Genomic DNA, 72,089 nt, shown 5'->3' with positions numbered 1-72,089 from the left:
GGACCCAGTGGGAGGTCTTTAGGTCACTGGGAGCCTGCCCATGGCAGATAATTCTCATAAGAATGTAGGTTACATAAGCCAAGCATGCTCCCTTCCTTTCTCTACTTCCTGGCTCATCATGTGATCTTTCTGCTCATATTCTGCCATCTACCCCCACTAATGGGACTGCCTGATTTTAGACTGTGGGCCTCCAAAACCATCAGCCAAAGTAAATCTTCCTTCACAAGAAATTCTTCCCAGATGTTTTAGTTGTAATGAAAAGCTGACTCATACAATACAGAGAACAAACACAACATAGCAAATTCAACAACTGTCAATCTTCTACCTACTCCTATTTGGTAGGAAACTCAAAAGAAATTTGTATTTTTTTTTTCTGGGCATGAGCTGATTGATGTCTGTGAAGAAAATAGGAAAGGTATATTTAAAAGAAGTTTTTCACACTTTGTACCTCATTAGGGAGTTAATTAATTTTCCAAGTCCTATGCCACCTGCCTTTACCTGGCCAGCTCTCCTCCCAGGCCAGCTAAGTAATGAAAGTCAACAGGGTGCCTTCCCCTAGGAGGTTCACACCTCCCTTAGGATATACCCCATGTGAAGAGATAGATAGGTCTGGGCCTCTTAACTTACAAGGCCTAAAGCCCAACAGATTATTATCAAGCCCCTTCTGTCAGGTTCTATTTGCCTCTCAATCAGAAAACTTAATTGTAGCTTAGACAGCACCTTTCTTAGCTCCTCTAATAATGACTCTGTCCTTTGTTCTGGACCCTGTCTAGCGCACTTGGGCCTCATTCCTTTGTAATCATAACCTCTACTCTACCACCAATGGCTCTACTCCCAACCTGTGTGTATTGATGGTCCTCTTCCCCAGTTAATGCTGTATAATTGTTCAGACCTGGTTCATGCCACTCTTAGGATCATTGGTTACTATCCTCATTCTGTCTTTTATGACCTTGTCTAAATATGATCAGAGTCGGCAAACTTGGAAGGCTTCCATAGCCTTGGCAACTCATGACTAGAGCCTAGGGTGGTTATTGGTGCCATAAACTAGAGTGTCAATTTGTTGGGTCAACAACAGGAGTCACTGTGCACTTGCTCCTCATGTGGGATCTCTGTCCTTAATGTGCTGTACATTTTGATTAAATGCTATAACTAGTACTCAAACAGTATGTTTCACTTTGTGTTTCTATGTGGGTGCAAACTGTTGAAATCTTTACTTAATGTATACTAAACTGATCTTCTGTATATAAAGAGAATTGAAAATGAATCTTGATGTGAATGGAAGGGGAGAGGGGATGGGAGAGGGGAGGGTTGCGGGTGGGAGGGAAGTTATGGGAGGGGGAAGCCATTGTAATCCATAAGCTATACATTGGAAATTTATATTCATTAAATAAAAGTTAAAACAAAATTTTCCAAGTCCTAACATTTAGAAAGCCTAAGTTCAAATCCTGACTCTTGTGTAGCCTTTGGCAAGTTTTTCTACTTGTAAGACATGAGCGTCATCATAATGGCCCTTCACAGAGTTGTTGTACTAGGGGAGCTAATATTTGTATATAAATTACTTAGAAGGCTGTCTAGTACTTACTAGCTTTCATTAGTATTACTAGTATGTCATTTGTACCTTTGCATGTTTTTTTTTCGACTGACATAGGGAAATCTTGAGCTTCAGAAGTCACAATTTACAGATAAGGAAACTGACTGATGTAGCCCCATCTTCAAGCTCATGCTGCAACAAGTGTCTGGGGCTCTTTCCAATATGCTTGGTTGGACAATTGTCATCTTAGACTCTGAAGCTGGAAAAAAGGCTGCAGATTCAAATTGGACAGTTAACCTACCTAGCAAGTAATCAGGACAAATTCATTGCTTAGCTAAGCACCAAGACTTTGAATTGGTAATAAAAACATTTTAGTGGACTCCAGAATCTTGCAAGTCACTAAATATATAAAAATTAACATTTGAAAATATTTATTCAAAAGGCAGAGTGACAAAGAAGGATACACACACACACACACACACAGAGGAATACCTTCCATCTGCTTGTTCACTCTCCAAATGCCCTCAACTGCCAGGGCTAGGTCAGGCCAAAGCTAGGATCCAGGAACTCCACAGGGTTCTCCAACCTGGGTAGGAGGAGCCTGTCATTAGGTCATCATCTGCTTTTTATGGGCTCATTATTTGGAAGCTTGATTGGAAGTAGAACAGCCAGGACTTCAACCAACATTCTGATATGGGATGCTGGCATTGCAAGCAGTAGCTAAACCTACTGAGCCACAACACTGATTCATGAAATTAACTTTTATAGCAAGATGTTTTTCCAAGCAATTAATAATAATACCATTTTAAAGACATTTTTTCCAAGCAATTAATAGTAATCCTATTTTTTAAACAAAATCCCCCAGTACTCTTGTTACTACTTTAAACTTATACTCCAATTACTTCCAACAGATTCCAATTGACACGTGAGCTCAATAAGACATTTAGAGATTAAAAAAAGAAAAATTCTCAAATCAGAGCTAAACAACCCTCTTTTTTTCTATGAAAACTAATGCAAACAAATATACATATTTACATGTAATTTTATTTAATTCAGAATGAAAATAGGTTTATTAGGTCCCTCGGGGAGATAAATGTTTTTGTAACTTAGATTATCTACATTATTGAATATGAAAATGTCAGTGAAATAAATGGCACTGAGCTTAGCCATTAAATGTTAATTTTGGGGGCACATCTAAGTTCATTCTGAAATTGGCTAAAGAACTTGAACCTGAATGGACTCAAGTGGCTGAAGGATAGAGGTCACTTATTAGACTTAAATAAAATGTGAGCAGTGGAATCTGCCAGGGCATCACAGACCAGTTGGTAAATCTCAAGGGACATTGAGCCAGGCTCTGGCTACAAGTTTTCCTTTATTTCCTAAATTAAGAGTAGAAGTTTGTGCATTATTTCAATTTTTGATGAAGGAAAGTGTATACATTCACTCAAAGAGAATTTCTTTTATTATTTAATAATCAAACCTAAGGAGACATTTGTGGAATAAGCGTTTATATAAAGAACTTTCCATAATATAGTGGCTAGTATCTTCAATATCAGCCTTTATAAAGACACTAAGATCCTTCTTAAATACACAATTCTGATTTCACTTTTCTGTAGAGGCAGAGGCATGATATAAAATTCTAATTCAGTAATGGTCTACCCCCTTCCTTTTCCCCTCCCTCCATTTTTTCTCTCCACCACTCCCCCCCCCCCCCCCACTCCTCTCTCTTTTTAATTCTCTCCAATTCTTTCTTACCAGTGTCTGGTAACCACCATCCTACTCTCAACTTTTAAAAATTTTACCAGTGAATGAGATTGTGCAGTATTTCTCTACATCTCTCTAATTAGCAGAGTAAAGAGGCAATCAGCAAAATGGGAGAAAATGTCGGCAAACTCTACATCTGACAGAAGGTTAATATCAAGAATTTATTATATGTAACTCAAACAATAGCAAAAAAATTCACATGGTTTTAAAAATTGGCTAAAACCTGAAAAGACATTTCTCAAAAGAAGATATACCATTGGCCAAAAACAAAACAAAACAAAACAAAAACATGCAAAAATGCCCAGCATCCCTAGCCATCAGGGAAATACAAATCAAAAAGCTCAATGATATGTCATCTCACCCAGATGCTGATGAGGATATGGAGAAGGGAGAACTCTTGTTTGTTGTTGGTGGAAATATAAATTAGTGTAGTTATGGAAAACAATATTGTGGTTCCTCAGAAAATTAAAAATAAAACTACCATATGATCGAGCAATCTATTATGGTGTATATAGCCAGGAGCAATGAAACAGTATATCGAAGAGGCATCTGCACTCCAGTGTTGGTCACAGCGCTACTCACGACAGCCTAGATATGGAATGCCCATCAAAAGGCAAATGCGTAAAGAAAGTACAGTATACATGCACAATGAAATCCTATTCAGGCATAAATAAGGATGAAATCCTGTCATTTGTATGACATGGTTAAGCTTGGCAGGCACTATGTTAAGCTAAAGACATCGTTAATTGGAAAAGTCAAGAGGTAGTAGTGTGTGATGTAAAAAACCAAGGCAGACGAGAAGGAGTGTGCACGTGCCCGTGTGCACATGTGTTAATTTGTGCAGGCCCAATAACAGAATATCAGGGACTGGGTGGCTTTGACGAGAGATTTATTTTCTCACAGGTCTGGACATTGGAAGCTCACTGTCAAGATACAGGCACATTTGTTTTCTGGTAAGGGCTGTGTTCTTGGTTTGTAAATGGCTGCCTTCTTCCTGTGTCTTCATATAGCCATCTCTCTGAACTCCCATGGACAGTGAGCTTTGGTGTCGTTTTTTTATCCCCCCCCCCCCAAAAAAAAAAACAAATGAATGATTTAATTAATTTAGCAGAGAGACAAAGAAAGCTCTCCAATCCTCTGGTTTATTCCCAAAATGCCTACAACAGCCAGGACTGTGCCAGTCCAAACTCAGGAGCCTTGAACTCCATGTGTGTCTCCAATGTAGGTGGCAAAGACCAAAGTTCTTGAGCCATCATCTGCTACTTCTTGGGATACACATCTGCAGGAAACTAGATGCAGAAGAGCCAGGGTTCAAATTCAGGCACATCAATATGAATGTAAAAGTCCCAAGTAGCATCTTAACTGCTCTTCCCTTAAAGAATCAAATACTATTGTCTTATTGGATTAGGGCCCCCTCCTTCTGATACTGTTTAATTTTACCTCTCTAAAGACCCTACCTCCAAACACCATCACTTTGCGGGTTAGAGCTTCAACATACACATTTGGGAGAGGAACAATTGAGTCCATATCTGTCTGTAAAATAAATACATAGAATATCTTTAAGATGTGCATTAACATTAATCACATTAGCTGACTAGGACTGGGGAACTGGAATCTGCTGAGCAATGCATTCTTTTGTGTGCTTTCCATCAGAGAGGAGCCAATGTCACTCTTGCACAATGTATTTAAGAACTGAACTTGTCATCTTACTCCCAGACAAGGCCAACCCCTTCATCACATGCATTGCTGCAGGGATGCCTGCTTCCATAGGCAGTATTATTTTTCAGGAACAAAAAAGCAGCATAGGATTCTTAAGTGCTTATGCAACGGGTTGTTTTAGACCCCCAAGTTCTGCTCCATACAGTGTGGAACATAAAAGAATACTGAACGCTATAAGGAAAGCAATTGTGAGTTACTGAATCAATCATCCAGGTTCCAGTTACATTTCATTTATCAATGAAGGGACAGGCATATTTTTTATAGCATGTTAAATGTTCAGCTTGGGTAGCCCACTTTATGTATGCAATGCAGGGAATTCTACTTTCTCTTCTGCTTGTTCCTCCATCCCTTCCCCTGCCCACCCAAATACCCATATATTTGAGCAAACATTAGGAATGTTTACTACTAGCTTTGCCATATGTGTTCTCTGATTCATAGGTTGGGAAATCCAACTTGTTAAGCAGTCTTACCCTCTTGAGGGCAGCTGGAGGTGGTGGTGGGAACTGCTGCATTCATTTACTTCCTGCAAAACACTGAGATGCTCCTTTAGGTGCATCGCTCCTAGTTTTATGGAAGCTGGGAAAGTGTCAGTGATGATTTCTAATCCACCCACAAGCCTGGGTGCAGGTACAAAGGATAATATAATCCCAATGGCAATGAAAACAACTAAGTTTTTGACCATTCTCAGCCAGAATCATTTGTTGCAGGTTTAGCCACTTTGTCTTTCTCTCCATCTCAATTGCTTCTGCTCCCAAATGCTCCTGTTGCCTTCCAAATGCTGTTAACTATGGTTATTGCAATACTGGTTTCAGGACCGTGTCCCATCTTGTGTGAATGAGCAGCTTGGGTACTGGCAACCAAAAGCCTCTGACATAGGCTGCACCCAACAGCAGAGGCCATCCGGAGAGAGGCACCCTCCTTTGCTGCTGTATTCAGACTCCTGCAGGCTATCCTTGTCTGATAAAAGTGAACAAGGGCCTCCATCCTCAAATGAAGGGGAATGCTGGAGTCACTGCTTCCACTGTCTCAACCCTTTGGAAGCTCATGGCATCCCTTTTCCCCTTGAGAAGGTGAACTGACTGCCCCTCTCCTCCCCCAGCATGTAGACACATGGCAGGTGTGCTTCCTACCTCCTGCCTCACTTCCTCGAGCAGTCAGCTCTTTCGGTGCTCCAGTATGAAATGCCATTGTCACAGTTGCCCAACCCACTGGTTAACCACACAGGCCTAGAATGTGCTTCTTGGTAAACAAATCTCTCCCAATCCAGGCCTCATGTTGCTGCTGCCTCCATATTCGCATGGTTCTTTGAGGAACACCTTATGGATGTTGGTCGGGGGAGGGGACACACATTCTATGCCGATCACTATGTGTAGACGGGCTGGGTTAATGCTAATTCATGCCAACCTGTACTGAGATAACCAAGGGGGCACGCAGGAATTAAAAGCAAGTAGGATGGTTTGTGAAACCCCCAAATGGAAGTGATTTCAGAGCGCTAAGAATAATTATGGATTGAGTTAAAATGTCAGTGCATTTGAATTGAGAATATGAATAGAAATATAGTCTAAGGAGTCCAGTAAGTTTCAGGCTGCTTTCCCTACTGTTACATCACCATTGGTTTCCAATTCCAATAAGACAGTTCTCCTGGGTGTCCTTGGAAGTACGTCCACTGACAGCAGAGGGCAAGGGAAACATTTTCGATAGTTCTCTTCAAGGGCGCGGATCAAAGGCACATGCAAGGGGGCAGGCACTACTTTATCCAGCTACCAGACAGGTGATGTGCCTGACCCCCTCTCAGAAGTTCTGAGAGCAGGTCCTTGGGGCTTGTTACTTACTGGATTCTCTTCAAAGCTTCCGGAGTCCTGAGTGATCTGGCTCCCGCCCAGGTTGTCAGCCTCCTGTCAGCCTCCCTGCTCCTAAGCTCCAGTCACACTGGATTGATTCTGTTCTTCTAACAGTAAGCTTTTCCCCTCCACAGGGCTTTTTCACTTGTTTATCCAAACTGGGGAACTTTCTTCTCCTAGGTTGTCTCATGACACCTGCTTACTTTATAGACTTCTGCTGTTTCACCACCATAGGAGCTGTTTTCTGACCATCTCTAAGGCAATCACTCTATTACATTATTCTGGAACCTTTTTTTCCTTCACGATGCTTATCATAATCTCTAATTGTTGTTTATTCATTCACTCACTTGCCTATCATCTGGATAAAATGTCAATTTCATGACAGCAAGAATTTTGCTTACCAACCATTGAACTGTAAATGCCTGGAGCAGAGCCTGGAAAAGAAGCATTTGCTGAATTAAAGAATTGGTGGGGTGTAGGGGGCTTTCCATCGCCTCTGCAACTTTTGGGGTGAAGGAGAGGCTCTTGGGTCACTTCTGGAGTTGGGGGAGGGGTGCCTCCTGCAGGAGCCAAGTCATGTGGAGTCTGACAGCACATTCTGCCCACAAAGCAGACTCCACTGCATTTTGGCCAATGGCAGGAAGAAGGATATTTTGCAGATGTCCCTGGATACCTGGGGTTGCTTTCTCTCTCTGGAAGGTAAGGCTGGAGAACACATATTCCGTCAGTGTGCAGGGAAGTGAGCTATGATCCCTTACTTTTCTTATCCTTCTCCACAGGTATTTCTTATGCAGTAGAACTTAGCATGTAGTGGATAAGACATCACTTGGGAAGTCCACATCGGATATCAGCATGTCTGGGTTTGAGTCTCACCTTGCTCCCCTTCCCAGCTTCCTGCTAATCTGCATCCTGGGAGGCAGCGGTGATGGCTCAAATATCTGGGTCCCTGCCACTCACATGGGAGACCCAGACTGAGTTCTGGGCTCCTGGCTTCAGCGTGGCCCAGCCCTGGCTGTTGTGAGTCTTCAGGGGAGTGAACAGTGGGTGGGGTAGGTCTGTTTGCCTGCCTTCCTGCCTTTTCTGTCTCTCTGACTTCCAAATATAAACCAACACCTTTCTTATCTCATCTGTGCACCCATCCATCCATCCATCCATCTAATGGCATTCTGTCTGGTCCACAGTTCAACCTAACTTTGAATAAGCAAGTTGCGATTCGAAGCTCTCCCTACTTGCAGACTAGAAGAGCTACACTTAAGAGGCAATTATTATTTGGTGTGAGAGGTATTCTGAATGGAGCTGAACTTACAAGGGGATCCTGCTCTTCACATGGATTCACACTAGGTAGAGTGAGTCAGCAGCTTGGCAGGGCCCACAACCTGGGTACTCAACAGCCCCAAATAACCTGAGAATGTATTGTATTTCCCCAGGCAGCTGTTTCATGCCAGATTCAGATACAAGTAATTGACTTAACACCTACTGACTCAAGCCTGCTTTCTCCACGTATTTATTTTACCTGCCTGGCACCTGGAGGAATTTTCAGGGGATCAATAAAGCAACTGGGCCTGGGATCAAGGAGGATCATGCACTTTGATATGAACCAGCCCCCAGGCTGTATTCCTCTTCCCAAACTTCTGGTAGTGAGGGCTCAGCTACCTACCTGAAAACCTGAGAACATCAGGCAACTCTTTTGTAAGCCAAAGTTTTAAAACATTGCATTAGACTTTGAGTAACTTATGAATTAATTCTTTCCTGTTTAGTGTTTTTTCCTAGCAAACCTGGCACATGATAGAAAGTCAGGAAATACATGTTGAATGTTAAACAAATTGTTGCAAGACAGTCAATGAGATTGAACTTTGATTTCTCTACTTACAAAACAAGGATAATAATAGATGCTTCAAAACAGGGGTAGGGAACCTTATTTCTGCCAAGATCCATTTGCATATTTGTCACATAGTTCACTGGCCATACAAAATTATCAGCTTAAAAATCATCCTGCTATAGGTTGATGGAATTGTGACTCCTGCCTGTGGTTGCCTTGGCAGGGCCAGACCAAAAGATTTCACAGGTCTCATATGTCTGTGGGCTGGAGGTTCCCCACCCAGCCTTAAAAGATTAGCAATATGAGGCCGGCGCCATGGCTTAACAGGCTAATCCTCCGCTTTGTGGCGCCGGCACACCAGGTTCTAGTCCCGGTTGGGGCGCCGGATTCTATCCCGGTTGCCCCTCTTCCAGGCCAGCTCTCTGCTATGGCCCGGGAAGGCAGTGGAAGATGGCCCAAGTCCTTGGGCCCTGCACCCGCATGGGAGACCAGGAGAAACACCTGGCTCCTGGCTTCAGATTGGTGAGATGCGCCAGCCGCAGCGGCCATTGGAGGGTGAACCAACGGCAGAAAGGAAGACCTTTCTCTCTGTCTGTCTCTCTCACTATCCACTCTGCCTGTCAAGAAAAAAAAAAATAGCAATATGAATAACATAACATAGAAGGGGTCATAATGCCTCGTCCATGTAATCATTATTGAATAAGGGTTAGTTGCGGAATGAAGAGTGAAAACTTCGGTGTACGTTATGATTAATGTGGATTCTAACCTTTCTGTTTAAGCCCTCCTGACGACATAGGTATTTCCAGTTGCCTCTGTAGCTAGATACTATGATTCAGTTCCACCCACCTGATGCCCCTGTTAGAAGTTGGGAACTGAATTAAGTGGGCAGACAGGCACCACTAAAGTGAGGGGTCCTCTTTTACTGGTGTTTCTAATAGCAGACACAGGTGACTCTAGTACGGGGAAATAAGGTGACACCTCCCTGGTGGCCTCCTGTGTGAGTCAGGAGCCAGTAGCATTTGAGCTACCTTCCTCTACAGGTGGTTTGGCAATCATCCCCACAAACTAAGCCTATGATCTTTCCTTCAGCACCCTCTCAAATAAAGTGGTTCTTCGAGTGATTTAATACCGTGTGAGTTTTTTACAAATGCCATCCCAAATTACCACAAACTAGATGGCTTGAACAAACAAGCAAAATCTCTCACACAAGTGAGAAACAAAGAGGTTTAAAAATCGAGCTCGAAGTCAAGGTGTCAGTAAAGCCATGCTCTCTGTGAAGCCTCTACCAGCATCACTCCTTGCCTCTTCCTAGCAAACCTTGGCATTTTTTGGCTCGAAGCGTTGTCTCTGTTGTGGGCCTTCATTACTACCTATGTCTGTGTCTTCACATAGTCTTCTTCTAAGGATGCCACCCCTGGATTTAAGACCCCCTCCCCTCCAGTGAGGCTCCTTTAAACTTTACATTTGCAAAGACCCTACTTCCAAAGAACATTGACGTTCAATTCTGAATCAGTTCTGTTCTGTGAAACTGAATTCTAAGAGTTTGGATGAGCCTCCAGGCTCCCATTGCTGGTGTTGTGGCATGCTCCTCTTCATGTGAGGTACTAGCCTAGCAATGTGTTGTGATCGACAGCTTCAGGCTTGGGCACCAGCAACACACAGACAATTTCATGCAAAGAGGGCTCCACTTATTGCCAGTCATGTGTGATCATTCAGGTCTGCCCAGGGAAAGCAGTAACTTTTCTGGAAGCCCACAGAGGCATCTAAGCAGGCTGGCTTCTCACTCTCCTTTGTCCTTTCTTCTCCGGCCTAATGCATAATGGGGACAGTCTGCTTTGGTAGACTAAGACTTTTCACACATACACAGGCCTTCGTTGTTGATTCTATTCTCAGCAAGAGAAACCTGCCTTAAAAAATGAATTCAAAATTAGGTCTGTAGGGAGCATTTCATTACAATATTAATGAAGTGATTGGGACTAGGAGGTAGTCACCAGGAAAGCATTAAGGAGGAACCTGGAAATCCAGTATTAAGTCATAACAATTACCAGCTTCAGTTACTGTTATTTGTACTTAGAATGCACCAGATAACATAAGGATGCTTCAGAAAGTTTCTGGAAAAATCAAAAGATAAGTTTACTCCAGTGCAAAAAGTACTTGAAATGCATGCAGAATTCTTCCATAATACACTTTTTCCACTAAATTTTTGAAGACTCTATATTCAAATGATTAAATTTTTGACACCAAAATAAACTTTTTAAAATTTCATTTTCCATGAACTTTTTGAAGTACCCCATGCATGTGAGTATATATATGTACATATATATGTATTTATATGTACATATACACACATGCATGGGGTGCTGCAAAAAGTTCATGGCAATAAAATTTTACATACATATACACTCATACATATATATTCATACATATATAAAAACTGAAGATTATACAATTTTATACATTATGAATTTATATATATAAACACAGAGTCAGACACACAGGAACATATATATATATATATAGGCCATATTATTTTTATTGCTGCCATAGCAAATTGCCCCAGACTTGGTGGCTTAAAACACCTCTATTTATTACCCTCCCTCCCGCTGGCCCAGTTATGCCGAGGTTAGAAGTCAGGGAAGGAAGTAGCTCAACTAGATCCTCTCCCCAGAGAGTTACAAGGAAGCAATAGAGCTGCTGGTTAGGCGATGGGGAAGACTCTACTTCCAAGCTCATTTAACTTCCTGGCAGAATTCAGTTCCCTGTAGCTGAAGGTCTGAGAGCACCGTTTAATTGACACATGGCCCCTTTCATCTTCCAGTTAAAAATGGCTCACCAAAACCTTCTGTGCCTTAGAATCCCTGACTTCCCTTTCCACTACAAACTGCAGAAAGAGCCCTGCTTCCATGTGACCAGATTAGATCTACTCAGATAATCCAAGACAGTGTCCCTGGGTTAATGTCAACCTATTCGTAAACTTAGCTATCTCTGGGACTCCCTTCTGTGATGTTGCACAACGTATCCATGAAAGTGACCCCTTTCATAGAGGTGTCATAGAGGCCAAAGTTCTGCCTACAGCACATGTTGTATAAACAACTGAATCTAAGAAAACTGAAGAGTTAGCTAACTGTCAAAAGGTGAACTTTTAGTTCACTGATTCTTCCCACAAGGCTGAGAAAACCAGGATCAGCAGTTGGTGAGCTGGAGCCTAGGAGACCTGATGGTAGGCTTCTAGGCCAAGACCCAGGCCTGTGGCCCAGGAGAGCCAATGGTGTGTGCTCCAGGCTGTCTTAGTCCAAAGTCAGGAAAAGCCTAATGTCCTTGCATAGAGACAGAATTCTCTCTTGCTCAGACTTTTGTTCTGTTCAAGCCATCAACAGGTTGGATGGGGCCTGCTCACACTGACGAGAACGGTCTGCTTTATTCAGTTGACTGTTTCAAAGGTTCATCTCACTCAGACACACCTGCACTGACACCCACACTAATCAGAACAAATATCTGGGGACCCCCTGGCTTAGTCAAGTTGACACATAAAATTAACCATAACCTTCTGGATGGACTGACATTGATAAGCGAAAATAACTCATCTCCCTTCTATGAAGAGGGCACTCAAAATAGAAATGGAAAATATTAAAAAATTAAGCTGTAGATCAAGTCTAGGATCTGAATTGCCTCACCAACTCTTCCCTCCAGTCTTCAAAGTCTCAGCTGAGTCCTGTGTTTTTCTGAAGCCTTTCTGGACTCATAAAAGAAACTCTCTCCCCTTCTGCCTTTGTGATACCGCTTCTCTCAACAGGTATTGTGGCTGCTTGTAGCCATCTCAGCATCACACAAAAGAGCAGCACAGAGTCTTGTACAAGGCAAGAGCTCAGTGAATGCTTTTGAATGAGCGAATCATCTGATAATGTCTTATTCTCAGGCATACTAAGACCTTACGAAAGAAATTGGAGGGGGGTAACAGGAGGCTCAGGAGATGAGTGTCTGTTGGAAAGAACGCTGGAGACCCAGGGCTTAGTCTGGGTTGTGCCACACAGTACTCCTGGGGGCTTGGCAAATTGCTCAACCCTTCTGGGCTTTAGTTTCCTCTGCTTTATTACTGTCACTCATACACCCATCTTGCCTACTCAGAGGTATTGGGAGCTTTTCAAGGAGGTAGGATAGTGACCGGTATGAGAACACACATCATATTGTAAGGATGATAGAGCAAGTGTGATGGGTTATTTATGTTTTGTTGATTCATAGGTGTTTGAGTGTGCTCTGTCTGCAGATTATCAGTTTCTTGAGATCGGGAATGTAGGTGTCTCTCAGTGTCGAGGACAGATAAGAGAATAACTGAGGGTTTGAGGCCCTGAATGTTCCAACTTGGTGTGCATTGTGCTTGTGGAGTCTAAAAGGGATTAGTGATTTCCACATTTCAAGAACTGCATTTATTAATGTTACCTAAGCAGGAAACATACTAAACCAATTTGGTGAAGAGAAGAACCCAAGGGAAGACTCCTTAGCTCCTCTGAAAGAGAGTCAGGTGTAGGGCACTCAGCACTGAGGAGAGACATAGATGCATCTAGAATCCCAAGCCTTGTAGCTTGAGCACCAAAACACATACAGTGTGCCTGAATGCAAGGACATTAGGCTTTTCCTGACTTTGGACTAAGTTTTCCTGTGTTGGTATAAATGGCCAATACAACAACCCTGTGTGGTAAATGCTATTATCCCCTTTTTTGCAGTGAGGAATCTTGGATGGTGAGAGAGTAAAAATAACTTACCCACCAAATGCTTATAGAACCACGATTCGCACTGGTGTCTGAGACAAAGGCCCTCACTTTTTCCATTATATTAATGGAATATGTACCAAGTTTATAATTTAGAGTTTAACACAAGTCCCTTTTAATGTCTTTTTTAAGGAAAAATTTGGGCCAGCATTGTGACACACAGGTTAAGCCATTGCCTGTAATGGTGGTACACCATACGAATCCTGGCTGCTCCATTTCTGATCCGGCTCTCTGCTAATGTGTCTGGGAAAGTAGTGGAGGATGGCCCAAGTACTCAGACGTCTGCCAACCATACAGAAGACATGTACAGAGTTTCAGCCTGGTGCAGCCCTGGCTGTTGTGGCTATTTGAGGGGTTAACCAGCAGTTGAAGATTCCTTCTCTCTCTCACCACCCCTCCTTCTTTCTCTCACTACCTACTTCCTTCTCTCTACTGTCTCCTTCTCTTTGTAAGTTTGCCTTTCAAATAAATAAATAAATAGATATTTTAAAAAATAAATTAAAAAGAAGTTTAAAAAAGAAAGAAATCATTCTGATAGGTGAATCCTTTTAACTAGCACTCATGAAAATTATCATGTTATGGGGTATCAATTCATTATCAGGCTCGAGTTTTTAATTTTCTATGAAGATTGCTTTCATTTATAACCAATTGGTCTAACATACCTCCCTCCCTCTTCAGTGAGTATCACCAAATATTTGCAACAATCCCCCAGATGTTTTGTGCTAACCAAGAACATGGTTGTTCTTATCGCTTTAGATGATTAAATTAAAATTTACCCCCGAAGGGTTAGGACTCTGAAAACATACCATTTTGTTGCTTTCAGGCACAGAAATGAATCTACTTGGAAAAAAGAGGTCAGATTAATATAATTGTGCTGACCCCTTGGTCTCTGTGGGCCTGGGCATGGGGGGTTGGGCAGCACTCAGCCTCCTTGAAGAAGCCTGCCTGCTTTTGGGCAGGAAAAAGGAAGCAAGACCTAGGGAAAGAAAGTAATAAAAGAAGAAGGAAGAAGTGAGTTGTAGGGAAGAAAACCGTGAAGGTTGTAATTATAATTCTAAATGATTCAAATATTTAGGGAGAAATACAGTACGCAAGGAATAAATATTCCCTGAAAATAAGGCTCATATAACATCACATATGTCATTCAGTTCACAAATAATTTGTGAGCCTTTGGTCAGTGATGAGCAAAATTTTTATTCTAGTGGCATTATTTATTTTTTTCCTCTTGTTCACCCAAGATGCACTAATATTTAATTGAAACAGTCAGTCAATCCACAAACTTTTAAGGGTCTCACACTACATAAAAGATACAGTATTGAGTGCTGAGGAGCAAAAAAGATGCATTACGATTCCTGACCCTGTTCTCAGGGAGTTACCAGTTCTCCAAAGAAACTGATTTATAGTAATGCAAAGTAGGGGCAATGCAAATAAAATGTGAAGATGTTTCAGAAAAGGGAGGTTATTATTTGTGGTGATCTGTGATACTGCCTGTGGTAGGCATTCCTAAGCCAGTTTACTTATGTGAACACTTGCAGGCAGCTGCATTGCATTCTGGGCAAGGAAGATAAGGATCTAGAATCTAAAAGAGTATCAGAACCTAGGGTTTGGTTGATTGGAGTGTAGGGAGGGGCTGACTGGGACCAGATTTTTGCAGAATGGTTTCAGTGCCAGGTGCAGCAGTTGAGGTCTGATCAGGAAAGCAGAACCATTACAAATACTATGGCATCGGGATTTGTTACAAGAATTTGACCTAACAGAATTGAGGAGCTGGACTATTTTGGTTTTCTCTTTTATAAGTGAAAAATTAGTCTCGGCCGGCCCCACGGCTCAGCAGGCTAATCCTCCGCCTTGCGGCGCCGGCACACCAGGTTCTAGTCCCGGTCGGGGCACCGATCCTGTCCCGGTTGCCCCTCTTCCAGGCCAGCTCTCTGCTGTGGCCCGGGAGTGCAGTGGAGGATGGCCCAAGTGCTTGGGCCCTGCACCCCATGGGAGACCAGGAGAAGCCCCTGGCTCCTGGCTTCGGATCAGCACAATGCGCCGGCCGCAGCGTGGCGGCCACTGGAGGGTGAACCAACGGCAAAAAGAAAGACCTTCCTCTGTCTCTCTCACTATCCACTCTGTCAAAAAAAAAAAAAAAAAAAAAATTAGTCTCAAGATTGGTATCCTAAAAAGACACCCATTTTACCTGCTCGTCAATTCTTTCATGAGTCTGATTTGGGGTCTTTTACAAATCAGTGGTCAGCTGGTGGTTAGGTGAGTGTATCCAAAATGCCTTCACTCACAGATATGGTGAGGCTGTTTGTATTTTCATGGTTCAAACCTAGATGAGTCAGCAGGTTTGAAGATGAGAAGATGAAATATGTAATAAAGATACACATAAACTTGGAAAATAATTAGAGGAGTGGGTAGTGTTTATAAGGAGCCTTTGAAGATGATTTGGGGTTTTTGAATCTAGGTAAAGTGAATGATAATGAGTAAAAAATTTGAACATTGAGGAAGGGAAGCAGTCTTTGAGGAGAAGATAATGAGGTCAGTTTTGAACAAAGTGAGTGTTTTGGTTGGGTGGTTGAGTTAGGCGAGGATGACCGTGAGGCAGTTGGGAAAGAGGTTGGAGGCCAGAGAATAGCTTTCGGAGCTGTGAGAGAGGAAGTGGTTATTGTAGTCATGAAATCTTATCAGATTGCCAGGAGGAGAAGAGGAATGAAAAAGAAAACTTTAGGAATTACTTGTGCATTAGGGGAAGTTGCTCAATGAGACAGAGGTGGGATGAAATGCGTTACTGTATTACAACAGCCAATGAGACAATTTGAGAAAGAAGGGGATGTTTTGTTTTTCCACTGCTACCATAACAAATTATCACAAACTTGGTGTGAACAACAGGAACTTGTTATTGTTATTTCTGTAAATCACGTGTAGTGTGACTCTCATGTGGCTGAAATAAGTGTCATGAGACTGTGTTCCTCTCTGTAGGCTCTAAGGGAGCCTGTTCCTTAGCGTTGTTGGCAGAATGAACTTCCTTGTGGTTGTAGGACTGAGGTTCTACTTTCCACCTGGGGGTTGTCAGAGGCTCTTCTCAGACTCTGGAGGCTGCCTGTATTCCTAGGCTTGGGGTTTCTTATTTATCTTCAAAGCTTGCAAGTGGTTTGAGTCCATCTCACACTTTGAATCTCCCCTCTTTCTCTTTTTGTCCCAGCTCTCTGACTGATACTTAGATTTAAAGGGTGCATACAGTTAGATTATACTTGCTTGGACAAAGTGTTAAACTCTAATCCTCCGTCTATAACCTTAATCACATCTGCCAAGTCTCTTAATGTCATGTATTGAATTCATAGGGCCCAGAAATTTAGTCATATTTGGAGGGTCATTATGCTGTCTATTACAGAGGCTAAGCCATTATTTTCATATAATGCAAAGACTAAATAGAAGGAAAAATAAGAAAAGAATTTGTGGAGGGTGGAGCAGGTGTTTGGTACAACAGTTAAGGTAGTTCTTGAGATGCCCTCATCTCTCACTGGAGTGCCTGGGTTTGAGTCCCAGTTCTGCTTCCAATTCTAGCTAATATACACCCTTAGGAGCAGCAGAGGATGGCCCAAGTGCATGGGTCTCTGAAATCTACATGGGAGATCCAGATTGAGTTCTAGCAACTTGGCTTTAGCCTGGATGGATTTTGTGAGTATCTGGGGAATGGACCAAGGAATGGAAGATATCTGTCAAACTGCTTTTCAAGAAAATTCTAAAAATAAGTAATTAAAAGGACTGCTTCTAGATTATGTCACATTTTTTTAAAGGAAGAGTTTGAGGAAAAGAGAAAGCCATCATTTGGAGGTAGGCATTGTGCCTGTTTAGCAATTTTTAAAAATTACAACAGAAGTCTCCTTCCTTGAGGTAGGTGGTATGCATTCAGGACATTCCTCTGAGGCATATGATGGAGCATTATAGAAACCAGGATTTTGTATGCTAAATTCACAAATTCTAAACAGATGAAAATAGCGACAGAACTTAGTGTGGTTTTGCTCAATGAATTTCTTTCCTTTAATTAACATGATTATTATCACTGTTATTAAATTATTTCATGTGTGAAGAAGCCAATTTTCAAAAATGACATTGCATTGTTAGGTGTTCTTGAAGTTGAAGACATTGAGACTAGAGTTCTAAAGATGGTACCAAAAACACCACTGCAGCTACAAATAACCTTCATTTGTGTGTATAAACAGGTTATTACTGAAGGCACATGTAATCTGCAGTTAATGTGGTCTGTTTTCATGGAGAAAGTAGTAGATGTACCTGAATATTAAGGGCTCATCCTTGTGGGCACACTTGCAATGCTTCTCTTTGCAAACATACTCACAAATGGTTGAGGCCCTTTCATGAATGAAGGGCAGGGAAGAAGCTCTCATTTTAAAAGTAATATCACTTAAATATTTATGATGAGTTTCAAATCACTGGGAATATTATTTCTTAATGAGAACATCAATAGGCCCACAGCTAGAATGAGGTTAAAGCCACTGCCAGTCTTCTAATGCATCAGCTTAAATAGTCCCACTGATACAAGCCACACTTGAATTTCTTTGTTGTGCATTACCAAGAAGAAATAAACTTCACCATGAGGTCTACTGGAGCAAAATGATTTACCTCAACGGTGTTTCTGCTATCCTAAATTTCAGTTTTTCGCCATCATCGAAGTAAACAGTAAGTAGAAAAAACCTCCCTTTCAGACCAAAGGGAAAGAAAGTTTTAAAGTGAGAATATAATTTTCCTCATGGGCATTGTCTACCTTAGAAAAACTACTACAGAACATGCCTGTGACTATAGACTTGTAGTTCAGGCCACCGAAGATTAGAGATGGGACTTGGGCACTCCCTTGACTTGCATCCTCTGGTCTGCTTTAACACAAACCAGGAGGAAAAGAAAGCTAGGCATCAGAAGCAATGGGTGGCAGGCCTATTAATGGCTGATCTGTACAGTGATCTGCCCTCAAGGAGACCCAACAGGCCAGTCCACTGCAGTGGCTTTCAATGTGGTAAGCATGGGCTTCAGCAGAAGTCAGCTTGTGAAGAGCCCTGGCAGCTCTGCCAAGAGTTGGATCACTGGAAATGGACCTGCCCTGGAATCGAAGGATGCCCAGGTCAGAGCCACAGATCTCATTGGCTCTAAGCTGAAAAGCCCTTCACTCAGCCCAACTTCCAAAGTGACCACTGCAGCTGAGGGTATGGTCAAGTAGGGTCAGCAACATTGCAGGCAGAACTGTAAATTTCTTGTTAGAGATGCCACCTGCCTTTACCTGGCCAGCTCTCCTCCCAGGCCAGCTAAGTAATGAAAGTCAACAGAGTGCCTTCCCCTAGGAGGTTCACACCTCCCTTAGGATGTACCCCATGTGAAGAGATAGATAGGTCTGGGCCTCTTAACTTACAAGGCCTAAAGCCCACCAGATTATTATCAAGCCCCTTCTGTCAGGTTCTATTTGCCCCTCAATCAGAAAACTTAATTATAGCTTAGACGGCACCTTTCTTAGCTCCTCTAATAATGACTCTGTCCTTTGTTCTAGACCCTGTCTAGCGTACTTGGGCCTCATTCCTTTGTAATCATAACCTCTAATCTACCTCCAATGGCTCTACTCCCAACCTGTGTGTACTGATGGTCCTCTTCCCCACTTCATGCTGTATAATTGTTCAGACCTGGTTCATGCCACTCTTAGGATCATTGGTTACTATCCTCACCCTCTCTTTTATGACCTTGTCTAAATATGATCAGAGTCAGCGAACTTGGAAGGCTTCCATAGCCTTGGCAACTCATGACGACAGCCTAGGGTGGTTACTGGCGCCATAAACTAGAGTGTCAATTTGTTGGGTCAACAACAGGAGCCACTGTGCACTTGCTCCTCATGTGGGATCTCTGTCCTTAATGTGCTGTACATTGTGACTTAATGCTATACCTAGTACTCAAAGAGTATGTTTCACTTTGTGTTTCTATGTGGGTGCAAACTGTTGAGATCTTTACTTAATATATGCTAAATTAATCTTCTGTATATAAAGAGAATTGAAAATGAATCTTAGTGTGAATTGAAGCGGAGAGGGAGCGGGAGAGGGGAGGGTTGTGGGTGGGAGGGAAGTTATGGGAGGGGGAAGCCATTGTAATCCATAAGCTGTACATTGGAAATTTATATTCATTAAATAAAAGTTAAAAAAAAATTCAGTTTTTCCCCAAGAGTTGGCTACTTCAACCCACACTGATTGCCTTTGACCACAAAGTTAAGAATTTAATGGATTTAGCTTCTTTTCATAGAAAATTTCTCAGGTGGAAACTTTTTGTAGCTAATACTTTACCCTCAATTGCCAAAGACATTGCTTAGCAGTATGATAATCATATATGAATTCAAAGCCAATGTAAGATCAAATATCCATCTAGTTATAGGGATATTGTTAAATATATGCAGTTTGTCTTTCGTTGATACGATTCCTTCTTAAACAGAGCCTTCTTGTATGTTGTTTTTTGTTCCTAATGACTGATTTCATTTAATGCGGCCCGTGAAAGTAATACTTCTTAAAAATGAGGACGTTAGGCTTTGCTCCTCTGCTGACATTTCCTAGTGAAATGCCATCCGATTGAACTTTCTGTGTTTAAAGAAACATTCTCTATTTCTGCTACCATAGTTGCCGTGAACCACATGTGGCAACTAAGCACTCGGAGTGAGACTCGTATGGCTTGAGAAATTCAGTCTTTATTTTTTATTACTTTTCAATTTAAATATCACATTTGGCTATACAGCCCTTGAAACGTACCTAGTTTGACTAGAGTATTAAGTTTCTAACTTTATTTAATACTAATTAATTTAAACTGCATCTGACTACATGTGACTTTTTTTTTTTTTTTTTTGACAGGCAGAGTGGACAGTGAGAGAGAGACAGAGAGAAAGGTCTTCCTTTTCCGTTGGTTCACCCCCAAATGGCCGCTGCGGCCGGCGTGCTGTGGCCGGTGTGCTGTGGCCGGCGCATTGCGCTGACCCGAAGCCAGGAGCCAGGGGCTTCTCCTGGTCTCCCATGCGGGTGCAGGGCCCAAGCACTTGGGCCATCCTCCACTGCACTCCCGGGCCATAGCAGAGAGCTGGCCTGGAAGAGGGGCAACCGGGATAGAATCTGGCGCCCCAACCGGGACTAGAACCTGGGGTGTCGGCGCTGCAGGTGGAGGATTAGCCTATTGAGCCATGGCACTGGCCTACATGTGACTCTTATTTACCATATTGCTGTAGAAAATTTTCACCAGTGAAGAAAACTTTATCAACAGTTCCGTTCAAGAGATGATAAAATCTTCTGGAGTAGGGAGCTGGGTGGTTTTGTCTGAACCACGGCAGTATGTCATGTGTTTAGTATTAGCAGATGAAGTATGGAGTAGAGCACTGTATGGAGAATGCAGTCACACTTGATAAATTCTTACTGCTTGATAGGCAATCTTTTTTTTTTTTAATTAAACTTTTATTTAATCCCTGGTGGTCTAGTGGCTAGCATTCGGCAATCTTTTTAAAAATATTTATTAATTTATTTGGTAGTCAGAGTTACAGAGAGAGAGGGAGGGAGGGAGAGGGAGAGGGAGAGAGAGAGAGAGAGAGAGAGAGAGAGAGATTGAGATTGAGAGAAATCTTCCATCCACTGGTTTACTCCGCATATAGCTGCAATGGTCAGCACTGGTCCAGGCTGAAGCCAGGAACCAGGGGCTTCTTTCAGGTATCCTGTGTGGGTGGCAGGGGTATAAAACTAGGAGGGCTATCTTCTGCTGTTTTTCCCAGGCTATTAGCAGGGAGCTGGCTTGGAAGTGGAGGAGCTGGGACATGAATTGGTGCCCCCACATAGGATGCCAGTATTGCAGGCGGTGGCTTTACCCCTTGTGCCTCTTGATCAGCTTCTAAATAGGAAAACCTACATTTGCAAGGGGTATTCAATGTTCATTTCTGGATTTTGATGTTGCAGTATACTTCTGGTCATTAAAGTTACTTGTGGCTTTAGGATTACTGTACAGATTATCTCCAATTTATGATGTTCTCAACTTTATAACAGTGCAAAAGCAATAAACTTTCAGTGGAAAACAAATTTGAATTTTGAAGTGTGACCTTTTCCCAGGCTAGCAACCAACAATATGATACTCTGTAGTGATGCTGAGCAGTGGCCACCATCTGCAGCTCTCAGTCACATACTCACAGGGGTAAGCATTGGATGCTGTGCATTACAGTGTTTTGCTAAAATATGGTGTTTGGCAAGTCAGGTGTTTTAAATGCATTTCTGACATAAGATATTTTCCATTTACTATGGGTGTATCAGGATATAGCCCTATCAGAATTTGAGGAGCATCTGTATTTCTCTTTTTCAATTCATAGTCCACAACTGAAGCTAGTTACAGCTACACAGTAGGATGCCTTTGCTAATCTGCTCTGCCACATTTCTGATAGAAATAGATGACTAATTAAAACGCAAAAAGCCACAAAGGATTGCGCTTTTCTGATGTGTTTATCAAACACACACAATATTTTAATCAATATAAGGGATTGAGAATAAGATTTGAAGAGTATCTCATATTGAGATAAATAATATCTATAAAATATTAATACTGATTAATATTAATATCTGTCTTTCAGTAGACTTTGTAGCAAGTAGATTCAGGGCATGGGTGTGAGTTAGCGGGTAGAGTGAAATCCCCCTGAACTGCTTACCTTTCTGAAGGTCTCTGTGTCTCAGGATTCTAAGAAAGCCCTGTCGGAAGTCTGACTAGCCTTTTATTTGCCCAGCATTTGTCATTTTCTCTTTGAAACTGGTTGAAATGCACTTATCTTCACATGGAGAAGGGAGCTTGGGTAAAATGTGAGGAAATCCTGGTCCTCTGCTTTGGGAATGTGGACATATATCAGAGTCCACTACTGTTCCTTTTTAAAACTGTGCTGCGTCCTGCTAAGCTGCATTGAAAAGTTGATAGCTAGGTTTCTCACCCATGTCTGTTTTCAAAAGATACGGATGTTTTTAAAAGAGCTTGTACCACATCAGAGATCACACTCAGAAGCTACAAGTTTATCAATGGCAGATGGAAGTCAATGAGGACAGCTCAGTATATTTGGTGGCCTACAGCAAGGGCTCTAGAGTCAGTGTGAGTTTGAATCCCAGATTTCTTGGGGCTGGGCATTGCACAAATCACTTACGCTCTATGTGCCATGGTTTAGGAATAAACTAAATGAGAGTTCTAGCAATATCTAATAATCAGATCATGTGACAAGCAAAGGGTATCTAGTATGTCCTCAAAAAAGCTATTTATCATTACTATTCTATATTATTATATTTTGTTAACTTCCAAGCTACCCTTGAAAAGGAGTGGAGAATCTTACAATTTGTTAATTCAGAGAAACCAACTAAGATTGTACTGTTTGGCCATTCAACAGAGATGAGTGAAATTTCATCACTGTAGCAAGCAAGGGGAAAAGAATCAGTGGAGTCCTTTTCCCAGGAGGTGACCAGGTCATGTCTTCCAAGTGTGCTGCCAGTACGATTCTTTGTGGCACAAACTTTGCCATTGTGCATTCCATCTGCGGGTGCCTGGTCTCCACCGTTCTACCTTCTCTGCCAGCTTCATTTCTCTGATTAGGATTGAGCTGAAGATCCACTCTGTAAAGTCTAAAGTGGAAGCACTGAGATGATCTATGGTGTTGAAGGGAACAAAGGCCAAGATGAGGATGCAGGTTATTGCAGATCCACTCTGCCAGTCTCTGATTCTCGTTGACCTTCATAAGTGCTGTTACAGGAACACATCAGGGCTCCTGGACTTATCCTTTGTTCCAGACAGAAGAGGAGTGTAAATCTCTCCAGACCCAGTAGGATTTGGGAAGTGGCACCAAACATCTTTCTTACCACTCTCACCCTCATTCTGTGGAAATGGAAATTTCCAGTTTGTTGTGTTGACCCTGGTTCCCTTTCTTCTTTGCTGCTCTTTCTCTTGGAGCTTGGGCCTCCCTGGAGTGAGGCTTTATTCCAGGAACTTAGTGGCAGGTGTTCCCTTACATTGTAGTGGGCACTTGCCTGTCTGATTTTCTGAAAATAGCCCATTTAAATTGCTTGTCATATCCTTCTCATTTTATATTGGAGTACTTTCGTGCCTCTCATGTTGGACTTGCTACCTGTTGCCTCAGATTTGGTGTGGAATGACTACCGTCCCCAAACATTGTGCTTTATCAGAGCTATTTCCCTCAGATGTGCTCCATCTGGTGAAGAGGAAAGTGTTGTGCTGGTTCCCTTCTGTGGGTATTTCTAATCCATTGTAAGTGACTGTGTCTTATCTGTGCCTTACTTAAGGTATCTGACCAAAGAATCTCACTGAAAGAACTACACACATGCTTTCATTTTTATTACTTACTATGCACTTGCTATATGACAATTTATATGCAGGATATCCTGCAGAGAGCAAGATGGTATCGCCACCCTCAAGAAACTCAGGAGAAATCTGATGTCTATGTTTTGTGTATGTGTGTGTGCATGTACCTGATTTTGAATTTTCTGCCATGGCTGTGTACTTACCAACTATTAGGGATTTTGCCATGGAATAATCTATTTTAAAGATCTAATATTCAATAATGATAAGAATTTATTTTTGCAATTGTCCTATATTGTTTAGAATGAACAACTTCATTAATGTAGTTGATGTAGCTAGCTGGTATATGTAACAGCAATGAGGAGTTCTGAGTGATTATATTCATTTTGACTATCATTGACCTAAATGTCATTCAGCAATGTACTTTCAAAGGCAGAAATTTGTTTTCTTGTAGTGGAGTAATTGTGTATGTGTTTAAATATTTATTTCTTTGAAAGGCTGAGTTACAGAAAGAGAGAAGGAGAGAGAAAGATAGATAGAGTGGGCGGGGGGAGGTGTCTTCCGTCTACTGGTTCACTTCCTAGATGGTTGCAATGGCTGGGGATGGGCCAGGCCCTGCTGAAGCTAGAAGCCAGGAGCTTCTTCAAGGTCTCCCACATGGGTACAGGGGACCAATAACTTGGGCCGTCTTCCACTGCTTTCCCAGATGCATTATCAGGGGAATGAATCAGAAATGGAGCAGCTGAGACTCACACAAGCACCCATATGGGATGTTGGATTGCAGATTAGGGCTTCACCTGCTGCGCCACATTGCTAGACCCAGTGTGTATGAATTTTAAGTAAAAGATGTTACACACTAGTTGTTATTTGTTTTAGTGACAATCAAATATTACCAATTTAGCTGATTTTCTGTATCATACAAGTCAGAATAATGCCTTGTTCCACTTACAAATAGGGTGGTTTTTATATTGTATATTAAAAACAAACCACCTGTGCATAGCATCACCACATTAGATTAGAGATATTCTGCAGAAAGTCCTTTTATTCACACTAAACTGACAAACAGAAATCTCAGCTCGCAGTTGTGTTTTGGCAGTATCTAACATAATCAGTTCGAAATTCAAGTTAACTCTCATTTTCCCTCACATCAATGAAATACAGAAGCTTGGTTTACTGTGTTCATCTTCATCAGGATAGAGGCGCTTGTGTTGTAACAGCTGCCACATAGTAGTTACTCATGTTCACTACTGAGAGAGTGTGGCTAATTTGACAGAATATGTACACTGTATTGTTTTAAGTGTGGTAAAATGCACATTGCATAAAGCTTTCCATCTTAACAGTTCTTGAGTGTATTGGTCAGTGGCTTTTAAGTACATTGAAATTGCTGTGTTGCCATCATCACCATTCATCTATAGCATTCTATTCATGTTGCAAAACTGAGGCTTTGTACCCATTATATTGCCCCTCCCCATTCCCCCCTGCCCCAACCCACTCATGACAGCTACTGTCTACCTTCTGTTTTTATGAAGTTGATCACTCTAGGAAAATCATTTAACTGGAATCAAACAGTATTTGTCCTTTGCAAGTGTGTTATTTCATTTATCATGATTTTCCTAATATATCAGAATTTTATTTCTATTTAATGCAAATAATATGTTATATATATCTACTATATTTTATTCATCCATCTGTTGATAGACACTTGGGTTGCTTCCATATTTTGACTATTGGAAGTCATGCTTCCAGGGACATAGATGGGCAAATATCTGCTTTTATTTCTTTTAGACAGATCTGTCATCCTTCATTCAGTCTTGCAACAGCAAAGTCTAGGCCAGAGATGCCAGGAACTAGGACTACAATCCCAGAGTCCCACATAGGCAACAGGGACCCCAGTACTTGGGCCATCATCTGTTGCTTCCCAGGGTGTGCAGGAAGCTGGATTGGAAGTGGATACAGACCCAAAACAGGCACTCTGATATGGGATGCAGAAGTCCCAGGCTGCATCTAATCTAATTTGGGCACCAAATGCCCAACTCAATATGGTAGTTTAATATTTAATTGTCTTAGGAACTACTGTACCATTTTTATAGCAGAGTCACCATTTTATATTTCCACAAACAAGACAAAAGCTTTCAACTTTCTCTGTATCTTCATCAATAGCTTGTTTTCTGCTTTGTTTGAGTTTTCAATCATAGCCATCTTAATGGATGTGAAGTGTTATGTTTTTGTATTTCCCAAGTGGTTAGTGATGTCAAGCAGCTTTTTTAAAAAGATTTTATTTATTTATTTGAAAGCTAGAGTTACAGAGAGAGGGAGAGAAAGAGAAAGGTCTTCCGTTCACTGATTCACTCCCTAAATGGCCACAATGGCCGGAGCTGTGCCGATCTGAAGCCAGGAGCCAAGAGCTTCTTCCGGGTCTCCCACGTGGGTGCAGGGGCCCAAGTACTTGGACCACCTTTTACTGTTTTCCTAGGCCATAACAGAGAGCTGGATGGGAAGAAGAGCATTTGGGACACAGACCAGTGCCCACATGGGATGCTGGCACCACAGGCTGGGGCTTTAACCCTCTGCGCCACAGCACCAGCCCCGTCAACCAGCTTTTAATATGTTTACTGTCCATTTGTTCCTCCTCTTTGAGTGAATGTTTATTCAACTTCTTTGTGTATTTTTAAATTATCTTTTGCATAGATTTGAGTATATTTTGCATACTTTCCATGAAAGAAGTGATTTACAAATCTATTTGCCATTCTGTAGGTTGCCTTTTCACTCCATTGACTTTGTCCCTTTAACACGCAGAAAACATAGTCCAATTTCTGTCTTTTTATTTTTGTTACCCATGTTTTTGGTATCATATCCAAGAAATTATTGAAAAATACAGTTTCATAAAGTTTTCCTTTGATTTTTTATTTCAAAGTTTTATAGTTTTCACTCCTACAGTAAGTTTTTTTGGTTGAGTTAATTCTATCTACAGTATAAGGTGGATATGCAACTTCATTCTTCTGCGTGTGGATATACAGTTTTGCCAGCACCATTCATAGAAAAGACTCTTTCCCCATTGAATTATATTGAGATTCTCATTAAGAATTGTTTGGCCATATAGATGAAGGTTTTCTCCTGAACTCCATTCTATCCTAATTGGTTTATTTTTCTTTATGCCAGTGCCACACTGTTTTGATTATTGTAGTTTGTAGTAAGACTTGAAATTAGGATATAGGAAGCCTCTAAGTATTTTGGTTCTTATTTCAAGATTATCTTGTCTATTTGAAGTCCTGGGATGTTTAATGTAAACTTTATGATGGAGTTTTCTGTTTCTGAAAAAAAAAAAAATTCCCCAGGATTTTGGTGGGGAATTGATTGAATCTGCAGATGACTTTATACTGACATCTTAGAAATATGAAGTCTTTCAAATCAGGAATGTGAGACATGTTTTCATTTATGCCCTTGTTTTCTTTCAGAAGCATTTTAACATTTTCAGGGCACAAGTATTTCTCCTTTGGTTAATTCTAATCCTGAATATTTTAGACTTTTTTTGCACTATTGTGCATGGCATTGCATTTTAAATGCCTTTTCAGATTGTTTATTGTTAGTTAATAGAATCACAACGGATTTTTGCTTGTTGTTTGTGTATTCTGCAATTTTACTGAGTTTGTTATAATAGATTCTATGGGATTCTTAGGGTTTTCTACAGTTAAAATCATATTGTCTGTAAACAGGACTAATTTTACCTCTTTTTAATTGAATGCCTTTTATGTCTTTTCCTTGCCTCATTTTCCTGGCTAGTAACTCCATTATTGTATTGGATGAAAATAGTGAAAGTGACCATTTGTGTCTCATTACCAGCCTTAGAGAAACAATTTTTCTGTTTTTTCACCATGTTTGCTATGGACCTTTATGGTACTTAGATAGGTTTCTTCTATTAGTAGTTTATTTAGGGTTTTTGTTGTGAAAGTGTAGAATCTTACGAAACGCTTTTTCTGTATTAATTGAGATAAATAAGCATTTTTTTCTGCTGTGGTCTGAGATTATAACTATTTTTTATGAATTGAACCATCCTTGCCTTATAGGAATAAATCCCACTTGGTTGTGATTGTTATCCTTGACTGTGCTGTTGAGTTTTGTTTGCTCCTGTTTTCTTAAGGTGTCATTCCATTATTTGTTTGAGAGAGACTGCTCTGATATTACACCCAAGGAAACTGAGGACTGAGAGGAGACATGCTCTCTCCAAAGTCTTGCATCAGGTTGTAACTGTCAAGGTGGACCCTGGAATGCTCCTGCATCCCCTTGGGTGCTTTTAGTTGGTTTGAGTTTTGATGAATTAGCTCACTACTTTTGTTTTCAGAAATCAGTGATTTTTCACATTGTCAGGACAGTGAAATCATCTGCTTGGGGGCTTTAAAAAATTGTTTTGGCCTGCATCCCATTCCCACAGATTCTGATTATCTGATTAATTTGCTTTGTGATGTAGAGGAACAGCCAGGTAATGAGATGTTTGTTGTGTAGCCAGGGTTATGCCCTTTGAGATAGACACAGCAAACACAATGAACACCTTGTTATTATGCTTGTAAGTCAGCGGAAGATCAATAACCTGGAGACACATCACTTTCAGTTATGAAGTGCAGCCTTAAGACAGCATCATGGAGGGATAATGTGGAGATAGAGCTCAGCATTATGGATTTTTAGGTTCTCAAATTGGAAAGACCCTAAGTAAGCCATGTCCTTTTTTTTAAGTATTTATTTGAGAAGCAGAGAGATAGAAGTAGAGAGACAAAGAGAAAGAGAGCTCCGATCTATTGATTCACTCCCCAAATGTCTGCAGTGACTGAGGCTGGACCAGAAGCTAGCAGCCAGAAAATGCAACCCAGATCTCCCAGGTATGTGGCAGGGACCCAATTACTTGAGCTATCGTGAGCTGCCTTCCCTGGGTCTGCATTGCCAAAAAAGATGGAATCAGGAGTCAAATCCAGTTCTCGGGTATGGAACACCAGCACATTAACTCATCAACCACTATGCTTGGTACCACCTCCGGGCAAAGTTATTTTTTGGTTTGTTTGTTTGTCTGTTTATAATCAGAAGAGAAAAACAAGACACTATCAATAAGGGATGGATGGATACATTTTAACAATAGGGCCATCTTCATGGCCAAGTTGTAATCAGGTAGTGGGAAAATTGCTAGTGCTGATGAGAAGACTACTCAACAGGCAGCACATTCTCTGCTTTCGTATTGAGAGACATCAAGCTTGCTGGCTAACAGCTGTGCTCACTATAGGAAAATTGCCAGGATAAAAATAGGGGCAAAAAACCCTATAATTTTACATTAGTTTCTCTAAAAGTCACTATAGTTTTTAATCCCCTACAGAGTCTTAATAAAATACCTAACAAAATTTCCTCAAAGAAATCATTCTGAATCCATGGCCTTGTCAAAGATGTATCTTTCTTTGCTTATTTTAGCAAAGATTTTAAAGAAGATTAAAACTTAGTACAATAGACTTTTATGATAGGCCATATTAAATACAATTTTACTTTATAGGCTGTTATGTTGCCTTGCTAATTGATTTATATACAGTATAGAAAGTCTTATGCAATGTAGTATACAAAGTGTAACATTTATAATTGATTAAATACTGTACTTATAACCACTCTTATAAAGAAGTTGGGCACCAGGCCTCAGTTAAAAACAGAAACCAATTTTACAAGATTGCTTTTATGGGAAAATAATATTTATTTCTCGTAGACTCACAGGATCTCATTCAGTGTACAACCTGTTCATGATCAACTCAGTGAGTCTATTGTAAAATGCCTGACCTCCTCCTTATGACAGGACAAGATAGAATTTTTTCCTATTTCCTACCCATAATATTTCCTGATGATATTTTAGTTACTTAGGAACTCAAGTTAATTATTTCAAATGTCAACTACTGCATTTAATCAATTGATTCACTGATAAATACTTTTGAAAAATTTACCTATTTTAAAGGGAGAGTGGTAGAGAAAGAGAGAGATATAAAGAAACAGATCTTCCATCCAATGGTTTAAACCCCAAATGGCTGCGACAGCCATGGCTGGCCAGGCAGAAATCAAGAACCTGAAACTGTAGGTCTCTCACATGGGTAGCAGGGGCCCAAGCACTTGGGCCACCATCTGCTGCTTTCTCCAGTACATTAGCAGGAAGCTGGATGGGAAGTAGAGCAGCAGGGACTTGTACTGGCACTCATATGGGATGCTGGCCTTGCACGCAGGTCCTTCAGTGGTAGATATTAACTGGGTATCTATTATGAATTATATTGGGGGAGGAGAAAGACAGCATATAAAGATGCTCCCAATCTATAAAGGCAAAAAAAGGCATGTTATAGCACAAGAAAGTACATGATTAACGCAGGAGAAAAAGTGTTGAAGTACAGAGCTTAACAGATTCTGGTGCACCACTTTTAACTGTGGAAATGGTACATAAGCCAGGTTTTGAACTATTTCAGTAGGCAGAGATGGGATAGGACATTCAAGGCTGAGAAAATGGTGTGAGACAAGAAGGCCATGGGAAGGATTAGATGAGTTTCAGAAACTCCATTTGCTGGAATATAGGGTATGTGTGCGTCAGAGGTGATGTGAGTTTACACAAATGGGACTCGGAATAGCTACAGCCAAGCTATAGAACAGTTAAAGAATGGCCAGCGTCTGAGGTGGATCTGTAGGGAAAGAGAGGCTGCAGGAGGAGAGAGCACTTAGAATTTCCTGAGGAGGAGGGAACAGAGAGACAGATGGGTGGGGGATGCTTTCAACGCCGGTAGCCAGGCTGGCTCAGTCATCTTGTGGGTGTGTGGCAGGAGGGCCTCCTTTTTAACCCTGACAAAGTGCACGTTCCGCTCGGTGCTCCAGCCTGTGGAGAGGCAGGGCCTTGGCACATCTACACTCCCACACGAGCGAGAGGAAAGGGACTCTTCCCTTTGAACATGAACTCTTTGAAAGTGCTCTGCGCTACAAGGGATTGTTTCTCAGAGGATCCTCTTACAGCTGGGCATCTGCCAACTGTAAATGGAGCTCAGACCTTAAAAAGCTCCAGGTTACTGCGAAGGTGGTACCCAGGATGGCTGCGCTGAGTTTAATGTACCCTGAGGGGCTCTGCAGCACTGTGGATGAGCTGGCACAAAATCAATACGAGGTCGTGCCTGCTTTCTAAGTGGGCACATAGAAGCTTTGTGACCCCAAATGTCTTCATTACCTGCATTAACTTGCCGAGCAGCTTCAGGTAATTTAGTTCTGGTTAAAACTCTCATTTTGGGTGCAGAAGGGCTGTTTCAAGACATTGAAGACTTCCACAGTAGGCCCCCTTCTTAGGGGTCCTGACTCAGCTCACATCCTATGGAGAGTTCTGGCTGTGTGGCTTCCAGTAACACAAGTCCCCTGCACCTGCTTCTGAAGTCTCACTGGCTCTGTTTGCTTCCAAAGTGGATCATTCAGAATGCAAAATGCAGAGGCCAGCAAGAAAATAGGGGGGTGGGTAGCTATTCTTGATCTTCTCCCTGGTTATTTTTCTGTTTATTTTTGACTACTGATCTCCCAGGGCTTAGAAGTGAGAAGCCTTCCCTCTACACTTATCTCCCAAGAGAGTTTGGCTGGAGCCAGGCTGATACCTGATTGTAATGGAGAATAGCTCAGCTGTCACTGCTGTCCCCTCTGGCTGACAGGGAAAGAAAACTCAAAGGAAAAAATGAACACAGCAAACAGGATTGTGGACATTCTCAGTGGTAGCCGCTCTCCCTTCAGGAGAAATGAAGGGACCCCTCATTTAACAAGCACTGGAAAAAATGTCCTGGGACCCACACTTGTGCTGTTCCGGCTGCCTCTGCAGAAGAGCATTGCACAGGAACTTGTAGGGGGCAAGGAGGAAGCTGGCAATCTCCCAGTATCCCGGGCAAAATGGCTAAAGTTCTCTTTTCAACTTTTGGCAACCCCCAAATAACCTGGCTTTGTGAAGTACTCATAGTTTACAAGGTACCTGATCTATAACAAAGTGTCCACTGTGCGGAACAGGAGGTCCGGAGCTGGCAGTAGAGTGAGGAACTTGGATAACATGAAGGATTTTAACTGTGAAGGTTGTTAACCCCTGTGATGAGTTGATGAGAGAGGCAGGGAAGATCCTGAAGAAGTCTTCACCCAGACACGCAAGCAAAAGAAAAAATATCCTAATATCTATTTCCTAAAATTCATGGACATATACCAGGATTGACAAACGGTGGCTCTTGGGCTAGCTGTCTTTTTGTTTGTTTTTGTACAGAAAGTTTTATTGTAACACAACCTTGCCCATTGTTTCCATATTGTCTGTAGTTTCTTACTGCTATAGTGGCAGAGTTGAGCAGTTGTGACAAAGAACATAGGCCCACACCTCCAACATACACAAAGAATATAGCTCTCTGGAAATCATTGTAACAGTAACTTGGCATTGTACAACACTTTGTAGCTTTCAAAGAGCTCTCATGTCCATTAGTTCATCTCGCCTCTGCACCAACCTGTGAGATAGGCAGAAGAAATCTCACTCCTGCTTTATAGGTAGGGGATTCAGCTCCGGAGTGACATCTCCAACATTGGTGACTACTGAAGGGTGAAGAATCCTTGATGCTTCGGGAGGACCTGCAGAGGTCTGAACACTGAAGTGATAATGGTGCGCTGAAAAAGGTAGAACTCCTGAGCCCAGCTCTTGCCCTCTTGCTGTAGCTGTACCCTTTGTCGGATAATGTTGCAGTTTGTCTCTCCAAAGGAGGACTGTCCTTTCCTATTCCTTGTATTTGGGTTTGGCCCTGTGACTTGATGGCTTTATCCAACATGTTAATAGACACAATTCTAGCAGAGGTGAAATGGGCATGACATCTCTTGCACTTCGGTCGACGCCAAGAGTAGAACATACACAGCCTATCCGCAGGGTCAAGGAAGAGGAGAGCTAAATGTACCACAGTCACCTGGATGTCCCTCAGTGCTTCTCTCACAGAGAGAGCTACCCCTGCCACTCCAGTCTAAAGCAGAGTGCCTGGCCGAGTCCAGCCAGGGTGCAATGGTGCTCAACCCAGCTACCCATCATTGATGTTCTAAGCATGGTTTGTTGCACAGCAATTTGTGTAAATAGTGGTGAATCCAGAGTATATCAAACTGTTACACAAGTGTAAGAAGTTGCTTCTGCAAAGCAGGCTCACTGTGCACTGATTACCAGTGTGTACACATGCAGGGAGATGGAGCACACTCACTTGTGACAAGTTCCATGAAGCAGATGTATGATTTACAGAGAGCCAACAGGACTCTGTAGAAGCCTAGAATCACTGTGAGTTGGTGTCCCAGCTCAGAAAGCTCCCTAGGTGGGTGGAGCCTCCACTGTGCTTGCTCTACTTGTACTACAGATGAGGGAGCCCTGGAAGGTAGCCTGAGCCAGGTTGTATACCTGGGGTCATATGACATGCTGGCCTGAATACTGGAGAGCATTCTGTTCTGGGGATGTGGACTGGGATAAAGCCAGACTGTTTCAGCCACGTACCCTCCCCTCCCTCCAAAGCTGCTGTATTCCCAGTGCATGCTACAGTACTACAGAGTACTACAAGGAAGAAGGCAGGGAGGACTGGGAATCCAAGGCCACCCAGAAAATCAGCCTGCACTCCCATACTGATTATGTTAGTATTTTTAAGTAGCAAATGTTACTTTCTATTGAAAGCATCTTCTTTGATGTTTCCCTGTTTTTCTGGGTACCTTGCTACCGCAAGTCTGCCAGGTAGGCCACACCCTTGCAGGATTGTCCCACTGTTCTCTGTGCTGGCGGGAATGAGCACTGAATACGTATCATGAGAAAAGGATTCTGGAGGACCCACGCATTCCTAGAAAGTAGCGCTGTGGAGGCCCCAGTGCGCAGCTGCCTTTCAGGGCCATCACACTCTCCTATTCTACTGAGGGTCTTGGATTTTTCTAGATCAAAAGCAGGAAGTCTGTCTGGACACCTCCAACCCAAGAGTGGATCCCTTTCTAGATTGGGCATTTTGTATTCATGTGTCTCCTTTTCTTTCGAAATTTCCTTGGAGACGAGCAGTTCAGGGGGTGCAGAAATCCCCCGGCTTGCAAATACACTCATTTCCTCTTTTTTTTTTTTTTTTCTTTCCCTCCCTTCATCCCTTTCTGTTCTTGTTTACTTTTTATCCCACAGCTTAGAACTCTCCCGGGCTTGAATGCAGGGTTTTCTTGGCATGAAGTCAATTCAGCCAGAGAGTGCGGCATCTTGGAGAGTAAGCAGGAAGGGCTGGAGGCTTTGGATCCTTTGCAAAGCAGAAGAAAACACTGCCCACCCCTCCCTCTCCCATAAGCCCCTCCTTCCTCTCCAGGGATCCTGTAGAAGCTGGACTCATTCATCAACATGTCTTTCTCTCTTTAAAAAATAAATCAACAGAACAGGAGTGGGCTTTGGAAAGATTTTGTGAAAACTACTTAAAGAAACAGGCTCTTTTTATTCTGGTCACATGTTTCTGAGCTTTTCAAACCAAGAACCCTTCCACACTTAATTATCTAGATAATTGAAGTCCAAACCACATTTGACCTGACATAGCCAGATAATTTCTAGTCAAAGTATTTGAGAATAAGGGGGTCTTAGATAATTCACATGGTATATTTAGTACCATTTAGATTCACTGTTTTAAAAAAAAAAAAGAGCAGTACATTTACATAAGCAGGGAAAGAAGCATTTTTAAGTCTCCCCAGTCCCTTTTTTGAGGGGGCTACATGAAGCTACTGGTGCTGCCACCAGGACTCCATTGTGAAAACTTGTCTAGCTTTCATTACTAAGGTGGAAAGGTGACTGTTTGAGACAACGTCAGCTGCTTAATGAGGGAAGGCCTTTTGTCTGCTATTAGTAGATCTAAGGCAACTCGGAGGGTCTTGGCAAGTGATTGCCGTCAGTGGAGCTCTGATCCACTTCTGATCTGCTGGCCTGCGTATAACCTCAGGATTCAGAATTCGGACAATCATGGTTCCCTGTACTCGTTCTCCAGTTCTTTCTTCCTCTAAGACTAGCAGATCCCTCAGGGTTTTTTCACTTGTATCCATATTTGTCCTTGTTGACTTCCTTAAACTGTAACCTCTGAAGCCCTGTGCAGTCTGGAAACAGTAATTTCTTTGTGCTGATGGCAAGTTGTGAGTTGTGTGCCTGCTGCTACTGCCGTAGTACCTGTGAAGATGGAGTGAGTTTCTCACGTTTGATTAAAGAGACCTTGGCAGGTCTCCCTGCAAGAGGCTTGGATACATAATGGGTCCTGTGTGTGGCCGCTGGAACTTGCAGCTCAGAGGACGAGCTCAAGGAAAACGTGGTTTGAGGTAATTCCCCACAGCAGTGTCAAGATGGATTGGACCAGAAGACAGAGAAGATGGTTTGGGGCAATCACTGCAATTTAGGCCAACTTTTCCCCTGGTAAACTTCTACCAGGGGTTCGGTGATCAAATATTTGATCTCACCCTTGGATGCACTGTGCACAGGAGCACATTAAAACCTCTAAGAGATTTTGCAGCAAAGACTTGCAGCTAGCTTTAACACAATGTTTCCCAAACATATCTGACTGTAAGATCCATTTCGTGTGTAGCACCAACTAACAACGTGTGGTACTAAGACTTGACAACTGTACAGGAGAAAGAGAGTGGCTCACAGGTGAAGAAGGACAGTTCTGAGGTCTGAATACCTCCATGGTCTCAAGTCTGGGAAGGAAGAGTCTGAGGCCAATATTGGCAGTAATAGGGGAAACCAAGATGGTGAGGGTAATGTCAATTTTGACATATTAGAATTTTGATCAGGATGTGAGTGACTGAATAAGCTCCAAACTTCAGTCTTTTATATCCACTCCATTAGTCCAAATTAAAAATAACAAACCGGGGCCCAGACCCAATTTATGCAGAAGTTCATAATGCTGCCTGGACAGGAAAGACTCCCTATGGAATATTTTAATTGGCTCAGCCAAAATTTGTCTGCTACTATATTTTATTCCATTTCCAATTTAGTAGTCTGACAGAATCATAGCAAGTCAAATATTATAATTGAAAAGAGAAACAGAACTGCCGTTTTCCCCTCAGCTGGGACAGATGAGATATTAGAGATTTTGACTTTAACTAAGATGGCTTTCCTAACCCACTCCCAGAGGTCTCTGGACCGTTCTGCCTGGGACAGATTTATGTGCTCACCATTGCTCTGGTCACTGCTGTTCTTAGCTTGGTCCTATACCCTACCCACCAGAGGTTTGAGATTCCCCTCTGGGAGGAGAACCATGTGCTGTCCAGCGATTCTCCCCTGTTTGTCTTGGACACTGTTCCAGATTCCCCTCCGTGTCCCAGCCCCACTCGAGCAGGTAGCCCTACCTCCTACTCCACTGACAAGATGAAGCAAGTAAGACCCATCTTTACTTGGGTCCCTTGCTGCACACATATTTTCTTCCATAAACATCTATTAATTCTTCCTGCCTGTTTTGGGTGATAGTCTTGTTTCTTTCACCCCTTCTTACATTAACTTCAATTTCTCCCTTTCCATGGAATTCTACTCTGTGCCATTTTAATGGTCAGCTCCTTTCTGTGTGACCCTAGGCAGTTTCTTCACTGATCTCCACCTCAGTTTTCATAACAACTCTGACCTCAAATGATGCTACATGAATTGAGTAATAATACCTACATACAGACACCCCATGCAGTGTCTGAGGCAAATAAGAAACTTGATAAATAGTAGCTATTCTTAGGCACACTAATTTTCACTTTAAGAAGTCAATTTTATTTGGGCATTATTTACATAAAAATGTATAAATCTCAGACTTACAGTCTGATGACCTTTTGTAAGTATTGCTCCATATAACCACCACCGCAATCAAAATATGGAAAATTTCCATCACTCCAGAATGTTCTTTCATGCCATTTACTGTCAGTGCCCTCCATACCTTATCTGCTTGTACGCTGATCTGATCCCTATCACTTCAGATTTGTTGTACATATTGTAGGGCTTCATATAATTGGAACTGTTCTTTTTGCTTCTTTTTTGTTAGCACACTGTAAATTCTTCTGTGATTGAATGGAACAGTAGTTCATTCTTTGTATTGCTGAGTAGCATTGCATTTTATGAATATGTATAATTTGTTTTTGTATGAAGACCTACAGTTTTTCCTTTCACCCTTGATGAACATTTAGGTTTTTCAACTGTTTGGTGTCAATAAAGCTGTTACTAACAGTCATCTACAAGGGAGTTTTCATGGACATATATATGCCTTATTCATTTTTTTCTTGGCAACTATGTTAGAACTATTGGGTCATATGGCTAGTATATGTTTAACCTTTTAAGAAACTGCCAAGTTGTTTTTCAATATGGCTGTGTGCTCTTAAACTCCAAACAGCAATTTGAAAGTTGCATTTGTTCTACCTCTGTGTTACACATAGCATTATTAGTTTTTCATTTTCACTGTTTCCATGACTTGGTATCTCACTGGGCTCTTAATACGCATTTCCCTGGAGAGTGGTGATGTCCATCCTTTCTTCATGTTCTTCCTACCATTCACATACTCTTTGTTTGTGAAGTGTCTGGTAAATTCCCCTCTGCTCATTTTTATGAATAGACATGCTTGTTGTCTTATTATTGATTTAGAAGCATTTTCTTCAATATGTTGTGACACAGATCCTTTGTTAGACATATGTATTACAAGTATTTTCAACTAGTCTATTTCTTGCTCTTCCCCCCTCCCAGTATTACTGTGGTATAACTGACAAATGAAATGTGTACGTATTTAAGGTATACAACTTAATGTTGTGATAAATTCATACATTGTGAAATTATCACCATAATGAAGCTGATTATCATATCTATCATTTCACATAGTGACCATTTTCTTTTCTTTTTGTAGTGAGGACATGTTGAAGACACTGTCCATCTTAGAAAATTTCAAGGATATTAGTGCTGCCAATCTATGGTTTTGCTTTTTCGGTTTCATTTACCTGTGGTCAACAGGAGTTGGAAAATATTAAATGGAAAACTCCACAAATGAAAAATCCATGGTTTTTAAATTGCATGGAGTAGCATGATGAAAGCTCATCCATCCCATTCCGTACTACCAGGAGCTGAATCATTCCTTTGTCCAAGCCAGTGTATCCATAGTGTATAGATCCTCCCATTAATCACTCTGTAGCTGTCTTTTTTTTTTTTTTTTTTCGTATTTGTTTGCTTAATTATTAGGGAGAGAGAGAGACATAGAGAAAGAGATAATACCTACACCTACCTTGAGGCTGGGCTAGGCCAAACCTAGGAACCAGGAACTAAATCCAGGTCCCCCATGTAGGTGGCAGGGACTCAGCTACTTAAGCCATTGAGCCTCTCGGGAAACATATCAGTATGAAGCCCGAAATCAGGAGCAGAGTCATGACTCAATTCGGAGTGACTGCTATGCTAATCAGCTGGCCCTGTGTGAGTTTTGAAATTGGAGGTCCTATTATCACAGTTTTTGTATTCAAGTAATGTTTATTTTATTCATGTTTTCTATGGTAAGTTTTAATTCTTGATTTTATGTTGATGTGTATGATGTTTTAAATTAATTTTATATTTGTCAAAAGATAAAAGTTGAGTTTCATTCCCCCATCTGTTCTATTTGTTTGCATTTATTCCAATTCCATTTGTTGAAAAGATTGATTTTCAATGAAGCTTCAGGAAGAAAAGACAGTTGAACTTGTGTACTATGCATCAGTGTACTGCAATCTGTACTCCTGTGTTGGAGACTCTATTTTGATTACGATGGCTTTACAATAGGCCTTAGAATTAGGTAGTGTATGTCCTCCAATTTTGTTTTTCTTTTATACTGTGAGGTATTGTAGGTCTTCTATGTTTGCATATACAGTTTCAATTCAGTTAGCTAATTTCCACAGAAATGCCTAACTTTGGAATTGAATTGAGTCAATAGATCAACTTGAAAAGTACAGACATCTTTATATGGACTCTAACAATTCATGAATGTGGTATATATATTTATTTAGATTTCTTTTAATATTTTATAGTTTTCAGAATTAAGGTCTTCTACATTTGTTAAATTTATTCCTAAGAATCCCATGTCTTATGATGTCATTGTAGTAATATTCTGTTGAAAATTTCATTTTCTAGTTGATTTACCTGGTTCATAAAAATTTAATCAATTTTTGTATATTGATCTTGTATGCTGTGACCATGCAAATTTTATTGGTGGCTTCTTTAGGATTTTGCATGTAAACAATCATGCTACCTGCAAATAAAAGTAGATTCATTCCTTGTTTCCCAATATTTATATCTTTTATTTCTTTTTCTCTTATTTTGCTGCTTCAGAAACAAAAATAGTATTGAATAGCAGTAGCTGGAACAGATAACTGTCCTTTGTCCTAATGTTTTACTTGTTTATATGTTAGAGAGTCACCCTACCAAATAATTGATTTCACTGTAATCAGTAATTTGTTTTTAAAATAAGAGAAGAAAAAACTTTTCTTAATTACATATTTATTGTTTCAATTTCTTCAGTTTCTTCATTTCATTTAGATATGAGTTTCCATTTAGTAATACTTCCAGTTAATCTGAAGAATATTCTTTAGTATTTTTGGAAGTGCTGGCCTGTAGGCAACAGCTATACTCATATTTTTTAAAAAATAAAATGTCTTCATTATATCTATATCTTCATCTTTTAAGGAAATTTTTTACCAGCTAGATATAGAATTTGGGGCTGTTGTTTTAAATTTTTTTTTTTTTTTTGCTCAGGATTAAAAAAAACCACATTTATTTACTTGAAAAACTTACAGAGGAAGCAGGAGAGAGAGAGAGCGCATGTGAGAAAAAGAGAGAGATTGATCTTCCATCCACTGTTTGACTTCCCAGATGGCTGCAATGGCCAGCGCTGAGCCAGGGCCCAAAAACTTGGGCCATCCTCCTCTGCTTTTCTCAAGCCATTGACAGTGAACTGAATTAGAAATGGAGCAGCCAGCACATGCACTGGTGTCCATATGGGATGTGGGTATGGTGGGCAGTGGCTTTGTCTGCTGTGCCACATGGGTGGTCCCTTGGGCTGCATTTTAAAGACATCACTGCTTAGTGCCCATAGTGCTGAATACCAATAAAGTGTCAATAGTGTGGTTAGGAGATACCTAGAACTCTAATGAGCATTTTCAACTATGCTTGACTTCCAGTATGTCTGTTCTACTTTTATTCCTGTGTCAGTCACTTTCTTGTATGCCTCCTGCAGTCTTTTCCTTTTCATGAGCAGTCCAGCACTCAGCATGCATAGTGCTCAACTTGTGAGGTTTTTTTTGTCCCCCTCCGCCAAGGTCAAAAATAGCTTAATATTTTCCATTGTTTTGTAGCAATTGGGTCATGTACTGGGATCCAGCTTATCCAAGTCCATTAGTGGCAAATGTAAATCTTTCGGGATACTGCCCACCAGTTGTTACACCATTGGTTGTTTGAAATCAGTCAGAGAGCGTGCGTGCCTCAAAAGCAGGCAGATGTTACAGATCAAGGCTTTATTTTCTTTATTGCAGAAACGGTTGTTAAACGTTTCCCAGCACACCACCATTTCACGATGGCAGGGCTAGTCAGGTAGTAATTGAGCCATCATAGCTGGAAGATGAAGTTCCATTTTCTCTTAATTCACTTATTTCTTAATCCCTTTTCAATTGGACTTTAATTGCCTCCAATCTACTTTAAAAGACTGTTTTGTCCCTGAACTTTTCTGTGTTCTTTTCCTTTTTTGACGCCTCTGATAACTTGACTCACATATGATGATCTTTCTTCTGGCCTTGGCTACGTTATGTAAGCATATGTTAAAATTAGAATTTTTTTATTTCACTTATTGTTCCTTGTGCATTATATTTAATGACTTTCTTCCTTAACTGTGGGCTTTTCTTGTCATTCAGTATCTCCTTCAGATAGCTGGATGGTGAAAGAAGGGGGCTCCCCCTCATTAGTGAAATGTGAGGATCATGAAAATACAATACTCTTACTCTTTTGGGCCTGTACATACACATTAGTTGGTAGGTGTGTCCTTTGGTGATTTTTAAAAAAAATTTTGAATCTATTCAAAACTAATTTTGCTCATCTGCCTTCATGCCTTGCGTGAAGACACGTCAGTGTCTCCTCTGACCCATCTCTGGAGAGGACTTGAAACTGAAAAACCAAGAGAGGTAGGGATAAGAAAGAGAAGGGAAATGGCCCTGCATTTAATGTGTACCTGCCAATGTCACTGACCCTCTTTTGATGAGTGTGCCTCCTTCAAATTTCAGTATCTGCTTAATATAAGCCATCCTGGATTTTGCCACTTGAAACCAAACATGTTCTGATCCTCAATTCTGCTTTTATTGTAGTTAGAATCCATATCCTTTACGAGCCTTCTCTGACTACTTTTGCCCTGTAATATCTCATTTCTTCCGTGTAAGTAAGAATTTTCTGGTCTTTCCCCAAATTAGGCGTGATGTTACATTAGTCAATATATTCACCTTGGGGACTGGTGTTGTAGTGTAGTGGGTTAAGCTGCCGTCTGCAATGCCAGCATTCAATATAGGCACCGGTTTGAGTCCTGGCTGTTCCACTTCCAAACCAACTCCCTGCTAGTGCTAATGTGCCTTGGAAAGCAGTTCAGGATGGCTCAAGTGCTTTGGCCTCTGCCACCCATGTGTGAGACCTGGACAGAGCTCCTGGCTCCTGGTTTCAGCTTGGTCCAGCCCTGGCTGATGCTGCCATTTGGAGAGTGAATCATCAGATGGAAGATTGATTCTCTCTCTCTTTCTCTCTCTCTCTCTCTCTTTCTCTCTCTCTCTCTCTCTCTGTGTGTGTAGCAACGTTTCAAGTAAATAGATTATCATTAAAAAGTATAGTCACTATTGTATTCTATGTTTTCAGTTCAATTCAAAAAAGCAATTCAATTCAAAAAAGCAATTCAAAAAAGCAACGATGGGAATCATTTTTCTAAATTTCTTCATTTCTTGCCCAGTGTCTATAAAATTTTAGAAACTCAAACCATCCCTTGTGTTGGTTTGATTTCAGAATCCATCTAAATATGTATATCTTTGCATAAAAGTCTACTTAATTTTTGTTCCTTTCAAATCAGCTTGTCCTGTTTACTTGACACTATATAATCAACAAGATTAATCACTTCTTTTAGAAGAAATGAGTTTAATTAGTTAAATATCAATCCATAGATTTAGCAAAATGCTAATCCAATACATTTATCTTAACAAACAAGATAATTTGATGTGGTCTAGTTATTTTAGTGACTAGTTATTATAGTTGATCAAATGTGCTTCATCTACCAGGATATGATTGGATGATTGTGATTAACCTTCAAGTATCTTTAATATTTCTCTTCCCAGTTGCTGTGGAGACTATAACAGATCTAAAAACAATCTGCGGCTGTATTTCCTCTGCTTAGGAAATTCTCCTGGCTTCGTATCCACTCTCTTCCTTGAACTTTGTCTTATTTACCTGATCTCTTCTCTTTATAGTTTATTTCCACATAATTGTAATTCTTGCTGTCCAGATTTTTTTTTTTTTGTAGAATAATCAAGTCCACTTGGCTTTCCATTTCTGTACCAGTTATATGATGCAACTAAGCAAAAAAGCTAAGTTACACAGTCAGAAAAGCAAAATTACATGCATTTTAAGATGTAGGAATGACAGATTAGAGAATGGCTTTGTTATGAGACCTGGCAGAGAAGTCATAGAAGTTGCAGAATATTTAAAATTGATTTTTTTTCATATGTGGCTTGGAAGACATTAATGTATGGGAGAGAAAGTTAAAGCTTGGAGAACTTGCTCTTGGTTATCTTTCTAGCTGGACACAGGGAACAAGCATCTGATGTCCCAGATAAGACACCACTTGAGATGCCTGCATCTTACATTCGAGTACTTAACTCAAGTTCTGGCTCTGCTCCCAATTGCAGTTTTCTGCTAATGCGTACACCAAGAGGCAGCATGTGATGGCTCGGGTAGTTATGTCCCTGTCACCCATATGAGAGACATGTATTAAATTATGGGCTCCTGGCTTTAGCCTGGCCCAACTCTAGCTTTTGCAGGCATTTGGGGGGGGGGGTGAACCACAGATGGAAAATTCATTCTCTCTCTCTCTCTCTCTCTCTCAAATTCATACACTTTACCTTTCAAATAAAGTGAAAATAAATTTTAAAAAATTTCAGCTGGACCCAGAACCATGATTTGATCCTTGGTCCACACAGATATTTTAAGTTAAAGTTCTCATTGTTCCTGTCTTCTATTATGTACCTTGAGAGCTGGAAACACAACACAGTTTCTTCTCATGGCTTCTTGACGCCTGAGCTGCTTCAGCTGTGTCCTTATTTATCTGCCACTCTTCAGAATAATTCCATGGCAAGTTGCTTATGCTTGAATTCTCCTCCCCCTCACTTACCATTCTCTTTCCAGTTCACTCCATTCTACCTTCCTTCTACACCTCCTTGCCCTCCTGAAAATATTCATATCCATTTCATCAATTACTTCCATGTTGTCTAATTCATTGTCACTTCTCTGTCCAAATCTCATTAACCTGTCTGTTGTATTCAGTATGAGGCATTATTCTCCTTTGGATTTCATGAATCAACACACATTGAATTTCCTCCTCCTTTGCAGGCTGTTCTTTCTCAGCTTTCTATTGTTACCTCCTTTCCTAACAGGTCTCTAAATATTGAAGTGTTCAGAGTTTCTCCTTAGTCCTCTTTTTAACTTATAATCTTAAAGTTGGTTTTCTAATACATTTCTAGGGGTGGAAACATCCTCTAGACTCGGATGATTCTCATACTTCACTAGCTAGCCCTTTCCATTAAGCTTCTAGTATATTTGTGTGTTGAACCAAATCCGATCCAAAGCCAGGAGCCAGGAGATTCTTCTGGGTCTCCTATGCAGGTACAGGGGCCCAAATACTTGGGCCATCTTCTACTGCTTTCTCAGGCTATAGCAGAAAGCTGGATCAGAAGAGGAGCTGCTAGGACATGAATTGGTGTCCATGTGGGATGCCAGTGACACAGGTGGAGGTTTAGCCCATTATGCCCTAGTGCTGGCTCCTAAAACAAAGCTCATGTCTCCTGAATTTCCCAGGTATGATCTTGCCAGTCATTTCCATCCTAGAAAATCACTCAACCAATAGCCACCTTAATGTTTATTGCAGCTCAGTTCACAATAGCTAAGACCTGGAATCAACCTAAATGCCCTTCAACAGTAGACTGGATAAAGAAATTATGGGATATGTACTCTATAGAATACTATACAGCAGTAAACAAACAATGAAACCCGGTCATTTGCAACAAAATGGAGGAATCTGGAACACATCATGCTGAGTGAAATGAGGCAGTCCCAAAGGGACAAATATCATATGTTCTCCCTGATCGGTGGCAACTAACTATGCACTGAAAAGGAAACCTGTTGAAGTGAAATGGACACGAGGAGAAACAATGACTTGATCAACCCTTGTCCTGACTGTCGAGGAACAACTTATAACTTTATTCCTTTTAGTGTTTTGTTGTTCTACTTAATACTGTTGGTTGAACTCTTTAATTAACACACAATTATTCTTAGGTGTTTAACTGAAAAGTGATCTCTGTTAAATATAAGAGTGGGAATAAGAGAGGGAGGAGATGTACAGTTTGGGACATGCTCAATCAGAATTGCCCCAAACGGTAGAGATAGCAATGTGCCAGGGGATTCCAATTCAATCCCATCAAGGTGGCATGTACCAATGCCATCTCACTAGTCAAAGGGATCATCTTCAGTTCACAATTGATCATATGATAGGATTAAGAGTCAAAGGGATCACATAAACAAGACTAGTGTCTGCTAATACTAACTGATAAAATAAAAAAGGAGAGAACAATCCAACATGGGAAGCGGGATACACACCATACTCATAGAATGGCAGATGTCCTAAACAGCACTCTGGCCTCAGAATCAGCCCTTAAGGCATTTGGATCTGGCTGAAGAGCCCATGAGAGTATTGTAGGCATGGAAAGCCAAGACACTCTGGCAAAACAAATAAACAAATAAAACCAAACCTAAATGAAAGATCTCTGTGAGTGAGATCCCAGTGGAAAGAAGAGGCCATCAAAGAAGGAGGTACCTTTCTCTGAAGGGAGGAGAGAACTTCCACTTTGACTATGACCTTGTCTAAATAAGATCGGAGTTGGCGAACTCAAGAGGCTTCCATAGCCTTGGCAGCTCATGACAAGAGCCTTGGGTGATTACTGACATCATAAACAAGAGTGTCAAATTGTTAAGTCAACAACAGGAGTCACTGTGCACTTACTCCCCATGTAGGATCTCTATCCTTAATGTGTTGTCCAATGTGAAATAATGCTATAACTAGTACTGAAACAGTATTTTACACTTAATGTTCTGTGTGTGTGCAAACTGATGAAATCTTTTTAATATATACTAAACTGATCTTCTGTATATAAAGATAATTGAAAATGAATCAATGTGAATGGAATGGGAGAGGGAGCGGGAGATGGGACTGTTGCGAGTGGGATGGAAGTTATGGGGGGGGGGGAGGAGCCACTGTAATCCAAAAGCTGTACTTTGGAAATTTATATTTATTAAATAAAAGTTTAAAAAATTAATAAAAAAGGAACTGTGAAGATATTACAATAAATAAATCTACAATCCAATGTACCTCATAAATGCAGGTGAAAAAATCCTTAACAAAATATTAGGAAATAAAATCCGACAGTACCTAGAATGGATAATTTCAAGTGTTATTTAGCCTTATAATATATTAGGTTAATGTTAAAAGTTAATCAATGCAGTTCTTCAGACTAATAGGATGAAAGAGGAAAAAATATATTATCTTTTTAGATAGAAAAAATATAATTTGAAAAAATTCATACACATTTATTGACACTCTCAGTAATCTATAAATAGAGGAATTTCCTTGTTCTGATGTTATTCATGGAAATCCAAAAGTTAACATCATTTCAAATTGTGAAATGTTGAATGGTTCTTCCTAAGATCACAAACAAGGCAAAGATGCCCACTTCCACTACTTCTATCAACATTTTATTGAAAATCTGAGCCATTGCAAAAAGAAAAGCAAAGAAAACAAACAAAAAATACAGATGAAAAGTAAAGTAATTATCTTTATTGCAATATGATGCAGTTGTCAAATTATGAAAGCCTAGATAACTTTCAAAAAAAACCCACTATAATATGTGAATACAGTAAGGTCTCAGGGTACAGGGTCAACATACAAAAATCAGTTGCATTACACACATTTAATTGCATAAAAAAAGGCAAAATTTTAAAAATTGATTTACAATAGAGTGAAAGGTATAACATATTTAGGAATAAATTTATCAAAACTTCTCCACTGAAAATTACTGCATATTGCTAAGAAAAACTTAAGAAATAGAGCCATGTGCTATATACATTTGGTTGGAGGAAATGCTACTGTCAATTTGCTGATTCTCCCTCAAATAATCTATAGATTTAGTACAATTCCAATAATAATACCACCAGGTTTTAAAAAAATGCATTAAAACTCATTTTAAAATTTATATGGAAATGCAAAGGCACTGGAATATGCAAAACATGCTTGAAGCAGAACAGAGTTGTAGGGATTACCATAACTTCAAGATTTATTGTTCAGTTACAGTAATCAAGAAAGTGGAATGTTGCCAAAAGAACTTACAAATAGTTCAGTGGAATAGATTGGGGAGTCCAGAATTAGACCCAAAGGGACATAATCATCCAACAAAATCATGACCATCTTAAAATGAAGAGATGTGTCAGAATAACCAGATATCTATATACAAAACATAATAAACCTCACATGATTAAAAAATCTTAAAGTAAATATTAGATCTAAAAAGCCAAAAATAAAAGAGTATTTTAGAAAGAAATATAGAACATCCAAGGGACTTTGAAACTAGACACAGGCTTCTGAGGACACAGAAAATAGCAGATGTGCCAGGGGGTTCCAATACAATCCCATCAAGATGGCATGTACCAATGCCATCTCACTAGTCAAAGGGATCGATTTCAGTTCACATTCGATGGCTCTGATAGGTCTAAGAGTCAAAGGGATCACACAAACAAGACAAGTGTCTGCTAATACTAACTGATAGAATCAAAAAGGGAGAGAAAGATCCAACATGGGAAGTGGGATACACAGCAGACTCATAGAATGGCAGACATCCTAAACAACACTCTGGCCTCAGAATCAGCCCTTAAAGCATTTGGATCTGGCTGAAGAGCCCATGAGAGTATTGTAGGCATGGAAAGCCAAGAAACCATGGAAAAGAAAAAAAGAAGAAGACCTAAATGAAAGATCTCTGTGAGTGAGATCCCAATGGAAAGAATGGGGCCATCAAAGAAGGAGGTACCTTTCTCTGAAGGGAGGAGAGAACTTCCACTTTGACTATGACCCTATCGGAATAAGATCAAAGTCAGCGAACTCTAAAGGCTTCCATAGCCCTGGCAACTCATGACTAGAGCCTAGGGAGATTACTGACGCCATGAACAGGAGTGTCAAATTGTTAAGTCAGCCACAGGAGTCACTGTGTACTTACATCCCATGTGGGATCTGTCCCTAGTGTGTTGTCTAATGTGCAGTGATGCTGTAACTAGTACTGAAACAGTATTTTTGCACTTTGTGTTTCTGCGTGGGTGCAAACTGATGAGATCTTTACTAATTATATACTGAATCGATCTTCTGTATATAAAGATAATTGGAAATGAAAAAAGGAAAAACCTGGTGTTAAATTGGAAATGGCATAGAAAATTAATTTTTTTAAAAATATATATTATGTAAGATCTCTGTCTTTAATGTACTGTACACTCTTATTTAATGCTATAACTAGTACTCCAACAGTATTTTTTTTCACTTTGTGTTACTATATGGGGGCAAACTGTTGAAATCGTTACCTAATATATACTAAACTGATCTTCTGTATATAAAGAGAATTGAAAATGAATCATGATGTGATTGGAAGGGGAGAGGGAGCGGGAAAGGGGAGGGTTGTGGGTGGGAGGGAAATTTTGGGAGGGGGAAGCCATTGTAACCCATAAGCTGTACTTTGGAAATTTATATTCATTAAATAAAAGTTTAATAAAAAAAAAAAGAAAATAGCAGTTGTTTGGCTGTATCCCATATCACAGTGCCTGAGTTCGATACCTGGCTCCAGCTCCTGACCTAAGCTTCCTGCTAATGTAGACCCAGGGAGGGATTGGGTTCCTGCCACCCATGTGGGAGACCTGTACTGAGTTCCTGGCTCCCGGCTTTGGCCCCTCAGCTGGCCAGGAGCCATTGTAAGCATTTGAGGAGTGAACCAGTGAAAGTGAGTTCTCTCTTCTTTTTCTTTCTCTCACCCCACCCCCTGAGTAACCATAAAATAAATATTTGACTAATGTGATATAAAATTAAATACTTTTGTTCATCAAAAAATACTATTGGTGAAACTAATAGACAACGGAAAAAGTTGCATAAAATGTTCATGAAACATACATCTGACAAAGAACTGATGTCATGTTTATACAAATAAAACACATTATTACTAAAACTATAGCCCAATTTAAATAACAAGCAGTTTATACAGATATTTCAAAGATAAAACTATATGTGACCAATAAACACATGAAAAAATATTCTACATTAGAATCATCAAGAAAATACAAATTAAAGCCACAATGAGATATGCTAAATATCCATCAGAATGGTCAAAATTAAAATTAATGATAATATTAAGTGCTGGCAAGGATGTGGAACAATTTCAACTCTGATCTGTTGTTAATGGGAGGGTAAAGGATATAATTGCTTTGTTCGAATCAGCCCTTAAGGCATTCGGATCTGGCTGAAGAGCCCATGAGAGTATTTTAGGCATGGAAAGTCAAGACACTCTGGGAAAAAAAAAAAAAAGAAAGGAAGAAAGAAAGAAGACATAAATGAAAGATCTCTGTGAGTGAGATCCCAGTGGAAAGAACGGGGCCATCAAAGAAGGAGGTACATTTCTCTGAAGGGAGGAGAGAACTTCCACTTTGGCTATGACCCTGTCTGAATAAGATAGAAGTCGGCAAACTCAAAAGGCTTCCGTAGCCTTGGCAACTCATGACTAGAGCCTAGGGAGATTACTGACGCCATAAACAAGAGTGTCAAATTGTTAAGTCAACAACAGGAGTCACTGTGTACTTACTCCTCATGTGGGATCTGTCCTTAATGTGTTGTCCAATGTGAAATAATGCTATAACTAGTACTGAAACAGTATTTTACACTTTGTGTTTCTGTGTGGGTGCAAACTGATGAAATCTTTACTTAATATATACTAAACTGATCTTCTGTATATAAAGATAATTGAAAATGAATCTTGATGTGAATGGAATGGGAGAGGGAGTGGGAGATGGGAAGGGTGCGAGTGGGAGGGAAGTTATAAGGGGGGAAAGCCATTGTAATCCATAAACTGTACTTTAGAAATTTATATTTACTAAATAAATGTTAAAAAATAATTGCTTTGTTCAATGATATAATTACTTTCTACAATAGCCCAGCAATTTTTTAACAACGTATATAATATACTTGATGTATGACTCAGCAATTCTGTTTCTCCTCTAGAGAAGTGAAAACATATACTTGAAAATAATATGAAAATATTCAAATAAAGTATATTCATTACATGTAAAACTATAAGCAGTTGAATTTTACAGTAGCAACTGAATAAGCAAAATCAGATATATTCTCATAATGGAATATTGTTTAGCACTGATAAAAACATACACACCATTGGATGAAACTTAAGAACATTAGCTATGGGAAAAAAGTCTCTCTTAAGCACATACCATATGATTGTACTTAGATGACGTTATAGAACAGGCAAAATTAATTCATGTGACAAAAAATTCAGAACATTTGTTGCCTCTGGAGAGATGTGGAGATTGGCTGGCAAGGCATGTGAAGGACTTTCCAAATGATGGTAATGTTTTGTAGATAGACAGCAGTTGGGACAGTGATTGCCAATTGGAGTCAAATTGGCAACCCCTTCCCCAGGTTATTTTTGGTAAAGTATGGAGACATTTTTGGTTATCATAACTGGAGGAAGGCGTATGTAATGCTATTGATGTTTAGTGTGTAGAGGCCAGGGATATTTCTAATATCCTACAATGCTCTTGATATATAATATCCTACCATACTCCGAATATATAAGGTTGAAAATAGTCAAAGTTTAAAAACTCTGAATTAGGGGTCTAAATCTATATGCACTTCTAAAAACTCATTAAATGGAAGACTTTTGCATTTCACTACATGACAATTTTCCTGTAACAATAAAATAATCAAAAGCAATTACTGATTCTAGGTACTAGTATGCAGGCTATGTTGAGATTCTAGGTACTAGTATGTAGTATGTAGGCTATATCCATGTTATTTTTGATGTTCTTGGGGTAAAATAAATTTGAATTCTAATGTTCTCTAATTTATCTCACCCCAAAAGCATCAAAAATAACATGGATTGATGCATAGAGAGTGAAATGGAAAAATTGATAGCAATGTGACAAGATATATATATATATATATATGTGTGTGTGTGTGTGTATAGTAAAATGTTAATTGTACAATGTACATGGTGAGTATATAGGTATTCTCTATTCAATTCATATAACATTTCTGTAAGTTTTAAAATTTTCATCATAAAATATTCCTATCATTGACTTATTCCTTTAACTCAGTCATCCATATTAACTCTATCTATCTTCCTTCCCTATGCTGTTTTTTTTTTTAAGATTTATTTATTTATTTGCAAGGCAGAGTTACAGAGAGGCTGAGGTGGAGAGGGAGGTCTTCTGTCCATTGGTTCACTCCCCAAATGGCTGCAAGGGCCAGAGCTGGGCCAATCCGAGGCCAAGAGCTAGGGGCTTCTTCTGGGACTCCCACAGGGTTGCAGGGGCCCAAGGACTTGGGCCATCTTCTACTGCTGTTCCAGGCCACAGCAGAAAGCTGAATTGGAAGTGGAGCAGCTGGGACTTACACCGGCACCTAAATGGGATGTTGGCACTGCAGGTGGCATCTTTATCGGCTAAGCCACAGTGCCGTCCGCCCCCCTTTCTGTTTTTCAAATACATCTTGAGCCAGGTAACTTTTGTCTTCATTATTCATTGATTCAATTTAAGCTATTGGCGACTTTTCAACTCAACTAAGGCAGTAGCCAGTGAATTGCTGTCTCTCTACCTCTTTCCATGCTTCTTTTTAACCCAGGCATCTACCCCATAGTTGGAGCATTCTTAAAAAGGAGTAATCTCAAAACAGTTGATGTAATATACTCTTTGATTAAGCTCTCCTGAACTGGAAGATTGCTGTACTCAGAATAAGGTCTGATTGCCTTGCAGTGCCCTGAGAACTGGCCCATTTATTGGAATCCTCCCTGTGTCATGTATTATCTCACTTTATCCAATCCCTCTGTTCAACTTCTGTTTCTTGACCATGTCACATTTCCTCTACCTCATGCTTTTATGCTGGTTCCTCTGTGTGGGCTCCCTTTGACTTGTCCCCTAAAAAAAGATACATTTATTTGTTTGAAATTCCGAGTGACAGAGAGACAGATCTTCCATCTAACGGTTCGCTCCCCGAATGGCAGCACTGGCTGAGGCTCAATCAGCCTGAAGCCAGGAGATAGGAGCTCCATCCGAGTTTTCCACATGTATGGTAGGAGCCCAAGCACTTGGGCCATGCTCTACCCTTCCAGGTGCATTAGCGGAAGGTGTATCAGAAGCAGAGCCAACAGAACTTGAACCAGTGCTCGGATATGGGATGGTGGCATAACCCGCTGCACCACAATTAGAAAAATCAGGGCTCGTATATATGTGTTCATTGCTCTCTCACAAGGCCCGTAATAGTGCATGGCATATTTAAATGCAAAAAAATGCATGTTTGTTTAATAAGTGAATAGATGGATGATATGTTCAGAAGCATGGTTGGTGTTAAATGCCCACTGGCTAGATAATATTCCATGAGACCCTCTCTTAGACAAAGCACCTTACAGAGACTTGTAGAAGAACATGAAATGGATGATCATAGTTCTAGTCCCTCAGGCATACACACTTCTGTGCTCAACACCCTATCTCAATTTTTCATTGACTTGCTTCAAGAATAGGGAATTGGTTAAATGAATAATGGAATATACTTCCTGAAGATGGACTCTCTGCAGATATTAAAAATCATGTTATAGAAGAATATTTATTGACAAAGAGGAAAGTTCATGATATATTGCCAAATTATAAAAAAAGAGGTTTAAGAAGAATGTGTTCAATATATTATCTCCAGACCCTGAGGCATTCTGGGTAATGTCATCTCTTTTTTAACAACACTCTTTCAAGGGTGTTAGATTATTTTCCTTCCCAGAGGTCTTCTAAAGATAGGCACCTTTGGTCATTTTTAGAATCATTTTTAGAATTTTAGGGGCTTTTTGGAAGCTCCAAATGTAAAAAAGACCTTGAGATAGGTGCAATTTATAGGACATTTATTTAGTACTTTTAAATGTCAATAGATTAAGAGGCAGTAGAATTGACCAGGGTGGAGTTTATTTTATATTGTATTATATTCTATACCATGACATAATTTAATTCCAACATAATCACAGAACTAACTCCCGTGATACAACGAGAGAGCTGGAGTGCTCCACTCTGAAGCCACAGGGAGAAAGTCCTTTGTTATCTGACGGCCCTATGTTTCTCACCCTTAGCTTTTAGTATCTAAATCACAATCATCAGAGAGCCCCTCCTGTGTGACTGCAAGAATCCAGTCCTTTGCCAAACCATGTCTGCGCTTTGCTGGAGGAACACTGCATTGGTTTCCTGAGGCTGCCATGACAAAGCACCACAAACTATATAGCTGAGAGGAACAGAAGTTTAGTACTTCACAGTTCTGGAGGCTGGAAGTGAAAAATCAAAATGTAGCCAGGTTACTTCCCTTTTTAAACATGTATTTATGTATCTTGAAAGTCAGAGTTACAGAGAGAAAGGGAGAGACAGAGGGCGAGATCTTCCATCCACTGGTTTACTCTCCAGATGGCTGCAATGGCTAGGAGCCAGGAGCTTCTATCAGGTCTCCCATGTTGGGGGGCCCAAGCACCTGGGCCATCTTCTGCTTTTCCCAGGCCATTAGCAGGGTGCTGGAATGAAAATGGAGTGGCGAGCACATGAACCAGCATCCATGTGGGATGCCAGCATCACAGGCAGTGGCTTTCCCCACTCCCCCACAATGTCAGCCCCCAGGATACTCCCTTCTGAGGGCTGTGAGGCTGAATCATTTCTGTGCTTCTCTCCTTGTTTCTACTAACCTCAGCTGTTCCTTGACTTGTTTTTGGCACTTTAATCTTCACATCATTTTCCCTCCATAAATGTCTATTTGTGCGAATTTCCCTCTTTGTAAGGACACTACACATATTGTATTAGGGCATACACTTTTGACCTCATTTTAACTTGATCATCTGTAAAGACCCAACTTCCAAGTAAGATCACACTCATGGGTAGTTAGGGCTTCAGTACTGTTTTGGGTGACACAATTCAACTCATAATGATTACCTGAGTATAGCTATGCTCCATTCACTCCAACCTTCTTTTCTGGTTCCATCCCTGGTTGTCTCCATTTCTTCTTCATGCTATGATAGCTCCCTTCTGTATAACAGTAAAAACTATCAATTAAAATAGTCTTGACAAAAGTATGAAGATGCAGAGAAGGAAAACTTGATATTATATGCATCAACTCTTTAAGTCTAGTGTCCACGACCTCTTGATGGGATTCTGGTCATCTATGTCTTAATCTTGGCCTATAGCTAGATAGTGGGATTGGATTTAAACATCCTTCTTATGTGAATTTTCTCCATCGTGGTTGTTTCTTTATCTTATGCTAGTGTTCTGATCAAAGGAAGAAGCACAAAATCAATATTAAAATAATCACCCAAAATACAACTTTTCCACAATGAAAGTGCTATGAGATTATTTAAAAGATGTCTTGACACCAGATTTGACTGCATTTGAGTGCAGGCCTTCCAGTATAAGAGTGGGTAGGTACTTGCCTTAGACCTGTATGACTAAAGAATACCACAACAATATTCCTGCCTGGAAAAACTAGATCATCCTATATGTAAAGAGTTTGAGAGGAGAATGCCTTAATGTTTTGTAAATAGCACTATCTTGTTCCTTATTCGAGTTGTCATGGAGTGGGAAGGGTCTCCTAGAAGAATTAGAACAAGAACTGTCATTAAAAGTTTAGGTTTATTATTTATTTGCCATTCATTTACAGTAATTTTCTGTTTAAATCTATATAAACAGTGCGATAGGGCTATAGTTACTAGAAGCAGAATTCATCAAAGAGTAGGTTAGCTGGGATATTGATCAAATTGCTCGTTGTCTGAGGGCTGTGCCTGCACAAAGCTGCATTTCACATGAAAGGTTGAAGAGTGCACACCATGGTGTGTATCTAAGATAGAATGCTGGACGCATGCACCCAAATTCTCATCAGAGCTGTCCAGAAGGAGTTGAGTGGATGTGGCACAGGGCTTGCAACCATATTCCCGAATGGTTGAGGGAATGGGGCACAGGGCTTATAAGCAGAGGCTACAGTCTACTCATTTCCCAACCCATAAATGATTGTGCTCCCATTCAGTGCAGCCTGGCATTGAGAATTCTGGATGATGTGTGATCGCATTCTCTTCATCAGCACACAGATGGAGAGGGAGGGAGCACTTTACTGAGTAAGGGGTATAAGAATTTAATATTTGAACCAGGTCATGAGGCTGAGATTTACAAAGTGATACTGGATTGCATATAGCCAACAAAACATGTTGATACAGCTTTCTTGGGATATTTCATGTAACAATAAAGATTTGACTTCTTTTAAAAATGGAAAGATCTGCTAACATTAAGCCTCCATACCAGAAGACCAACAGTCCAGTTTGGAGAGTGTTCCTCCCATACTCAGAAAGGGTATGTGATCTTCATTTCTCTATAATCCTCACAACTCTCTATTGTATTTTCAACATTCTGGCACAGTCACTTATCTTTACCCATGGATATTGATCTAATTTTATTTAAAAATTTTTTTTCATTAGTTTGAAGAAAACAGATACATAGTTCATAGGTACAGTTCCAAGAAGATAACCATACTTTCCTCCTCTTTTCTCTCCCTCCTTCTATTCTCTTCCTTTCTTCCTTCTTTTTTTTTTTCCTTTTTGCGAACATATAATTTTAAGTCACCCTATAATCACAGGATTAATTCAACATAATTCATAATTTCAACAAGTAAAAAGTAGGAAGTTCATGGTTCTACATGAGTATAAGAAGGGTTAAAAATCAATCATATCATGGCCAGCGCCATGGCTTAACAGGCTAATTCTCCGCCTTGCAGCGCCGGCACACCGGGTTCTAGTCCCGGTTGGGGTGCCGGATTCTATTCCAGTTGCCCCTCTTCCAGGCCAGCTCTCTGCTATGGCCCAGGAAGGCAGTGGAGGATGGCCCAAGTCCTTGGGCCCCGCACCCGCATGGGAGACCAGAAGTACCTAGCTCCTGGCTTCGGATCAGCAAGATGCGCTGGCCGTAGCGGCCATTGGAGGGTGAACCAACGGCAAAAAGGAAGACCTTTCTCTCTGTCTCTCTCACTATCCACTCTGCCTGTCCAAAAAAAAAAAAATCATATCACAAGATGTTTGTTTCATTCCTATACATTTTTGTATTTCATATAAGTGCCATATAATCAGAGAAAACATATGATATTTGTCTTTTGGAGACAGGCTTATTTCACTAAGTATAATGGTTTCCAGTTTCTTCAAATTTATTGCAAAAGATAAGGTTTCATTCACTTTTTTTTGTGGTTGAATAGTATTCCATAGTGTGTGTGTGTGTGTACACCACATTTTGTTTATTTGGGCACCAGTTTATGACATCTGGGTTGATTCCATATCATAGCTAACGTGAACTGAACTTCAATAGAAATGGAGGTACAAATAACTCTTTCATATGATTTTATTTAACTGGGATAGATTCTCAGGAGTGGAAAGACTGAGTCATATGGCGGATCTATTTTCAGATTTCTGAGGAATCTCCATAATGTGTTCAATAATGGTTGTACTAGTTTACATTATCACCAACAGTGGATTAGGGAACCTTTTCCCCCACATTACCAGCATTTATTGTTTTTTTCATTTGTGGATGATAGCCATTCTAGCCAACTCGTTGTAGCTTTAATTTGCATTTCCCTAATGGCTAGTGATCCTGAACATTTTTTCATGTGTGTACTGGCCATTTTTTTCATCCTTAGAAAAATATCTATTCATATCCTTTGCTCATTTCCTAACTGGATTGTTTGTTTTGTTGTTGACTTTCTTGAGTTCTTTATAGATTCTGAATATTAATTCTTTATCAGTTGCATAATTTACAAATATTTTCTCCCTTCTGTCAGTTGCCTCATCACTTTGCTGAGAGCTTCCTTTGCAGTGCACAAGCATCTCAGCTAAATATAGACCCATTTGTCTCTTTTGGCTTTGATTGCCTGTGCTTTTCTGGTCTTTTTCAAGAAGCATTTGCCTATGCAAATGTCTTGCAAAGCTTACCCAATGTTCTCTTCTAGTAATTTTATGATATCAGATCTTAGATTTAGAGCCTTGATCCATTTTGTTGAGTTTTATATAAAATTTAAGGTAGGGGTGTTTGTTTCATACTTTTCATGTGGAGATCCAATTTTCCAAGCCCCATTTATTGAAGAGACTGTCCTTTCTCTAGGGATTGATCTTACCCCTCTTTGTCAATGATTAGTTGGTTATAGATGTGTAGATTTATTTCTGGAGTTTCATTTATGTTCCATTGGTCTACATGTCTATTTTTGTGCCAGTACCAGGCTGTTTTGATCATAACTGCCCTGTTGCATGTCTTGACATCTGGTATTGTAATGCTTATGGATTTGTTTTTGTTGTTTAAGATTGTTTTAGCTATTTGGGTTCTCTTGTATTTCCATATGAAGTTTAGCATCTTTTTTTTCTAGACCTGAGAAGCATGTCATTGGTAATTTAATTGGGATCACATTGAAACTGTAAATTGCTATTGATAGTATGGACATCTTGATGATATTAATTCTTTCTTTTTTTTTTTTTTTTACTTTTTGACAGGCAGAGTGGACAGGGAGAGAGAGAGACAGAGAGAAAGGTCTTCCTTTGCCGTTGGTTCACCCTCCAATGGCTGCCGCGGTAGGCGCGCTGCGGCCGGCACACCGCGCTGATCCGATGGCAGGAGCCAGGTGCTTCTCCTGGTCTCCCATGGGGTGCAGGGCCCAAGAACTTGGGCCATCCTCCACTGCACTCCCTGGCCACAGCAGAGAGCTGGCCTGGAAGAGGGGCAACCGGGACAGGATCGGTACCCCGACTGGGACTAGAACCCGGTGTGCCGGTGCAGCAAGGCGGAGGATTAGCCTAGTGAGCCGCGGCGCCGGCCAATTCTTTCAATCCATGAATATGGGAGATTTAAACATCTTTTGTGTTGTCATCTATTTCTGTCTTTAATGTTTTGTAATTTTCAATGTAGAGATATTTTACCCCCATGATTAAATTTATTCCAAAGTACTTAAATTTGTAACTCTTATGAATGCGTTTGATCTTAAAAGTTCTTTCTCAGCCGTGATATGATCTGTGTATACAAAGTCTATTGATTTTTGTGTGTTAATTTTACCTCCTACAACTTTACCAAACTCATTTATAAGTCCCAATAGTCTCTTAGTTAATTATTTTGATTGTGCTATATATACAATCAAGTCCTCTGCAAATAGGAATAAATTGACTTCCTCCTTCCCAATTTGCTTCTCCTTGATTTCTTTTTCTTGCTTAATGGCTATAGCTAAAACTTCCAGGATTATATTGAATAGCAGTGGTAAAAGTGGGCATCCTTGTCTGGTTCTGGATCTTAGTGGAAATTCTTCCAACTTTTCCAATTCAATAAGATATTGACTGTGTGTTTGCCATGAATTGCCTTGATTGTGTTGAGGAACATTCCTTCTATACCCAATTTGCTTAAGATCTTTATTCTGAAAGGATGTTGTATTTTATCAAATGTTTTCTCTACATCTACTGATATAATCAAATGCTTTTATTCATCAGCTTGTTAATGTGATGTATCACATTTATTGATTTGGGTATGCTGAAACATCTCTGCATATGAGGGATAAATCCCAGTTGGTCTGGTTGACTATCTCTCTGATTAGTTGTTAGATTTGTTAGCCGGTATTTTGATGAGGATCTTTGCATCTATGTTCATCAGTGATGTTGGTCTATAGTTCACTGTATTGTATTTTTTTCAGGAGTTAAGGTGATGCTTGCCTCTTAAAAGGGATTTGGGAGGATTCCCTACCTTGTAAATGTTTTGAAAAGCTTGAGAAGGATTTGAATTAGTTCTTTTAAAGAATGGTAGAATTCTGCAGTGAAACCATCTGGACCTGGGCTTTTTTTTGTAGGGAGGGTCTTTATTACTGATTCAATCTCTGTACTGGTTATTGGTCTGTTTAGGTTTTATGTTTTATACGTCTGTATGACTCAATTTTGGTAGATTGTATGTGTCCAGGAATCCCATAGATTCTAAATTTTCCAATATTTTGGCATATACCTGATTGTAGTAATTTCTGATGATTTTATAAAAGTTTCTGTAGTCTCCATTGTTACATCTCCTTTTTCATCTCTGATTTTATTAGTTTGTGTCTCCTCCCTGTTTTTTTGGTTAGTTGGGCCAATGGTTTATCAATTTATTTAAAAAAAAAAAAAAACGACTCTTCATCTCACTGATCTTTCGTATTGTTTTTTGGTTCAATTTTTTTTTCTCTATTTTTCATTATTTCTTCCCTTGTTCTAATTTTGTGTTTGGTTTTTTGTTGTTTTTCTAGATCCTTGAGATGCATTGATAGCTCATTTATTTGATGCCTTTCCAATTTCCTGATGTAGGTCCAAGTTACTATAAACTTTTCTCTTAATGGTGCTTTTACTGAATCCCCTAAGTTTTTATATGTTACCTTATCACATTTATTCATTTGGGAAATTTTTTATTTCCATTTGGATTCCTTCTATGACCCACTATTCATAAGGAGCATGTTTTTCAGTCTCCATGTGTTTGCATATGTCCTAGAGATTCTTGAGTTGTTCATTTCCAGCTTCATTCCGTTGTGGTCAGAAAAGATAGGGTTTGATTTCAATTTTTGTTTTCAATTTGCTGAGACTTGCCTTATGGTCTATCCTAGATAAAATTCCATGCAGGGTGAAAAAACCACTATAATCCAAAACTTGTATTTTTGAAATTTGTATTTATTAAATAAAAGTTTTCTAAAAAAAAAAAAGAGAAAGTTCCATGCACTAATGAAGAGTTGTATTCTTCAACTGTGGTATGAAATGTTCTGTAGATATCAGTTAGATCTATTTGGTGCACAGTATAGCTTAGATGTAGATCTGTGGTTTCTTTGTTGATTTTCTGTTCTACTGATCTGTCCATTGATGAAAGTGGGTTGTTGAAGTCCCTCATTATAATTATATTGTAGTCTATTTCTCCCTTTAGATACATTAACATTCTTTTAAATAGCCAGATATCCTGGAACTGGGTGCATATACATCTACTGTCGTCACATCTTCCTGTTGAATTGATTCCTTAATCATTGCTTAATGCCCTTCTTTGTCTCTTAACAGTTTTGTGTTAAAGTCTATGTTTTCTGATATTAGGATGGCTACACCTACTCATTTTTGCTTTTTGATAGCATGGAATATATTTTTCCACTCTTCATTTTCTGTCTTTGTATCTTTGTTGGGGAAGGGTGTTTCTTGTTGGTAGCAAATAGATAGGTCTTGTTTTTTAATCCATTCAGCAAATATGTATGTTTTAATTGGAGAATTTAGGCCATTTCCATTCAAGGTTTTTATTGATAAGTAACCACTTGTTCCTGCCACTTTTCCATAAACATTCCTATTGTTTGCTTTGGATTTCCATTTTTACTAGGAGATTTTTCCCTTTTAAAAAATTTTATTTAAGGTATACAAATTTTATGTTACTGAATCTGTACATATGGTGATACTTTACTACTCTCCTTCCCACCCTCACGTCTGCCTTCACATTCTTTCATGATGATCACTTGATGATGTTTCTCTGTGTTGCACATCCTTAAGTATCATTTTTATGGCTGGATGAGTGGTGACAAATTCAGATCCTGTTTGCTTTGAATGTCTTTGTCTTTCTCCAATTAGGGAAGTTTTCTGCTATTATTTCACTGCATACGTCTTCTACTCCATTCTTTATTTCCACTGCTTCAGGAACTCCTATGATATGAATGCTTGGTCATTTGATAATATCCCATGATTCTCATATATTTTCAGGTTTTCTAATTGTTTCTTCTTTTTTTATTTCAGATATTTCTAAGAATTTGTCTTCTAGGTTCAGTATTCTTTTTCTGCCTCATTTAGTCTGTTATTAATGCTTTGCTTAGTATTTTCTTTTGGACATTTTGAATTCTTCATTCTAATATTTCAATTTGGTTTCTCTTTAATATCTATATCAGAATTTTTCACCAATGTCATATTTAAATTTATTTTGTATGTTTGCTTCTCCTTTTTGAGTAGTGTTTTTATTCTTTGGAATTCTTTTTCAGGTGTTTCATCAATCTCTTTTTCTTCACATTCTAATATGAAAATGTTGTGTTCCTTTTGAGGAGTCACATTATCTTCCTTGTTCATGTTTCTTGTATTTCTACATTTACTTTTAGGATTTTGTGGAAATGCTCACTAGTTTTCTCCTCTGATGGCTTTTATCTTTGAAATATGCCTCAATGGCTTAGTGTGATGTCTGTACTTTCAATGAATATCCATATGCATCTGCTGGGTGGGGCCAGGGAGCTCTTGTCAGTGCTTGAGGGTGTGGCAAGAATCCAGGGTGATACCCAAGTTGGGCATGGTATACCTGTTCTGTTGTCAGTAGGGGGAGCATGTGATCACATTGCCTAGTGTGATGACAGCCTCGCCTCGTCGCCTCTCTGCTAAGGTGATCATGCTATGGGTGAGTCCACAATGGCCCCACACCCATCCATGCAGGCACATGAATCACACAGTGGATCTGTGCAGGTTTCATTATGAGCACAGCATCCTCTGCAATGACCCACTCCTGGCAATCAAGGAGCTCTGAGGTTGAGGCCAGATATAGTGTTGCTCAGAGACTCAGCTATATACCGTGCCCTATCCTGCAGTCACAGAATTATCATGGACTTAGTGTGTGGGGCACCCATGTTGGACCTCTCAGTTGCAGAGATGCCCACTTGCTCGGGAGGACGCCCAAAGATCCAGACCAGTTGATGCAAAAAGCACGAGGTTTTTATTGAACGTTTGCGCAAACGGGCCCCCACCTCAGGCAGTGAGGAGCCCTGAGCGGCAGTTTCACACAGGTTATATAGGCAACGAATTAGCATATGGAATGCAGAGGTGGCACGGGATTGGCTGGTTCGGAGGGACAATTAGCATACCGGAGAATGCTGAGGAGAGTGCTGAGGGAACCAGCTGAGGAGAGTGCTGAGGAGAGTGCTGAGGGAACCAGCTGAGGAGAATGCTGAGGAGAGTGCTGAGAGAACCAGCCGAGGAGAGTGCTGAGGAGAGTGCTGAGATTCTCTGAAGGGGAGTGGCAGCTCTGCTCTGGGCATGCCTAGAGGTTATCTGAAGGGGATTGACTTTTCCTTCCCAGAGAACGTCCTGCCCGCTGGACTCTGGGGAACATCTAACCTCTTAAGAAGCCCCTGATATCTGCCCAGGCCTAGTTTCTTGTCCCTCTCCCCCATAAGGGTCCTTCACCCACAGTCACAAGGAGCAGGGCATCCACTCTCAACCATACAAGAGAGTCCATGCAGTCCATGGAGAGAGCTGAGCTGTTCCCAGAGCTAGCTGCCTGTCAGTGCTCCATCATGGCTATTAAGATGCTGATGCCCATGATAGACTGAGTGGAAGTGAGCAGCTCACAGGCCCAAGTGGGCACTCTGCTCTCTGCTCTGCTCCAAGCCAGACTCAAAGTCAGTGGAGGTCACAAATTTTTCCTTCTGATAAAATCCCTTAGTCATGCAAGTTGATGAGCCACTGCAGCCTGTACTCACTTAATCAAGATGGCACTTCCTCCTTGTTGGTTGTTAGTACCCTTGTGGGAGGATGGAAACAAAGTACTGTGCTCTCCCTTCATAGGGTTAGGTGGGTGCCCAGCTCTCCACTGGTGCTCCAGGCCAGAATTAAAGTCAGTGTGGTCCACAAGGTTCTCCATCAGACAGTATCACCAGTGACATGGACTGCAACATGTTCCTCTCATCTTGCTCCCAGAAGATGGCGTCTCCACTAGCACCCAACTGTGGGGGTCACAGTTTGTACTGCGGGTTTGTACCGTCCGCACTACTTCATCACATCAATCTTCTTTCTGTAGAATTTGTATTACAAACTTCTTTCCAATTGTCCCCTGGGAATGAAGACTGTTTTCCTTATGTTTTCTTCCTGTGTTCAAAAACAGCACATCTTTTCTCTATCCAGCCATCTTGGATAGCCCCTTGACCCAATTTTCTTTTAACCTTAGAGAAATGTTTCTTTGTCCCTTGGGTCCACCAGAGGTAGAAAGTCAAAAGACAGGGTGGGTCAGTAAGATCACTTTGTTACAGTTTTACTTAATCCTGTTGTTATCTGTCAGACCCTAGTAAACACTTAAGATCTCTATTACTTTAAAAAAAAAAAAAAAGGCTCAACAAGGAGATAGGGTGAACTAGTAGAAAGTATATTCCAATCAGAAGATATTAAATGAGAATAGTTTCAGAGGTATAAAACTACATATTAAGTCCATGGAAGAGTGACTGTTTTTAGCTGTTATGCCCAGGGATTTCATCATGGCTATGATATTGATATTCTAGCTTGTATGGAGAAGAGGGATAAATGTGTAGGGCTACTGGCAGAATGTAGGAAGATTATAAATTGGCCTGAGTGACTTGATAAGCAGTTGTGGATCTGTAAGCTCCCCAGTAATAGAATTGTTTAGACTAGGTGATCAAGTGCATTGAAAGGTTGTCCAGAAACAGGATGAGTCAATGGATAAGAGCATTTTGTGGTCCTCAATTCTAAATACATACTATGACACCAAGGACTAACCACATTGAAATGTTCCCATGATTGTTTCTAGTAGAAATGCGGGCAGAAATTGTCCTGATGGCTCTTGGAATCATGAGCCACAGAATTCATCTTGATTTGACCAGCTTGGGTCTTGGCCCATTTCAGAACCAGTCATTGTAACCAGTCATTGTAGTTGACAGATGTACTAAGTCGAGTAACAGACTTAACTTCTGGGAATAGGAATGGAACACGTATGGACTGAAAGTGATCACAGAGTAGTTTTCCAAAGAAAATGTGGGATCAGAGTGCCAGAAAGAAGGTTGCTGGTTGGTTGGTGACCAAAGCAATCCATGTCTTCATCAGGGAGCCAAATGAACTCTGAGGTTTGTTCTCTTGTTTATTGAGGGGATGGCACATTTTAATAGAAACAAAGGCAATTGTCTACCAGGAAATAACATTATTCACATGCTAAATGGAAATTCATTGTACCACAGTTTTTCTGAACATGAGTCTCTTAAAGGACAGAGTGAGTTAGATTTGCATTGTGCTTAAATATTCTGGTTCTTAATTAGTTTCTTGTTGAGTTCTAACTTCTTTGACTTTTCTACCTTCCACTTCACATTTATATCTATAGTTTTCCTGCGTAGTTGGTGTTCCTGAAAGTACTCTGTCATATTCTTGTACATTTTCATGGGTCCATTTTCACCATGGCATGCTTTTTTTGTTTAAAGATTTATTTATTTGAAAGGCAGAGTTAGACAAACACAGACACACACACACACACACACACAAAGAGACATAGACAGAGAGAGAGACAGAGATCTTCCATTTACTGGCTGATTCCCCAAATGGCCTCAACAGCCACAGCTGAGTCAGACCAAAGCTGAGCCATGAGTTTCTCCAGGTCTCCCACGTGGGTGCAGAGGCCCATGGACTTCAGCCATCTTAAGCTGATTTCCCATGTACACCAACAGCTTGAACTCAAATGGGCAGCCACATGGGATGCTGACACTGCAGGCATACCCCGTGGTATGCTGCTTGTATCTTGGATTCTTGATGGAATCGCTCCTAATTATCCATCTTGAATCTCTCTAAAGTTTGCCTACTCCAGAATTTTTGTGTTCCTGACTCTCCTGGCTGATTCCATAGAATCTATAACATTAAACAGCACAATAAGTTCCCCTTACTTATTGTATTTCTTTAAAATGACATTTTAAAATTTACTTTAATTAATAAATAATATTTTGAATTTTTGCAAGCTGATAATTTTGCATTTACAGAGTGCAATGTGAAGTTTTGATCTGTGTTACTCATGGTGGGAAGGTTTAATAAAGTGAATTAACATATTCATCACCTCAGCTAATTCTTTACTTCCTTTTCTTTCTCCATTAGAACTTTCTGACCGCAACTTGCCTATTTCCATTATAACTAGTAACCATTGTAAGATTGGTCCACAATGGCTTTCAGTGTATATTTACTAAATTGATGAATGAACAAATTAGTATGTGAGTGAATTATCTGACTAATAAAGGACACCAGTTTCAGCCAGAGGCCTATATCATTTAGTTCCATTTCTGATACCAAAATTCAGGAAAGTGCTACTTATGCAAAGTCAGCATAGGAAAAGGGAACAGATGATCTTCAGGAGAATAATCTCAGGACTAGACTTGAAAGAGACAACACTTTGCAGAGACCTTGCCACTTGTGATCCTTGCAATGGCAATGGTAGTTGAAGAGGGCGGTGTGGAAGACAGAGATCTCAGTCCTAATTAATGGTCATGACTGCTCGTTATGGTGGGAAACTCATGCCCACGCTGCTGCAGAAGGTGTCCACATTACAGAATCATCATTAACTACCTTCTCTCCCTTGAATAAGACTGCCAAGGGAGACAGTGTTGTCATTTTAACAGGAGATCACCAGCGAAGGCAGCTGCCACCTCACAAGCCATTATCAGAATATTGTGAACAACTCGTATTATCTCAGCATCACAGGCTGAGCAGAGCTTGTATAGTAGGAAGACAAGCACTAAAATAGTTGCACAGTATTGAAAAAGAAATCGCCTATGAGAAAAAGTTATAGTAATTAGCCTGTTTCAGCTGGAGAAGGAAAATACAGGGGAAATTTACTGCATTAACAGGCTTCAAGTCCATGAAGGGTTATTCTAGAAGCCAGGGAATTTATAGTTCTACATATCAGGGAATATTTCCTGCAGTCCTCCCTCCATTTCTTGCTTTATTTCTCCCCTGCAATCTGTTGATAAAAGATAATAATGTGGTGACTTGAGAAAATGTATGAGAATAGATACTTTGGAAGTTTGCAGCATTATTGCATTTTCTTGCAACTACCTTCTTCCCTTCGCCCCCCACAAAGCAAAACACAGAATGTAGTAAGCAAACCATCTGCGGAGCTCTTTTCTCTTTTACTGTCATCCTGTTGCCATCTGGTGAAATTCTCGGCCCACCTGCGTGGTGAACAACATTAATTGTCTTCCAGAAATGTGCAAGAACCACAGTCTCACCCAGTACTGAGGGTAGGAGGAAGGAGTCATCACCTTCAAGTGGCCTTTGCACCCTGCAACCCACCGGTGTCCTGTTGTCCACCTACTGCATGCTCAACCCCACGTACTGCCTATGCAGATGATAGTTCTTGGATAAACCAATCTCAGCGTTCGCTTCTTTTGTAACTTCTGAAGCCTGTAGGGACTCAGGAGTCCTGCTCCAATGCTGAGAAGAGTTTGAAGGTTATTGTTGGAAGCTGCCACAGGAATTTTTTCTCTGAAGATCAGGAAATTTTTTTTTCAACCAAGTTTTGGTGTATTCTCTAGATGCAATTATGGCTGGTGTTTCGTTCTCCTTGCAGCTTGTAAGTGGCCTATGAAATGCCAGAAGGAAATTTGCTAATATTTCTCACTGATATTGTCATTGAACATGAAAATTGTTTTGGAAATCTGTGATGTATGTTGCAGAGTGTTTTCCTCCCCTGGCTATGTTCTTTGCCATTGGTGCTCCCTGTCATGGTGGCAAATCCAAGGTCCCCAGTTATTTCCCAACACCCCCTAAGAGCGTTGTAATACCTCTTGTTGAGAACTATTCAATCTGTCTTTTCTCTTCAGATTTTTTTCTTTCAGGAAGAGGAGAGATTTGGCTGCTGCTTTTTTGCGAAGGTGGAAAGATTCTGGCTTGTGTAGCTCCAAACCATGTGATCATGCCCACAAACTACTAGAAAGGGTCTAAAGTTATAAAAAATTGACAGTGTACCTGTAGAATGATTTCTTCAGGATGCCTCCTCTCTCTCTGCCCACTTCCTCCCCCACCCTTATTTTTTCTACCTTTCTTACTTCCTCTTTCTCCCTCCCCATACCTACATATATACACAGCATGGTTCTTAAGTCTGAATCTAAATTATTACAGCTCATGTAAAGCAGGAAATAATTGAAGAAAAAGGTTTAATGAACAACCAGCTATCAGCAACCAGTTTGAAATATTAAAAGCTACTGTGTTCAGTTGGCCTATGTATACATATTTTCCTTGCGAGCTCATTTTGCAATTAGATTTTTCAATATGAGTTGACAATGCCTGTGCCTAGTTGGGGCTTCTATTTTCATTATTTATTTACAAATCATTCATTCCTTTGTCCACCTTTTGTAGTGTCATGCTGCATTAATGAAAATCACAATTCCAGTGGGAATTTTTTAGGAATCAGATTTTGTTTTTAACTTACTTGGATTTTACAAAGATACACATACAAGATGTCTTATGTATTGATTTTTCAGATATAGCCTGCCTCTCTCAATCAGTTTATTGCTTTCTTTATTAGAAAGAGCTTATGCTGAGTTCTATTTCCCCTTCATGAAACAACATTGTCTTCATAAAGAATAAATTAATCACTAGTACAACAGGCTGTATCTACAGGGGAGAGGGGCTTTGACATTCAACAACTGATTGCTGGCCCATTGGTTATTCTGCATAGAGTCAAAGAAATTTGTTTGGCTTATTCCAGAATAATGACTTATTTAGTAACACATCTATTGTGTGGCAATCAACAAACATGGATTGACTGTGATAATGATACTCAACATTCTGTATTGTTCCTTATTATAAACATTTATTTATTTAAAAGGCAGAGTTACAGAGAGACAGGGAGAGAGAGATCTTCCATATGCTGGTTCATTCCCCAAATGGCCACAATGGCTGGGGCTGAGCTAGACCGAAGCCAGGAGTGCATCTGGATCCCCAGTGTAGGTGACACAGACCCAAGTAGTTGATTCATCCTCTGCTGCTTTTTCCCAGGTGCATTATCAGGGAGCTGTATTGGAAGTAGAGCATCCAGGACTGGAACCGGCACCCATATGGGATACTAGTATCGCAGGCTGTGGCTTAACCTGCTATACCACAACACCATTCCATATTGTCTCTTTTCCTAACAGACCTGTTACACTTTGGATTCAAAGCCAGTTTTAATCAGTAACTACAAACTTGTTTGAATACCTATCAATGTACTACATACTGTGTTGACTAGAGAGGCCACAAAGATAAAGGAAACAGGTGTTGTGAATGGACAACAGGTTTGAAGTCAGAGAGATAAGTTTCAAATTGCACTAGCTCTTTGGGCAAGTCATTTAATCGCTTTGAACTGCAGTTGCTGTGCCACTGTGAGGATTAACAGCACAAAGCACACTGTACAGGGTCCAAATGCCATTGAGTTAGTTCCCATTGTCATTATTCCAAATGAGATATGGCTTCCATCCTTAAGGAGCTTGCATCACTCAATGTAATTATGTATAAACTAATAAATTCTAGGAATACAGATTGTGATATCTTGATTTTAGATTTTAAAAACCATAAATTAAAAAATTTAACATATATACTCTGTATCAAGCCAGTACATATCCACATTTTATATCCTGACTTTTTCCTGGCTATCTGAAGATAAATTATAAGTGCTGTGCAGGCAAACATGACCCTGCCACAGCTCTAATCAGAACATTATCTCACAATTGTTCCAAATGCTCTGGACTGAGTCATCTAATGTAGCTTACAGGAAAACAAGCTGTGTGTTACTGGAGGCGACCTTAACGATGTGGACTTATTTAAGAACCGGGTGTTCACCACTTCCAGTTGAAAAGTGCATGAGCAAATTAGGAAGACAATATAATTACATATACTGAAATTAGGTTAACATGGACACTTTGATAGCTCAGTATGACCACAGCCCTGGACTTCAGCATTAGAGTGCTCTTCCTGTGTACACACACAACCTCTCTCAGATGTATGCATATATTCAAGATATGCATCACAAGTAAAACTTAATAGTAAGTATTTTAAGTACCTGTAGTGGAGCAGTGCTTATTTGGTTATAGTTGCTTTCTACCCTACAGGGGAAAAACCATTCTTTATGGTCAGGGATTCATCTTGCTGTCTAATGTTTCACAACAGACCACTTCAGGGGCTTACAATAACCATATCTGTTCTGCTTGCAACTTTCCAATTTGGGTGGGACTCAGTGGGTATAGCTTGCCTCTTTATTTGAAATTAGCTAGAAGAGCTCAAATGTTGGGTGCTGGAATCATCTGAGACAGTGGTTCACAATTGATAATGATACTGCCTCCTCCCCAGGGGATAATTGGCAAGGTAGGGAATCGTTTTTGTCTGCCACAATTTTGGGCTGGAGTGCCCAAAAATAAATTCCAGGAATTTATTGGCACCTAGGAGGCAAAGGCCAGGGATGCTACTAAATGTCCTTCAATGCACAGGACCCCTTTCCCCACACACATCATACAGATTAACCTTCCCCAGACATCAGTCCTCCCAAGGTTGAGAAACCCTCACATGAACGCTCGTCCACACAAACGTGTGATGGTGGATTCTGATCGCTCACTGGCAGCCTCAGTACCTCTTGATGTGGACGTCGCTAACGTGTTCTCTTCACTCTCTGTTTGGACTACTCTGGGCTTCCTCACAGCATCAGTGGCTGCGTTAGAGGAGTGTCCTGAAAGAGAGTCAGACAGAAAGTTAACGCTTTCTGTGATCTTGCCTTAGATGTCACACAGCATGTTCTGTTGGACAGAGTACTTGCAAACCCCTGATCCTATTCCCATGGGCAGTGTCTTGGTCAGTTTTTTTGTTGCCACAGTCTGGATAATTTGTAAAGAAAAGAATTTTTTTTCTGCACAGTTTTGAAAGCTGTGAAGCAAGGTCCAGCATCTGGGGAGAACCTCTGTGCTGTGCCATTCCATGGCAGGAGGTCAGAGGGCAAGAGAACAAAAGAGAGGGCTAAACAGTGATGCAGTCTCTACCTAAAAGTCCCCTTTCTCTACACTGTTGTGTTGGGGATCATTACAGTGTGTGAGCTTAGAGGGACTTATTGGTTGCATAGCAGAGGGGACATGGGCCCTGCCATTCCATGGGAGGAGATTACGTTGTAAAAAGAGCAGAAAGTAAGATTTACCAGAGGACTCTGTTGTGTTCTTCTTTGTATCTCAGCCCCATAGCAGTCAATGGAAGGTAGCAGATGCTCAATCTGCGAATTTTTGAATTGTATTAAATTAAGTGAGCTTAATATATGAAATATACGATAAACAATGAGAAGATTTGGCATTGTACATAACAATTTTCCACAGAGTACCTTTAAATAGTGACTTCCTCCACTTCATTATAAAGTATGATTTAATTATGAAAATTTCAATGACATATTTATTCATCTGGCTGTTCCTTAATTCGGTATTCACTGAGCACATACTGTAGGCAAAAGAGTTCTAGGTGCTGGAATACGAAAAAATGGATCAGACACCGAATTGCCTTCAAGTTACTCACAGTCTAGTGAGGAAGGCAAACAACGTATATAAATCACTCTGATAAAAACCAGAGCTCATTAGAGATACAAATAAAATGCCCGCATACTATAAGAAAACATGCAGCTTTTCAAAAATGGAAAGTGAAGACTTTATTAAGAATACTTACTCTAATGACTACTAAATCTTTTTACTTACTCCACACTTTTATAATTGCAAGGAGAAATTGGCAGAATTTCATCCATCCAATTTTATAATATTCAACCGAAGCAGTCACCTACAACACGACTGAGGGCCATCTGCTGTGCAGCTGTTAAGTCTGTCTGTCTCAGTCACAGTCATTTATTGCTTTGGAAGGCATACCTCTTCACAAGGATATGGTAAATCTTCTTGCTGAAACCCTAGGCCATTCCAATCTGAGTGACAGAGAAAAGTAGAAAAGTCACAGGCATCCGCAGGCTTCCCCAGAAAAGTGGACCTATTTTATAACTCGGGAGCAGAGCTGCACACCTATCTTGCAGCATGAAGGGGCTCCTCAGGGCTATTCCTGGAGGTCTGTACGCATTGGTGCCTCCTGGACTTCAAATTCAGTAAGGTAGAACTGGCGGCTCATGCCAGACGTACTAGTTCTTGGCATTCAGACCATGTAAATTTGTTAATAAGATTTATCACATCTGAAACATTTATGTATTTAAAATACCATTCTAAAATATATGTGGTATTTGAAGGAATAATTAATGATATTTTATAAAATGTTTCTGACATTTTATAAAATTCTACATTTAAAATTCAAATACAGAAAGAAATTTAATGGCAAGGAAGTCAATTAGGAAGCTTTGAAATAATCAAGGAAAGAAATAGTGACCTCCCGTACAGTCATAGAGAAGTAATTGTAGCAGCTAATATTTTTTTCAGTATCTGTCATGTGACAGGGCTGTATCTAACCTCTACATCACTTGCATCCCAGGCTTTAAGGCGATTGGCTTTGCATCTGATGTGGAGATTGGAGTCTGCAGAACATGTAGTGGGCAAGAGAAGATGGCTATAAGATAATGTAAGGAGAGCAAAGCCAAGTTGAGGTGCACTGAGCCTGTGGTTCTTGTTGCCTCTTGTAACACTGGTGCTGTGAGGGTCCTGGGGATAAGCAGGGCTCCTGAATAAATGGCCCACCTGACCCAGCAGGCAGAGAAGGTGAGTGCTGACTCAGGGGATGGTGAAGTAGTTGCTGGCCCATCAATCTGCATGAATACAATAATCAATGGAGATTACTATTATTTTCCCATTTTTAGATGAGGAAAGTGAGGCATAGTAAGTAGGAATCAGTGATACTAGAATTCAAGTCCACCCAAGCTTGGCTCTGCAGTCCATGTTTTAACTATTAGACTTGGTACAAGAAGAAGTATGATAGATTCAATGAGGAAGAATATGGATGACTTAATAATCAGATTAGATTGAAGAGGGAAGAAACAGTGAGGCAGTTAGGATAACTGCCTGGCTTGGGTTTGACCAAGGAGGTGGATGGAGGTGCAACTGCCTTAGGCAGAAAACACAGGGACACTGGGATCACCCGAATGATAAGTTCTGTTTTGGATTTGTTGAATCAAACTGAGGTGCCTGAGAGACATCCATATGGATGCAGCCAGTAGATAATTGGATTTGTGGCATGGAGCTCAGGGAAGAGACCAGTGTGGGATGTAAGTACGTGAATGCCATCAGCCTAGATCTGAATCATGCAGGGTGAAGAAGAATGTCCAGGAAGAATGGGAAGCCTAGAGAGAGAAGATGGCTCATTACAAAACATATTAAATAGAATTCACTTTACTGGAAGCTGGGGTAGAAACGAAAGAGCTCATGATTGCTGCCAAAAGTTGCTCATAATCTCGATGTGGAGATATAACAAGGCTATGGGAAACAGCTTGGGAACAATTACCATACAGAATGCACAGGAGGGCAACGTGCCTTTCGGAATTAGAAAAGAAAGAACAGAATTGGAATGGGATTAATCTGGACGGCTTCCTGGAGCTCAGAAATGAGCTGAGTTTCCACGAACGTGCAATAGCGTGGAGGAGAAATTGGAGACTTGGTGAAGGCAGAGTTCCGCAGTGGGGGCCAAGCAGTCATTCCCAAGTCTCTGACCTTCACCTTTCGTGCACAGGAGGAGGCCTCTACCTCTCTTACATTCATGCTTTCAGGCCATTGGCTTTGCCTCCCATGTGGAGATTGGAGTCTGCAGAATATGTAGTGGGCAAGAGAAGATGGCTATAAAATAATGCAAAGAGAGCAAAGCCACGTTGAGATGCTCACACTAAGCCTGTGGTTGCCTCTTGTAACACTGATGCTGTGAGTGTCCTGAGAATAAGTGGGGCTCCTGAATAAAAGGCCCACCTGACCCAGCAGGCAGAGGAGGTGAGAGGTGAGTTGGGGGAAGGTGAA

The sequence above is a fragment of the Lepus europaeus genome, chromosome 2 (genome assembly GCF_033115175.1).
Source record: "Lepus europaeus isolate LE1 chromosome 2, mLepTim1.pri, whole genome shotgun sequence".
Taxonomy (NCBI): Eukaryota; Metazoa; Chordata; class Mammalia; order Lagomorpha; family Leporidae; genus Lepus; species Lepus europaeus.
The sequence above is the reverse complement of the archived record's forward strand: the minus strand, read 5'-3'. Positions refer to the sequence as shown.